The sequence below is a fragment of the Panthera onca genome, chromosome Y (assembly GCF_046562875.1).
Source record: "Panthera onca isolate mPanOnc1 chromosome Y, mPanOnc1 haplotype 2, whole genome shotgun sequence".
Taxonomy (NCBI): Eukaryota; Metazoa; Chordata; class Mammalia; order Carnivora; family Felidae; genus Panthera; species Panthera onca.
The window spans coordinates 18,136,224-18,204,961 of record NC_138358.1 but is presented as its reverse complement, the minus strand read 5'-3'; the positions used below and the strand labels follow the sequence as shown (position 1 = coordinate 18,204,961).

The 68,738-nt window shown below is 52.7% G+C and overlaps 4 protein-coding genes across 4 annotated transcripts; all 4 read left to right on the top strand.

The window, feature by feature from the left end:
* The first annotated feature begins 20,664 nt into the window (after nt 1-20,664).
* LOC145715048 (testis-specific Y-encoded protein 1-like) lies at nt 20,665-27,647 on the top strand. The gene is made up of 8 exons (XM_081794630.1): nt 20,665-20,764; nt 24,515-24,725; nt 25,002-25,518; nt 26,210-26,287; nt 26,432-26,543; nt 26,636-26,781; nt 26,875-26,959; nt 27,495-27,647. Exons 1-8 carry the CDS (start codon nt 20,665-20,667, stop codon nt 27,521-27,523), a joined length of 1,278 nt encoding a protein of 425 aa, XP_081650756.1. The 3' UTR covers nt 27,524-27,647.
* A 6,120-nt stretch (nt 27,648-33,767) lies between these two features.
* On the top strand, nt 33,768-36,583 carry LOC145715071 (testis-specific Y-encoded protein 8-like). The gene is made up of 5 exons (XM_081794655.1): nt 33,768-34,536; nt 35,757-35,834; nt 35,991-36,102; nt 36,241-36,386; nt 36,492-36,583. Exons 1-5 carry the CDS (start codon nt 33,853-33,855, stop codon nt 36,561-36,563), a joined length of 1,092 nt encoding a protein of 363 aa, XP_081650781.1. The 5' UTR covers nt 33,768-33,852; the 3' UTR covers nt 36,564-36,583.
* A 13,683-nt stretch (nt 36,584-50,266) lies between these two features.
* Nucleotides 50,267-52,481, top strand: LOC145714891 (testis-specific Y-encoded protein 3-like). The gene is made up of 6 exons (XM_081794421.1): nt 50,267-50,361; nt 51,054-51,131; nt 51,276-51,387; nt 51,480-51,625; nt 51,719-51,803; nt 52,329-52,481. The coding sequence occupies exons 1-6, from the start codon at nt 50,284-50,286 to the stop codon at nt 52,355-52,357; spliced, it is 528 nt and encodes a 175-aa protein (XP_081650547.1). The 5' UTR covers nt 50,267-50,283; the 3' UTR covers nt 52,358-52,481.
* Nucleotides 52,482-58,627: 6,146 nt separating this feature from the next.
* On the top strand, nt 58,628-61,433 carry LOC145714875 (testis-specific Y-encoded protein 8-like). The gene is made up of 5 exons (XM_081794408.1): nt 58,628-59,396; nt 60,607-60,684; nt 60,841-60,952; nt 61,091-61,236; nt 61,342-61,433. The coding sequence occupies exons 1-5, from the start codon at nt 58,713-58,715 to the stop codon at nt 61,411-61,413; spliced, it is 1,092 nt and encodes a 363-aa protein (XP_081650534.1). The 5' UTR covers nt 58,628-58,712; the 3' UTR covers nt 61,414-61,433.
* Nucleotides 61,434-68,738: the final 7,305 nt, after the last annotated feature.

Genomic DNA, 68,738 nt, shown 5'->3' with positions numbered 1-68,738 from the left:
CTATGCCATACTTGGTTCTTAGTGGTATCCACCCTGGCCACCCGCAGAGCCATGAGCATTAGAAGTGAGTAAATGCGGGGTGCCGGGGTGGCTCCGTTGGTTAAGCATGAGACTCTTGTCTTCCGCTCAGGTCATGATATCTCACGGCTCGTGAGTTCAAGCCCCACATCGGGCTCTGTGCTGATGGTGCAGAGCCTGCTTGGGATTCTCTCTCTCTCCCTCTCTCTCTGCCCCTCCCCTGCTCCCTCTGTCTCTCTCACACACAAAATAAATAAATAAACTCCAAAAATTTTTTTTCAAATAATAAAATACAGAGGTGCCTGGGTGGCTAAGTCGGTTAAGCGTCTGACTTCAGTTCAAGTCATGATCTCACCGTTTGTGAGTTCAAGCCCCACATCGGGATCCGTGCTGACAGCTCAGAGCCTGGAGCCTGCTTCAGATTCTGTGTCTCCCTCTCTCTGACCCTCCCCCATTCAGGCTCTGTTCTCTCTGTCTCAAAAATAAACATTAAATTTTTTTAAAGTAATAATAAAATACAATGAAATCTCAACAAAATTGTACCGACATTCTTCTCAAAGCTAGAACAAACAATCCTAAAATTTGTATGGAACCACAAAAGCCCCGAATAGCCAAAGTAATATTGAAAAAGAAAACCAAAGCAGGAAGCATCATAATCCCAGACTTTAGCCTCTATTACAAAGCTGTAATCATCAAGACGGTATGGTATTGGCACAAAAACAGACACATAGACCAATGGAACAGAATAGAGAACGCAGAATTGGACCCACAAATGTATGGCCAATTAATCTTTGACAAAGCAGGAAAGAGTATCCAATGGAAAAAAGACAGTCTCGTTAGCAAATGGTGCTGGGAGAACTGGACAGCAACATGCAGAAGAATGAAACTAGACCATTTCTTACACCATACACAAAGTAAACTCAACATGGATGAAAGACCTAAACATGAGACAGGAAGCCATCAAAACCCTAGAGGAGGAAGCAGGCAACTACCTCTTTGACCTCAGCCCCAGCAATTTCTTGCTCAACACATCACCAAAGACGAGGAATTAAAAGCAAAAATGAACTATTGGGACCTCATCAAGATAAAAAGCTTCTGCACAGTGAAGGAAACAATCAACAAAACAAAAAGGCAACCGACGGAATGAGAGAAGATACCTGCAAAGGACATATCGGATAAAGGGCTAGTACCCAAAATCTATACAGAACTTATCAAACTCAGAACCTGAAAAACAAATAATCCACTGAAGAAATGGGTGGAAGACATGAACAGACACTTCTCCAAAGAAGACCTCCAGATGACCAACTGACACATGAAAAGATGCTCAACGTCACTCACCATCAGGGAAATAAAAATCAAAGCCACACTGATATACCACCTCACACTGGTCAGGGTGGCTAAAATGCACAACAGGAGACTATATAGATGCTGGAGAGGATGTGGAGAAACGGGAACCCTCTTGCACTGTTGGTGGGAATGCAAACTGGTGCAGCCGCTCTGGAAAACAGTGTGGAGGCTCCTCAAAAAATTAAAAATAGAACCACTCTATGACCCATCAATAGGACTACTAGGAATTTATCCAAAGGATACAGGAGTGTTGATTCATGGGGGCACATGTACCACAATGTTTACAGCAGCGCTTTCAACAACAGCCAAATTATGGAAAGAGCCTAAATGTCCATCAACTGACGAATGGATAAAGAAGATGTGGTTTATATATACAATGGAGTACTACTTGGCAATGAGAAAGAATGGAACCCAGCCATTTGCAGCAACGTGGAAGGAACTGGAGGGTATTATGCTGAGTGAAATAAATGAGTCAGAAAATGACAGATACCGTATGTTTTTGCTCATATGTGGATCTTGAGAAACTTAACAGAAGAGCATGGGGGAAGAGAAGGAAAAAAATAGTTACAGAGAGGGAGGGAGGCAAACCATAAGAGACTCTTAAATACAGAGAACAAACTGAGGGTTGATGGAGGAGGGGAGAGGGGAAAATGGGTGATGGGCATTGAGGAGGGCGCTTGTTGGGATGAGCACTGGGTGTTGTATTAAGCGATGAACCATGGGAATCTACCCCAAAAACCAAGAGCACGCTTTACACACCGTATGTTACACAATTTGACAGTAAATTATATTACAAAGATTAAAAAAAAAAAATTCCCTCTGGAAAAAAAATAATAAATAAAATAAAAACAAAGAAAGGAGTAAATGCAAAATGGCATACAGCAAACCAGTCCCGAATCACTCCTTCCTGTGGGATGTCTGCTACGGTCGAGACAGCCCCAAGACAAATATCGAACAGGAATGAATAGGGACGCTACGGAAAGAATGCTCCCTCCTTGGCCGCAGTCAGATGTAAGCCAACTGGAGAGACCGGTAAGGAAGCCCATTCTGGGAGGGAGAAACACAGAGGGTGATTTCTGGCCTCGCAAACAGCCATGAGGGGCGAATGGGAGCGCTAGAGCCACAAAGGCCTGTGCAGCTCAACCCAGAGACGCCGAAGGTCCTGCTTCTGAGCAGGTGCTGCGGGCAGGGATGTGACAGACGGACCAGCAACGCCCCACGTTGAGCCTGGGGCTGCGCAATCCCAGAATCACTGGATAGGCAGGGGGGCTTCGTCCGTGCTCACACCGGGCCAGGGTCAGCCCAGTGTATGTAGGAAAGGAATCCTGTTTGTTCAAACGGCTGTTGATGTTTGGAATCCTTAAAACACATGCTTATTGTAGAAAATATGGAATATTTAAAAATTAAAAGGCCAAAAAGACGCCCAAGGAAAAGAAGCCATGATCTAAAGACAGCCCTCTGCATGACCTCCTCTCTGTCTCTAGACAATTTGGAGAAGCCTGCAGACTCCGTGTCTCCATTTCACTCTGCGGCCCGCCTGGTTTTGGGAGTATTCTCTCATGCCACTGTCACTCTTCCCAAATGGCACCTCTAATCAGTGCTTACTATTCCTTTCATATAAATACAGAAAAGCCATAGTACTGGCTACAAACATTTTCTGCTCCTACAGATGAAATTATTCATCCTAATGAGGGTTGTTCCCCCGAAGCCTTTCCCACAAATTACATACCAAGATTAATAAAAATTTACTTCAATTTTTAGAAATAATTTTATAAGCGAGGTAGTCTTTGGGGGATTTTTGGAAGGACAGGGTTTACACCACAAATATGAAAAATGCTAGCATATCATTTAAAATTAAGAATGAATCCAGGGCCGCCTGCATGGCTCAGTCGGTTAAGCGTCTGGCTTCAGCCCAGGTCATGATCTCATGGTTTGTGAGTTCGAGCCCTGCATCGGGCTCCATGATGACAGCTCAGAGCCTGGAGCCTGCTTTAGATTCTGTGTCCCCCTCTCTCTCTGCCCCCCTCCCCTGCTCGTGTGCACTCTCTCTCTTAAAAAAGGAATTATTAAAATAAATGCTTCAGTGAAATGTTTGTCATTCTCATAAAGAACAGAATCCCTTCCTTGCCTAAAAAAAAGTTTCGTGACTGCTGGGTTATTTTCATAGCCTTTTAGAATGAAGCCAACAGGCACCACCTCACAAAACAAACAGTCTGTGCTTGGTCACCACAAGCTGAGTCAGCCTGACCGTACCGGACCCGCTGGCTGGGAGGCCGGGGAGGCCAGAGGGGGAGGCCAGGTGCCTTGGCTTTGGGTGTGCATTGTGCCGGGGGTTATGATGGGATCTGGGGCTTTTAGGCAACCCTGGGGTTGGAGAAGGCTCCTTGGCGGGAGGAAATCAATAGTGATCCGTTGGGGGCATCTTAGAGAAAAGAATCGGGGGCCCGAGGGGGGAAGAGGCCTGGATTTCAGAGAAGGGGTGGTCTGGGCAGGACTGCAAAGGTGCCTCGGTGACCCGTGGGTGAGGGGAACAGCCCTGTGTGAAGACTTTAGAATTCAAGGAAAGGAGGGGGTACAGGCCAGCAGGGGAGGTGGAAGGTGGTGGGGGGGTGGTGTGCACTGGAGAGGGTGACTGCAAGCACCCTTTTTAGTCCTTCAAAAGGAAACACATAAAAACCAGCACTCTACAAACACAAAATGAACCTTGTTCTGACCCAGCCAAGCCTGTGGATGACTACGTCCTGAGCAGCCTCTCCCTCTGCTGGTCTGTCTACCTCCTGCCAGATCAATCTCCTAGCCACGCTGCTCTAGACAGCTCTTGCTCTCACTCCAGAACCTTCAACTGCTCACAGCTGCCACAGGAGCCCAAGCTCCCACATTCTCAGGCATCTAGCCAAGCTGTGGTCTGGAGGGTGCCCCTGGGCCAGCAGCGTGGGCATCAGCTGGAGACACATGTGGGCAGGCTGGTGGCCTTGCACTAGCCCTCCCGGCAGCTCAGAGGCAAGCTCAGGGCCAGCACTGTTCTGCCCCCAGCCACCTAGTCACCCGTCCCCCTGCAGTCCATTTGCCTGCACCCCCTCTGCCCTTCCCTGGTATTGCCGAGGTAGGACCAGATTTGCGGCTCAAACCTGGCTCAGCCTTCCAAGGGCAGGTCAGTGGCCCAGCCTCAGGTAAGACTCTGCTGCAGTCTGCTTCCCGGCCTCCTCACATCTGTTGGCTCACCACCTGTCACAGCTTTCCCAATCCAGGCCTATGAGAGCATCCTCAGCAGGCAGCTCCTGGACGGCAGGACCTAATGGTATGATTGCACGGAGCGCTTCTAACACGTTACACGAATGTATGAAGACACAGGGCCGAGCACTCGAGAAACGGCAAAGGGCTCCCTTCCCCGGCGGTGGTCAGACAACATACTGCTGTGGACGGTGATGTCATGCTGGATTGAATCCATATAGCCCTATGGGATGCGAGCCACAGAGTTCCCGCCTTTATACATGAGAAGAATTAAGATAAAAATTCCCAAATGGCCTAAAGAGCTGAGACTGATACAGGACATCAAAGCTGCATTTGGAACAAACGCCAGGCTGAGAGGCAGCATTCCCACAGGATGAAAGAGGCGGGGCGCCCTAGCCCTGCCTGTAACCCTGCCGCATCGCCACCCATAGCTGCTTCCAAGAACATCGGTGCCAACCAATGTCAGGGCTGCGTGCAGACCCACCTGCTGCAGGACAGCTCCAAGGAGCCAGGAGCAGAGGGGCTCCCAGCACAACACAGGGGCGGTGCGGAGTTCACTGCAGCTTAGTGGCATCCAGAAAACAAAGCAGGCTGCAAGAAATGTGCTCGTAGCGAGCACAGCTGTTGTCACTAGACTTGAAAGCCGCTTTCTTGAAATCTCTAACTCGGCCCGAAGTCTGGCTAACCCTCTCAGCCTCCAGCGAAGAACCTCTACCCTTGGGTGTTAATCTGCTCCTGAACGCAAGCTTAGGGGCTGTAATTAGAGACACAAAAGGATTTAAGGCCGCCGGCAAAGAGGCAGAAAATCACATGAACCAACCCTATCGATAATCCGGACCCGGCAAAACTACCTGCAACACCGGATGATGGTTTGAGAGTACCATAAATGATGAGGTGGGCAGGCGTGCTTCATTGTAACCAAAACTATCTGTTCCCATACGAAGTTGAAAAAAAAAAAAAAAAAGCCAGAGCAGTTGCAAGCTTTCCAAAGTAATGGATAGCGTGGTATTTAAAAGAAATTTTCCCGAGGATATTTGAAATTATATGTACATTTTAGAAGCTGAGGCTATGGTAATTTTGCCTCCAAAGAGAGAGAGGAGGACTGTGTCCCAGCACTCTTCATGTCATTTCAGTGCACATTCGATAGGATCAGAGCGCAGCAGCCTTAACCCCAGGTCTGAGCAAGACGCCCCCTTTCCCAACACGCTGTGCGCATCAGGCAGACCCTGAGCACATCTCCCGAGGCTGATCTAGTAGGATCAGGAAAATGCCACAAGTGACCCGGTTTCTGGTGTTCACCTGTTCCGAGCCCATCTTAGGCCATGGTGTACCCTCTGTGCCTGCCCAGGACAACAGCCGTGGCTGTCTGTGAAAACACAGGCACAGGAGCCACTCCAGACCCGCCCGGCAGCCCTCCCAGGGAGGTGGCCTGGACACACAGGACAAAGGTGCAGATGACGACTGTCAGCGACACAGAAGAAAAGGTTACCGCATCCGCCCCGAACTTTCCAGTGAGTAGCACTTCCTTCCTCCGCCAAGCAAAGTCGGAACAACAGAGTAGCCCGGAGGGAAGATCTAGGAAGGAGCTTTCGGCTCAGACTCTCTTCATGGCCTAACAGTTCACCTGACTCCCGGGCAGACACCCCCGCCCCCTCCCTGACCACCTGGGCATCGTGCAGGAGAACAGATGTGCACTTGGTGGGGATCACGGTTACAGGTCTCTGTTTCCAGCTGACCCCACACGGGGAGAAAGGAAGCGCTCTCTCTCTTGAGCCTGGGAAAGAAACTTCACCGGGAGAGATAAAGAGCCACTCGCACCTCCTGACTCACCTTCCCTTCCCGGCTCCTAAGCGATGACAAGATAGCACTGCCCACGGCCCAGGAAACCAGACGCCACGGCTTTGTCCAAGCGGCTCCCCTCGATCCCATCCTGCCTACTCGCTCCCCTGATCACCACACGCAACAAAACAAAACAAGCCTACGGGTAAGAGATACACTAGCAGGAAGGAGTTAGCATGTGAACCGCTGTTTCTACTCATGAAACTCTGGGTACGTAGTTTGCACGGAGGTACATTTCCCCAGAACCTCCGAGAACCACCATACCTGCACTGGCCACCCTCAGTCTTTGCCATAAATGTCAGCCCTTCTCTGGGCCTCTGAGGACGGGCTGGGAGTACAATCAAGTTAAATAAGAGTTGAGCAAGCTAATTCATCATTTGGCCATACTCTCCGGCGGGGCAACACAGGATATTTACGTGTTTGTGGTTCAGTCTATGAATAATTTACAGAGTGCCTTTTTTTTTTTTTTGAGAGAGACAGAGAGAGAGAGAAAGAGAAAGGGGGCACAAGTGAGTGAGGGGCAGAGAGAAACAGAAGCAGGGCTCACCCGAAGCAGGGCTTGAGCTCACTCGATGTGGGACTCGAACTCACAAACTGTGAGATCATGACCTAGGCTGAAGTCAGATGCTTAACCCACTGAACCACCCAGGCGCCCCCAGAGTGCTTTTCTATAAACTGGTCGGGTTTTGTCTGTTTGTTCGTATTTTTAAGAGTACATGATCTACTTTGGAGCTGTACATAAAGTTCTAGAAAATGCTAATTGATCTGTGAGACAGAAGTCCGATAAGTGGTTGCCTGGGGATGGAGAAAGAGGAGAATGGCAGGCTTTAAACACAGATTTAAATTTCGGCAGAGAAGAATACACGTTACCAGTTCCAGAGAAATTGTTTTAAAAGTACCTACTGGTGCCTCTGTAATAAGGACAATGTAAAACTCAGTTTGAAGTTTTAGTGGTCCTTCCTCTGAGCATCTTCAGGATTTTATAGCAGTGAGTTGCCATGTGCTGGGTGACAGCAACAGACCCTAATACTAACTAATTAACCAGGTTACAGAATTTCATTCATGTTTCTGAACAAAGCACCATTTCAGACTTTTTATTTATTTATTTATTTTTTTTGAGAGAGATAGAGAGAGCAAGCAGGGGAGAGGGGCAAAGAGACTGACAGAATCTCAGCACAGAGCCAGATGTGGCTCCACCCCATGACCCTGGGATCATGACCTGAGTTGAAATCAAGAGTTGGATTCTTAACTGAGCCACCCAGGCACCCCTTAGACTTTTTTCTATTAGGCAAAAAATAATATCGACATATCGTATTAAAAATTAATACAAAGTTATTTAAAAAATTGTTGTAATACCTAAGTGTTATTAAAAGTATTTCAAATTGCACAGTGGTATATGTCAAATATATATTTTTAAAAATGATCAAAATAAAGTATGTTTTCATAAAAACAGAAGTGAACAATCATTATCTTGTTATACGTATTGCTTAAAACATTAATTCCCATCTAAACCAGAAAATTATCCTGTGCACCCCTCATTTAAAGAAAACTGGACATACAGAATGCAAAAGTGGAGTTCTACACAGTGGCTCCCATCAATCCTTTGGGGCAAAAGTCTCTTCCTTCTCCCCAAGAGTCTTTTAGATAACTTGTCACTGGGGCGCCTGGGTGGCCAGTCAGTTAAGCATCCGACTTCAGCTCAGGTCGTGATCTCGCGGTCCGTGAGTTCAGGCCCCGCATCAGGCTCTGTGCTGACAGCTCAGAGCCTGGAGCCTGTTTCAGATTCTGTGTCTCCCTCTCTCTGACCCTTCCCCGTTCATGTTCTGTCTCTCTCTGTCTCAAAAATAAATATTAAATTTAAAAATTAAAAAAAAATTTAGATAACTTGTCACCTCCGTCAGCTAGCAGGCACCCTGCATCTCCTCCCTGTCCCTCCACTGACCAGTTCTCTGTGGCATAGATGCTTTGCTTGGAATAGAATTCAGATCATTCTGATATCCTTAAAGATGTTCCTCTACTTAAAAAAAAAAAAAAAAAAAAAAGCTTCTAAAGATATGGGAAGACGCCCAAATTCATTCATAATGAAAAGTGCCCATTTAAATTGTTTTGAATTTTTAAAAATGTTTATTTTACTTTTGAGATAGAGTGTGCATAAGAGAGAGAAGGGGAGGGGCGGAGAGAGGGAGAGAGAATCCCAAGCAGGCTCCACGCTAACAGCGCAGATGCGAGGCTCAACCTCACAAACCGTGAGATCATGACCTGAGCCAAAATCGAGTCAGATGTTTAACTGACTGAGCCATCAGGTGCCCTAAAAATGCGCATTTAACCAATGAAGCCATTTTTCACCCATCACATTTGAAAAGAGTACAGAACTAAACTGAAAATAACCTCTGCTAGAGTGGACCTGAGCCTGAAAAGTGGTCCGAGAAATTTGGAGGTGGCTATCACAGTTCGTGCTCCCCAAACTTCTGATTCAAGAACCCCAGGTTGGAAATGGACTGCAACGACCTGTACGTACAGGTACACAGACTCGGGTACAGTTACAGGCTTTCACCAGAAGCACCAGAAATATCCGTCTACAGAGGTTCTGTAGAACAGCGGAGGATCCAGACTGTGGAGCAGCGTGGGGTCGTTAAGAGAAATCGTGACTCAGACCTCAGCGCAGTCAACCCAGAACGATCTCTGCGGATACAGGCGTTAAGTGCACAAGAACGTGTATGATACAAAGAAGCCCAAGATCAGCAGTGAGTGCCAGTGCTGCTCTCCGGAGACGCACAACAGAGGTGCAAGGCCCCTGGGCCACCCAATGCCCTTCTGAGCCCGGGGAGTCGACTGCACCCTGGTGTTACTTTAAGAACTGAATAAATGCAGAATACATGTTAGCTTTAGAATATATCGTAGCCAGCACTCCAACACCCGCCTTCTTAGGGTCCTTCTTCTTGTCCCGATCACAGAGCAATAAACAGACCTTCTCTGGGGCACTGCCTAGAACAGAACAGGGTGCACAGCTGACGGTTTCCTGGGGACCAACCCTCCTGCTGACTCCTACGAGCACAGGCACACTGAACCCCCAAAGCTTTTCCTCTTTAAAAATGCAACGAGCTGGGGTGCCTGGGGGGCTCAGCTGGTTAAAGTGTCCGACTCTCGGTTTCAGGCTTAGATCATGAGGTCATGGTCTCACGAGTTCAAGCCCTGTGCTGGGCTCTGTGCTGTCAGCGTGGAGCCTGCTTGGGATTCTCTCTCTCCCTCTCTCTCTGCCCTACCCCACTCACACTGTCTCTCTCAAAATAAACTTAATTTAAAAATTGTTTTAAGTTAAGAAAAAAAAATTTAATATAAAAAATTAAAATAAAAATACAGTGAGTTTTTTTAATGCTAGTTTTTATTGTTATAAACATAACTTGTGAGTATAATAATATAATTTATAAAGTTCTATAAAAGTAATAAGTAGGGGCGCCTGGGTGGCGCAGTCGGTTGAGCGTCCGACTTCAGCCAGGTCACGATCTCACGGTCCGTGAGTTCGAGCCCCGCGTCGGGCTCTGGGCTGATGGCTCGGAGCCTGGAGCCTGTTTCCGATTCTGTGTCTCCCTCTCTCTCTGCCCCTCCCCCGTTCATGCTCTGTCTCTCTCTGTCCCAAAAATAAATAAAAAACGTTGAAAAAAAAAATTAAAAAAAAAAAAAGTAATAAGTAATACGTTACTTAAATGTACATTTAAAAATGTTTAAGATGGTAAATTTTTTTTTATTGCTCACCATGATAAATATACTTTTATTTATTTTTTTATTTTTAATTTTTATCCAAATTAGTTAGCATATAGTCAACAACAACTTCAGGAGTAGATTCCTTAGTGCCCCTTCCCCATGTAGCCCATCCCCCCTCCCACACCCCCTCCAGTTACCCTTAGTTTGTTCTCCATATTTAGCAGTCTCTTCTGTTTTGTCCCCCTGCCTGTTTTTAGATTCTTTTTGTTTCCCTTCCCTTACGTTCATCTGTTTTGTCTCTTAAAGTCCTCATGTGAGTGAAGTCATAGGATATTTGTCTTTCTGTGACTGGCTCATTTCACTTAGCATAATACCCTCCAGTTCCATCCACGTAGTTGCAAATGGCAAGACCTCATTCTTTTTGATTGCCAAGTAATACCCCATTGTATATATGTACCACATCTTCTTTATCCATTCATCCATCGATGGACATTTGGGCTCTTTCCATACTTTGGCTATTGTCGATAGTGCTGCTATAAACATAGGGGTGCACGTGTCCCTTTGAAACAGCACACCTGTATCCCGTGGACACATGCCTAGTAGTGCAATTGCTGGGTCATAGGGTAGTTCTATTTCTAGTTTTTTGAGGAACCTCCATACTGTTTTCCAGAGTGGCTGCACCAGCCTGCATTCCCAAGATGGTAAATTTTCTGTTATATGTATTGTACCACAATATCTTTAAAAATTAAAACTAAGAACAGGGGGCATCTGGGTGGCTCTGTGGGTTAAATGTCTGACTCTTTTTAAAAAAAATTTTTTTCATGTTTATTTATTTTTGAGAGAGAGAGAGAGAGAGAGAGAGAGCGCACAAGCAGGGGAGGGGCAGAGAGAGAGGGAGACAGAATCCAAAGCAGGCTCCAGGCTCTGAGCTGTCAGCATAGAGCCTGACACGGGGCTCAAACCCACAAGCCGTGAGATCATGACTTGAGCGAAATTCGGATGCTTAACCAACTGAACCACCCAGGTGTCCCCTCTTTTTTTTTAATGTTTATTTTTAAAAGAGAGAGAGAGAGAGACAGAGTGACAGAGAGATACAGACAGAGACAGTATGAGTGGGAGAGGGGCAGAGAGAGAGGGAGACACAGAACCTGAGGCAGGCTCTAGGCTCCAGGCTGTCAGCACAGAACCTACGTGGGGCTCAAACTCACAAACCATGAGATCATGACCTGAGCGAAGGCAGACACTTCCGATTGAGCCACCCAGGAACCCCCTTAATCATCTGACCTTTGATCTCAATTCAGGTCTTGGGCTCATGCCCTATGCTGGGCTGCATGCTGGCGTGAAGCATACCTAACAAACCAACCGACCAACCTTGTAAGAATGGGACATACACAGTTCTCTGACTGCTCTTATGTGTTCCACTCACCTGGACTTTGTGGGGCGCCTTCCCATGTCAGGAAACGCTGACATCATTTGTAACAGCAGCACTTTACAGTTTGGGTGGTCTCTAATTCATTTCAGTAATTTCCCTTTGCTGAGTATCTAGGATCCCAGAAACGAAAACTGTGGGTCCAAGACCTGCCTTTTGAAACATGTCGCCAAACTACTCACCGGAAAGTCTGTCTAACCTGTAGTCCAATCGGCATTGTATCAAATACATGCTGGTTCCCCACAATCTCACCGATGGGTCTTGCTAACTGTTAGATCTCTGCCAACAAGACAGCCAGAGCCTACCATCTCAGGGGGCGCCTCCGGGGGCGGGGGAGGGGGGCTGGCTCAGTTTGTCAGGCGTCTGACTCTTGGTTTTGGCTCAGGTCATGATCTCACAGTCTGTGAATTCAAGCCCCGTGTCAGGCTCTGCGTTGGCACAGCGGAGCCTGCTTGGGATTCTCTCTCCCTCCCTCTCTCTGCCCCTCCTCCCTCCTTCCCAAAACAAATAATAAATAAACATTAAAAAATACTACTGTCTCATTTTCAAGTAAACCCGCAGATTCCTATGAGAGACGACAGAGGCAACCTCAATCAGCTGGGGAGCTGGTAAGGACTCCCCAAGGCAGTTGATAACACCCAGCTCACCTCTGTGGCGCTTCCCTTCGCATCATCATTACTGCACTAAGCGCCACTAAATCCTAGAACACGTATCCTGCCTTAGAAAGGTTGTTAACGTGACCACAAAGGAATAATTATACAATATGACGGTGTCTCCCCTATCTCATCCTCTCCAAAGGGCTCCCAAACTGCCCATCTAAGAGTTTATTTTTCTGATTTACAGAGAGGGTAGTCTGTACCACTTGGAAATGAAGTTGTTAATTCAGTGTGGCAATGAAATAGAGTTTTTTCTTCCTTGTTTCTGAGCCTCCTCCTTGGATATGGTTTCAGTCACAAAAAAAAAAATTGAGGGGTGCCTGGGTGGCTTAGTCGGTTGAGCATCCGACTTCAGCTCAGGTCATGATCTCGCAGTCTGTGGGTTCGAGCCCCGCGTCGGGCTCTGTGCTGACGGCTCGGGACCTGGAGCCTGCTTCGGATTCTGTGTCTCCCTCTCTCTCTCTGCCCCTTCCCCGCTCATGCTCTGTCTCTCTCTCTGTCAAAAATAAATAAACATTAAAAAAAATAAAAAATAAAAAGTGAATTCCTTTGGGAATAGGCTTTCAAGTCTACTTGTACTAAAAATGGAAGTAAATGCTTCAGTCCATTTATTTTTTAACACACTTTTTAAAAATGTTTATTTGCTTATTTCTGAGAGAGAGACAGAGAGAGAGCGAGCAAGGGAGAGAGAGAGAGAGAGGGCGACACAGAATCCGAAGCAGGCTCCAGGCTCCGAGCTGTCAGCACAGAGCCTGACGCAGGGCTCGAATCCACAAATCCATGAGATCATGACCTGAGCCGAAGTCGGACGCTTAACTGAGCCACTCAGGCTCCTGAGTCCATTTATTTTTTAAAATTTACAGTTAAACTTGAAAGAATACACTAATTCCACTTAAAAAAAAAAGAGGAGGGGCATGCAAACACTTTAGTGTGAATTAGCCAACTACAAAATGCAAGGTAGAGAATTACTTCTATTTGAAGACAAGAAATCACAAGTACCTTTATGGGGGTTCAGGGTCGCTCCTGTGCATAAAAACATCACGCCCCTCATTCCACTTTTCTAACCACTTCAAGTCCTCCAAAGTTCTGCAATCTGATTTGCAGGAACAGGCAGCGCGCTCCCCCCAGACCTCAGCACTGCGCTAGAAACTCCCAGTAGCTGACAAGTGTACAGGCAGCCCTGCACCATTTTCACTCAAAGGCGAAAACGCAGTAGCCTGCCACCTTGTGGAAACAAGAGGTAACAACACTTCATCTGAAGCGTCAGTGCAGCTCTCTAACATAAGAACCTACATATGCCTGAAGAAAAGAGAAAAGCATTCTAACAGGCACATGAAAAGATGCTCAACGTCGCTCATCATCAGGGAAATACAAATCAAAACCTCAATGAGATACCACCTCACACCGGTCAGAGTGGCAAAATTAACCACTCAGGAAACAACAGATGCTGGCGAGGATGTGGAGAATGGGGAACACTCCTGCACCGTGGGTGGGAACACAAACTGGTGCAGCCGCTCTGGAGAACAGTATGGAGGTTCCTCAAAAAATTGAAAATAGAACTACCCTCTGACCGAGCAACTGCACTACTAGGTATTTATCCAAAGGATACAAAAATGCTGATTTGAAGGGGCATATGCACCCCAGTATTTACAGCAGTAATATCAACAATAGCCAAAGTATGGAAACAGCCTAAATGTCCATCAACTGACAAATGGATAAAGAAGATGTGGTTTATGTATACAATGGAATATGTTCCATCGTGATGAAAAAGAATAAAATCTTGCCATTGGAGCAGTGTGGCTGGAACTAGAATGTATGATGCTAAGCGAAATAAGTCAGAGAAAGACAAATATTATGTGATTTCACTCATAAGTGGAATTTAAAAAACACAACAGATGAACCCGGGGAGAGGGAAGGCAAAATAAGATAAAAACAGAAAGGGAGGCAAACAGAGAACAAACTGAGGGTTGACTGGGGTGGTGAAAATGGGTGATGGGCATTAAGAGGGCACTTGTTGGGATGAGCACTGGGTGTCATATGTAAGCGATGAATCCCTGGGTTCTACTCCTGAAACCAAGACCACAGTGTACATTAAATAACTTGATTTTAAATCAAAAAAAGAAAAGAAAAAAGCATTCAAATTCACTTAATGTATCAAATAAACAATGCATAGTACTAGAAGAAGGAATCTTTTAAGTTTTGGATGCTGGATTCACCCTTGGCCAAGGAGTAGAATTTTGTGGTCATGTGTGCGCGCACACACACACACACACGCACACACACACACACACCCCTTAAGTCCAAATCGGGATTTGCTTGCAGTGATACAGATCAGCAGACCTGGCTTCACCTTTTGCTATTTTACTCACTTCTGTTTGTGAAAATGGCACGAGGCGTGGGTGTTACCTTTTCACTACCAGCTTCAGGGTTTTATGAGAGCCCTTCACCAGGCAAATCGCCTCCTGTCTAAACCCTGAGAGACCAATGTCGTTGATGCCGACGATCTCGTCCCCGGCCAGTAACTTGTCCACTGCCGCAGCTTTACTTCCTTCTTCAATCTGCAACAAAGACGCACGTGCCATGAGCCTCCAAACAAGCAAAGCAAGTCCCCAGAAGTCAGCCAGGAGCAACGTGCCTGTGACGTGTGCCGCCCACAGCTCTATGACTGGCTCTGCGATTGGCCAGGACCCCATCTAGGCCCTGAGGCTGCGCGGATTCCTATTTGACGAATGAGGGATACATCCCTCACCCAGCGCTTGCCTCTGCGGGGACCTGGGGGTACCTTCACCGAGGGAACAGGAAAGAGCGCATGCGCTCCGGAACACGCACGACCCAAAACGGTGGATCTAAAGATACAGGGCCCTTTTCTGGAATCCTTTATCCAAACAATAATGATGGATTATTTTTATTATGTACTGTTTCTCATACATTAATCCCAGGCCTAGATTCTTGTAACTGCTTTACTGAGAAAGAGTTCGAATACCACAAAACTCACCCATATAAATATACAAGTGAATGACTTTTTAGTATATTCACAGAACTGTGGAACCATCACGTCCTAAACCTAGAAGAAACCTGGTAGCCGTGAGCAGTCACCTCCTGATCCCCTCCAGCCCTGGCCACCACTAACCCACCTGCTGTCTCTATGCATTTGCCTGTGCTGGATAAGCTCACAGAAAAAGGATCCTACAGGGGTGCCTGGGCATTTCAGGTGGTTAAACGTCTGACTCTTGATTTTGACTCAGGTAATGATCTCACAGTTTGTGGGATAGAGCCCTCCATTGGGGTCTGTGCTGACAATGTGGAGTCGGCTTGGAATTCTCTCTCTCCCTGTCTCTCTGCCCCTACCCTGCTCGCTCTCTCTCTCTCTCTCTCTCTCTCTCTCTCTCAAAATAAATGAACAATGGGGCGCCTGTGTGGTTCAGCTGGTTAAGCATCCAACTCTTGATTTTGGCTCAGGTCATGATCTCATGGTTCATGAGATCGAGCCCTGTGTCAGGCTCCACATAGGCAGCATGGAGCCTGCTTGGGCTTCTCTCTCCCTCTATCTTTGCTCCTCCCCAACTTGTGCTCTCTCTCTTTCTTTCTCTCAAAATAAATAAATGTAAAAAAACATTTAAACAAATAAAAAGAATTCTGCAACATGTGGCATTTTTAAAAGCGTTTATTTATTTTAAGAGAGAGAAAAAGAGAGAGGAAGAAAGAATCCCAAGCTGGCTTTATGATGTCAGCACAGAGCTCCACTCATGGCTCAAACTCATGAACCAAGAGATCATGACCTGAGACAAAATCAAGAGTCAGATAATTAACCAACTGAGCCACCCAGGCACCCCGAGAAATCTTGGTCTTTAAATACTAAACCTAGTTTTTTTTCTATATAGTAATAATAATCTCAGCAGCAATTAACCCTGCCTGCTTTCTCTACTAGTGCTTGGCAAACTATGGCCATGAGCGAAATCCAGCCAGATGCGGATTTTTTTGGAAATAAAATGTTACTGCAATAGAACCACACCCACTTGCTTACATATTGCTACAGGACAGCAATGAGTAGCCTGGCCCACAAAGCCAAGAATATTTACTACTTGGCTTGTTACAAAACAGTTTGCCAACCCCAGTTTTATACCAAAAAGCAATTATCTTGACAAACTGCTAGGAAAACCGGTGAACAAAGTTAATGTTTGTGAGAGTATCTGTGTACAGTCTGAAAGTTCACTGCCTGACTGATTGCCACGGCCGACCTAACAGTTACTTACAAAGCCCTCACAAAGCAGTAGAGCAGTACATCTTTCCTCCGGGTTAAAAAACTGGGTACTAAGCAACTTACATGCCTCAGTTCTGCAAGTGAATGATAGTTGCCTCAAATCTCTGCTTAAATCTAAGGACGACATTTGAACTCTCAGGTTAACCAAGCAATTATTCATTGCAAGTCAACACCATCAATGCAAGTAAACGACTACTTCTTAACTGAATGGATGGGTTCATATTTTTGTTAATAACTGGTTTCAAAAGTCTAGACAATTTTATCCCAACACAGTAACAGACACATTGTAAATAAATTTCCACCTGCCCAAGATTACACGCTCAGCCAGGTACACTCAAAGTGCAGGTGACATTCAGTGGAGAGCTTAGGTTTTTGACACGTCCTGTGCGAGAGGCCAAGGGGCTATCCAGATGGAGGGTCCGTGGGCAGCTGGCTGTGGGAGAAGAGCATCCAGGGAAATGTGGCCCACCCGTGGAGTGACCCCAAGCAGAAGATATTTAAAGATTTGAGGAGCAGGGTGCCTGGGTGGCTCAGTAGGTCAAGCGTCTAACTTCAGCTCAGGTCATGATCTTGTGGCTCATGGGTTCAAGCCCCGTGTCAGGCTCTGTACTGACTGCTCAGAGCCTGAAGCCTGCTTCCATTCTGTTTGTCTCCCTCTCTCTCTCTGCCCCTCCCTGACTTGTGCATACACACTCACTCTCTCTCAGAAATAAATAAAACTTAAAAAAAAAAAACCAGGGGGCTGGGGAGACGGAAGGAGGCTGCCCGGACAGAAGACAGAGCCACGGGCAGATAACCACAGAGATGGAACCCTGGATCCCCAACAATTAGAGCGCTGGTGAAAGAGGGCACCAGGTAAACCACAGGAGATAAAGGAGAAAGGGTGAGCATTGCAGAAGCCTCCACCACCAAAGTTCACACTGACAAGGACGGCCGGCGACCCTGCCCGTGCGGGGAAAGCCCCCAGGGGAAGCTGACCAACGCTCTGGCTGGGGTCACTATCAGAGCCCGCAGCACCGTGGTGGCTGGGGTCAAGACCAGCACCTGTCCCCCAAAACAGGGACCCAGAGGCTGCAGACCCTCAAGGCAGCATTCAAGGCGTGCCTGGGTCAGTTTCATCTCCTCTCTCTCTCTCTCTCCTCTTGGCACTAAGTACACAATCTGGAGGGCAAAATCTAGAATACAGAACACATGCAGATGGTAACTTGGGTCTGTACCCAGTGAACTATTGCCTGAATTCCATTAGGTAAATGCTTTGGTGGCATGAGTGCAAAAAAAAGCCATCTGCGTTCAGAGTTTGTACTTATTCTTTCAGTAAGCATCTACAGAGCAAGTACGATGCAAAAAACCGCTAGATACTGGACAGTGGGTCTTGCAAGATGTAGTTCCCACCTCGAAGACATTTCTAGGCTTAGAGGCCAATGCTTCTCAACATGTAATGTGCACACAAGTCTCCCAGGGTTTAAAATGCAGATCTGCGGGTGGCTGCATGGCTCAGTCAGTTAGGCATCCAACTCCTGATTTCAGCTCATGTCGTGATCCCACAGTTTGTGAGTTTGAGCCCTGCATCAGGCTCTGCACTGGCAGTGTGGAGCCTGGTTGGGATTCTCTCTCTCTCCCTTTCTCTCTCCCTCTCCACCCCCCCAACCCCGTCTCTGCCCCTCTTCTGCTCTTGCCCTCTCTCTCAAAATAGATAAATAAAACTTAAAAAAAATTTTTTTAAATGCAGATCTGATTCAGCAGGTCCTGGGTGGGGCCTGAACTTCTACGTCTCTAAGACCATCCTTAACAAGCTCCCAGGAGAGGAGACAATGCTTTGAGTTGCAGTATAGAGATATAGGGACAGATAAATGAAGTACCAGACGAGTGAGAAGTCTGCTTGCCCTCTATGGTGTGGATGGACCCTCCAGGAACATTTTCACAGAGCCCATGGCATTTGGTGCAGCCTTGAAGGATGCACTTTTTGGAGACTCGTCACAACACACAAGGGCCAGGTACCATGAGGAAGCCACAGAACATACAAGTTTTTTTAAGTTTATTTATTTATTTAAAGGAAGAGAGAGAAACCCAAGCTGGCTCTGCACTGACAGTGCAGAGCCCAACACGGGACTCAAACACACGAACCATGAGATCATGACCTGAGCTGAAGCCAGGAGTCGTCACTTAACGGACTGAGTCACCCAGGCGCCCCTGAATCACACATTCTAAAGGGGTTAAAATGGTGAGTTTTGTGTCAGACACATTTAGCATACTAAAAGTCACACATTCTTCTGTATCTACAAGAAAAGATCCTGACCCCACGATAAGAGTGAACATAAGCGTCCTCCCTACAGTGATGCCCTTTGAATTGCAGTGAAAGAGAACGTCTTTAGGCAAAACCACCGTGACTAAGGACCTGCAGGGTCTCAGGACAGTTGTTAAGGCAGCAGGCCCTGGAGGGGACACGTCACCGGTGTCTGGCTCAGCTACCACTTGGTGGGTTTCTCCGCGTCATCCCCACAAACCCTTCTATGGACAAGTTGTGCAAGACTCCCGTGAAGCCCCGTCATGTCCTCCGGCTTCGCCAGAGACGAACACCATGTTACTTCCTCTCATCTGTAAAGACTTCTCCAGTTTCTCCTCTATAAAGGAAGACTGCATTCCAAAGCCTCCTTCAGCCTCGCCCTAAGAACTCCACCTACACTTCCCAGAAAAAAAAAAATCGGTCTGGGTTTGGGAGATAAAGTAACTGGGGCTTTACCCTCCCCCATGCACCCCCGCCCTTGGCTTCCTCCCCAAGACAAAGTTTCTCTTTGATATTTATTGTGCTCCTGGGGGAAGAAGCTGTAAAAGAAAAAGCAGCTTTGAAAACCTGCATTCTATACTCCCCCCCCAACATCTCACAGCAGGTGGGATTAATTAGGCTTCAACTTGGCGAAGAACAAACCTGAAGTCGGTGCTACCTGCACAGGATAAGGACTCTGTGTGCCCGCACGTGACAGTGTATCCAAACCCAACGCTGACGGGCATTCCGTCCCGAGGACCACATGCTACAAAGGACCGTGCTTGGCACTGTTAACCAGTAGGGGCGACCACCTACGCGTACAGAGGGTGGGAGCCACCAGCAGAGTAGTTCCGGCCGAGGTCACCTGCTCCAACCCAGAAGAGTCCCCCACACAACGGGAGGCGGGCAGAGACAAACCCTGCCTTGCCCACGATGCGGGCCCATGTGGCACGCCCTTCACAGGTACAGAACGGGAGTCCCGAGCGCCCACGCCAGTCCACAAATTCCACCCGGAGTCACTTACTGGCATTCCGTACGGCAAACCCACACTCACCGTCCCGATGAAGTGAGATGTCCCGTGACGTCAAGAAGGCCTTACTCTTCTTATAGGAATATGTTGTCTGGAAACAGCAGTGGGGAGAAACAGTTAACGCAAGCTTTTATTTTTTATCATTTATTTATTTTGAGAGCAAGCGGGCGAGCAGCAACGGGGAAGGGTCACAGAGAGAGAGAGAGGCAGAGAATCCAAAGCAGGTTCTATGCTGGCAGGTCAGAGCCTGACACAGGGCTCGAACCCACAAACCGTGCAATCACGACCTGAGCCAAAGTCAGACACTGAACTGACTGAGTCACCTAAATGCCCAAGAGTCATTTTGGAACAAAGTTTTCATACTTCTTGTAACGGACGTTACAGATGATCGGGAATGAAGACCCACAAGGCAAAAGAATCGGGTCTGGGAGTGGACCAGACATACACTGAAAGAAATCGCGTCCAATGCAGGGGGCAGCACGAGGGGCAACGTTCACCTCTGTCTCGGGGGCGGAAATGCAGTTTCACAAATGGGAAGGGCCATGAACACAACTTGAAAGGAGGTACGTGTTTCAGGGAAGACATCCCAAAGTCAGGTCTTGACGTGAAGACAGGGGCATGGGCAGGAAGCCCAGGCATGTCACAGGAATGTCAGCCTGGCAGGGTGTAAAGCTCTCACAAGAGGGCGTTTGAAGATAAGGGCAGAAGGGAGAAGATTAGGAACTTGACCTTGAATCAGAATCTGGGATAATATCCTGTAGGCAGTGAAGGCCCAGAGAAAGCAGGCATGGAAGTAGGAAAATGATAGTATTCATGCAAGTATTTGTGGAAGATGAACCTTGCAGGCACAACACGTGAAATGAATTTCTGCCTAAGAACAAGGTGGCGATGATGAAGATCCTCACCTTCATCTTGGCGCTGGACAGAAATGAGGGCTCAAAACGACACAGGGCAGAGAACAGGAACGTGGGCAAGGACTCTAGACGCTGTGAGGGAAGACCTCACGATGTGGTCACAGATGGACACAATGGGCCAAAGGAAAGAAGCCACTGGTGTGAAGGTGTTGTGCTTGAGTGATTCAGAAAATCACGATGGCCAGAGATCAGAATGAAAGGAGGAAAACGACACGGAGTCTAATATCCTATTTCAAAGGCCACGAATCACACGTGCAACTTATCAGTTCTACCTCAAGAATGGTCCAGACAACAGGAACTGCATGACAAAGCAATGCCTTTTGTTAGATGGGGCAATCCCTGACGTCACCGCTTCAGGCTGCTTAATTTCAATATTTTACTCATTCTCCCAGAACCAAAAAGTTTCGGAAAGGAAACCTGACTCATCCAGGGGAAGTATCAAGTAGTGAAATAACCTGAATGTGTATCTCTGGTAACAGACAAGCCCACTGAAAACTGGAAACTTCCACCTAAATGTGTTGGAGACTGGAACAAGTAATAATTGCCGGCCCCCCGTGACGAGAGAAGCCACACAAGCCAGGCAGCCGAGCTTCTAGAAGGCTCTTCGGCATCTCAGGACCGACCGGCACCCTCTCCACGGCCAAGATGCCCGAGAGAAAGGTCAACTCGGGTGCAGGGGCGGTGAGGGAGCCCCAGAGAAGACACGCAAGTTGTCAGCTAAAACCTGCACCAGTAAAAGTGGAAATGGAACAAAACCTCTTCAAACAAAAAAAAAAGGGGCAAACAAATGGGAAAACAGGCTGAAGGGACTGGCCAAGAAACTACAGATCTACCTGAGGAAACAGAGGAATGAAAGCTTCAGGAGAGCCCAGCCTCTGGAGAAGCAGAGGTGAAGGAAGCCCAGCCTAAGATCACACGCCACGTCTTACTGGTGGGCCCTGTCTCCTTACAGAATCCAGAGGGGAGTTTCATCGCTATTTTGGAAATGTAAGCTTTTTACTAAGTCTGGGAATATTTTTAAGGAGGGAATCTCACCTCATCCAAGTTAAGTGTAACTTTTTTTTTTTAAGAGGAAAAATCATTTGCTGGTTATGTATTTTTTAGTACAACCAGGAAAGAGCAAGATATGGAATCCCAGGAGGCTCTGGCTGTCTGGGTCAGCTTAACATTCCACGGGTCAGGGGAGCAGTTTTTACAGCCGACAGTACAAAGCATGCTATGTGGCAATCTGGAGGCACGGTCATGTATTTCATGTGTCTCGAACACTGAAAGTTACCTCTCTCCCCACAATTCCTAAAGAAAACCATTCCCTGATCTTGGCGCACTCAGTTCCTGAGCATGCTAGCCCAGTTTCCCTAAACACTTTGGTTGTGTGCCGTGAAAAACCTGGAAGTTTGAACAAGTCGTGTTTAGGATGTTAAATTGTGAATTGTGAATGAGGTGGGGAGCGCTGTGGTTGAACAGATTATCGACACACAAGATGCTGATACTTATCTCTTCCTAAGGAAAATCTGCCTCCACATTTCAAGCTGTAAAGTCACCGGAATAACGGTTTACGTAAGAGTGACAGACTACATCTGTTTAGGTCTTTGGTATCTGTGTTAAAAACTGTACAAAATGAGGGGCATCTGGGTGGCTCAGTCGGTTAAGCGTCCGACTCTTGATTTCAGCTCAGGTTATGATCTCACTATTTGTGATTTCAAGCCCCATGTCCGGTTCTGTGCTGACACTGTGGAGCCTAGTTGGGATGCTCTCTCTTTCTCAAAATAGATAAATAAACTTCAAGACAATCTAGACAAAATGAAATGTCTGTGTACGGATCATCAAACCACCAACAAAATCTCAATTGTGGAAAGAAAAAAAAAAAACACCTCTTCTTTTTCCTCATGGTCGACAACCAAAATCAAAAAGCAAGAGAAAAGACAAAACGATGCCCCCTAAAACTAACAAAAGCAACCACAACCCACCTCCTGGGCTTTGGTCTCCCGGTGAGCGAGTTGGTGTTTACTCCGAGGCATTTAAGAACGCGACGGCTTGCTCTGACTATTCTAACACGTTCCTTTCAGCCTCCCTAAAAGGAGAGCTGGTCACGTGAGACCCCGTAAAAAGAAAGGCAAATGTGGCCTGCACAACGGGACCAAGGCAGGTTAACTACCGGCCAGACCCCGGCCGACGAGATACATAAAAGGAAGACACGCCTGGGTGACGAGCTCGTGCGCGGAGGGGGAATATGGCCAACAAAAGCGTCAAGGCAGAAGTCCCACGGAAGAGGAGGACAACATCTGGAGGCTGCACTGGACAGCCACAGACAGAAACCGAAATCTGGAGGACGGCTCAAGCACAATCGGCAGAGGAGGGGCTCTGCATCTGGCAGTCGGGAGTACAGCGCAGAAGCCAGGCCAGCTGCGCCAGGAGCCAAAGAAGAAGCATTCCTCCCAAGCCCGGCCAGGCTGCCCACCTGCAGCCGGATGAGGCCCGAGCGGGGCCTCCTCTCTACGGGGCAAAGGTCCGGGACAGGAGGACTCTGCAAAGTCCTCAACACCACATCGTCCCTGCATCCGAGGAACAGAGGACTACGCACGTAAGGGACGGCTTCCGGAAAGCCACATCCAAGGAGCATCTTCTAAACACCCTCGTGTGTCAGAGAGGGTTCAGGCCAGAAGGGACACGAAGACTTCCGGCTCTCACGTTGTCGGTTAGCAACGTGCCGCCTCCGCTCTAGCTCTGCCCTCCGCGGCCTCCCCTGAAGATCCCGCAGAGGGGCCCTGTGACCATTTCTCCTTGCCGCAGGCACCAGTAAGGACCGTCAGCAGAGGGCACGGGAGGGACACCAGAAGGGGACTCCGTCACCGTTTCCACTTGTGGCCTGCCTTCGTCTGTACCTCCTGCCCCGAGGCGGCCACCAAGTGAACAAGGCAGTTTCGAGGGCATGGCGACTATGTGGGCATGGAGTCAGGCAAATGCGGCTATTACATGAGGGTGGCCATCACTGTAGCATAGCCACGCGCGGAAGCAGCTGTTAGGTGGGGGCAGCCGTCAACTGGCCGTGGCCATGAGTGCGCATGGCAGTTACATTCATGCAGCCTTACAGGGTGTGACAGTCAAGTGGGCACAGCGCGAAGGAATGTGTCAGTCAATGGGCGGGGCAGACACCAGGGCTTGGTCATTAGGTGTTTGTTGCAGTCATGTGGGCTCGGACATTGAATGAGCCCAGCCCGGCAGCCACCTTGGGATGTGGTCAGGCAGATGCATCAGGGACATGGGCGTGGCATTCAGACACAGGCAGCCATTATGGAGCATGGCAGTCACATGGCTGTGGCAGTCGGTGGACACAATAATCATACAGATGCAGCACTCCTGTGGGTGGAGTGCTGGGTGTGGCATTTACCTCAGCATGGGATTCATGGGGCAAGACAGAAAAGAGTCAATTGATGCGCAAGCATCAATTGAGCGTGCGGGCCTGAGGGTGCAGATTCAAGTGTGTGCCACGGTGACATGAGCACAGCACTTGCAGGTGTGCCAGGAATGAGGCAGTCACATAAGCACGGAAGTCAGATGGGTGTGGCAATCACGTGAGCATATCGTGACACTGGCAGTAAATAGGCAGCCATGACAGGGCATGGCAGTCAAATGAGCATGAAGGTTATGGGCCTGCAGTAAAAAGTAATGAATGTGAATAGAGGGGCCTGTCTTGGAGGTGCCATATTACGGGATATGACAGAAAAGTGACAGTGGCAGTGAATGGGCCTCCCTTTCTGGGCAGGCAGCGTCTGGAAGTGGGTGGTCAAGAGACAGGAGCCCGTGGGACACTGAGTCTCCGGCAGGGCCAGAGGTGCCGCAGGCCGAAGGCTTGCAGGCCACAAGCGAACAGCCTGTGCAGGAAGGCCAGGCCCGACCCGAGAGGCAGGTGGGCGGCCCCAGCGAGATATCGGTGCCGCTGGTGCATGACATAGTGGCGGTGGAGGCGCTGTGGGGCCTGGCGGAGGAGGAGGTTGAGGTGGCGGCCGCGGAAGAGGACGCGCCTGGGGAAGAGGGGCATGAGCAGAGGAAGAAGGGGGAGGAGGACGAGGAGCAGGAGCCGGGGAAGGAGAAGGTCCAAGTTCACGAGGAGGAGGACCTGAAGGGCGAGGGGGAGCAGCAGGACCAGAAGAGCAGAAGGAGGAGGAGGAGGAGGAAGAGGGGGAGAGGCAGCAGGAGTAAAAGATTAGAAGGAGGAGGAGCAGCAGAAGCCCAAGCAGAAGGAGGAAGAGCGGAAGGAGGAGGAGTTGGCGGAAATGAAAGGGGAGGAGCAGGAGCAGCAGGGTAAACAAGCGGGCGCGGCGGCGGCGGCGGCGGCCGCGGCGGCATTGGCGGCGGCAGTGGCAGGGGAAGGGGACCAGGAGGAGGAGCAGGAGGAGGAAGGGAAGGCGTGCGAGCCATTAAAGGGAGAGCAGAATTGCAAACCGAGGAGGAAGAGGAGCAGGAGAAGGAAGCGCTGGAGGAGCAGCAGCAGGGCGAGGAGGAGGTGGAGGGCAAGGAGGACAAGGAGGAGCGGGAGGAGGAGGAACAGAAGCCGAGTGAGCAGGAAGGCCGATGGGTGGAAGAAGCCCAGGAGCTGCAGGTGAAGCAGGATAAGAAGGAGCAGGTAGAGTCAGGCCTCCGTCCTTGCCCTTCCCCACTGGAGGCTCTGGAGGCTCTGGAGGCCCTTCAGATAGAGCTACAGCCGGTGAATAAACAAGCCAGCCGGGAGCACGCTCGACTCAAACTCAGGATGTGGCAGAGGCGGCAGCGACATCTGCAGCAGAGAGGTGCCCTTATCCAGGGCATCCGTGGTTTCTGGGCCAAGGCTGTATCCTTCCTGCTGCTGGTGGAGGGTCCAGAGGGGGCTGGGCTTGCGCAAGAGGAAGGAAAGGGAGGTGACATTTAGAGGAACCCAGGACAGGGACTGGAGCTATGCCACGCTCCAGTGGCCGGGAACGTGCAAACGTGATCCCATCCGGTGGTCCTGGCTCTGCAATGAGTGTGGGAGGAGGGCAGTGCCGGGGTGGGGGAGGCATGTGTGCTTTACGTCGCACCTGGCACGGAAACAGCGCTGGGAGAGTGGGGAGTGGCGATGGAGGTCCAGGCCAGGTCGGGGAAATGACCGAGGGCTTCTTCCCACACAAAGCCGCGTGGGGGCACGTTTCTGGGTCCCGCTAAGCATCTTGCTGCGGGGAAGGCGATGTGAATGCCCACTGGTCGGCGCGAGACCGGATGTGTGCTGTCTGGCTGTGTGGAAGTAAGCGTCCTCAGTGTCCTCACGAGCACACAAAGCTAGGCGTGGTTGCGGGCGTCTGGGCATGCACAGCCTCCTGTGCGTGTCTAGCAGAGCCCTGCGCGATCCTGAGACCCCGTGGGCCTGGACGCAGCCTGTGGGGAGGGCTTGAGACCCTGGGGGAGGCGCCAGTCCCGGGGGGAGGACGCCTGGATGCTGTCCACACTGGTTCTCTGGTTCGAGCTCTCTCACGCCCAGCACCTGAAGGCTCTTTGACCTGCGGCAGTTTGTGAACCACCCTCAGATGTCAGCCCTGAGTAGTAAGCCCGATGAAAGCATGCTTCGCCACATGACCAATTTGAAGGTCGGCCTGGGAGTGGGAGGTGGTGTGGATGGCTGGCTGTGTGGGGAGGGGAGGTGGTGGGGAGAAGTGATGTGTTCCTTCCTCAGGGGAGGGCGGGTCTCCTGGAACAAGATTTCACATTTCTGCCCCACTGTACCACGGCAGGTGGAGGAACACAAGTTTCCCAGGGAATGCCGGAAGATCCTGCTGTTTTTTGGCAAGAACTCCTACTTCCAGAATGAAGTCGTTACGAAGGAGTATGTCCTAGGCCTTGATGGTAAGTGTCCACTGACTGCATGGGCGGCAGTGGGTGGAGGGTTGAATGTGATAAGTTCTCTGGCGCCTTCTCACATACGCGTCTTCCTGCAGGGTATAGGGCGTCTCATTCCAGTCCCATCCAGTGGTACCCAAGGTACAGACAGGAGGCCTACAGACGCAGGCATGACAACAGCAGCCTCAACTTCTTCAACTGGTTCTCTGACCACAGCTTTGCCGGCTCTAGCAGGATTGCTGAGGTGGGGCCCTGTAACAAGGAAGGGAGGTGATTTTCATGGGTTCCCCCACTGCGTGGGATAGCTACCTGAGGCCTGGCCTGTCTCCCCTACCAGATAATCATAGAGGATCTTTGGCCCAACCCCCTGCCGTATTTCAAGATGAAGGAGGCCCCAGGAGAGAGAACTGAGAGGGAAAGAGGTGAGCAGCCAAGGGTGTGGGCACGGAAATGTGTGCCGTGGGGTCCAGGGCACAATTCTCTTCTGCATGGAGGCACCGAGACTCACAGCGGCCCAGGAGGTGACCCCAGGTCAAAAGGGCATCAGCCTGAGACAGGGAGTCTTAAGAAGTAACGTGTCCAAGAGGCTTTGCCCCTTTGGGGAGCCTGAAGGTGGGAAGGGGGCTAGACAAAAAGAATGAGCAAAGCGGGACAACCAAAGCTGGCTCATCACATAGCACGGTGACAACTGTCATTCCCGGACCTTGAACCCCACCCTCAGGCCTCCTACCACCATCCCACATGTTGTCTGGCTTCTGGATCCCCTTGTCAGCTTTGGCACAGCTTATCACACCCTCCCATCCTACTTTCCGTTTGGAAACATTCAAGCAACCTTACTCAGGGCCAAGATAAGACTCTCACCTGTCCTGTGTGTGTGTGTGTGTGTGTGTGTGTGTGTGTGTGTGTGTGTGTTTCTGTCTGTCTGTCTGTCTGTCTGTGTGTACCCATATATCCCAGGGATATGCACGATCTTGAGAAGAGTATGAAGGAGCGTCGCACTTCATCGACCCCAGTGGAAACCCTTCCGATGCTCACCGATGGTCCACAAGATTCTCCTGGCCATGAAATAAGGACAAGGGTGGTGGTGACACGTGGCGCAGGGCGGGGGTCCAATACATTGGAAGAAATATAGAATGGGAGATAAACAGCATGAAGTGTTTGTGTGTGTCTTCCTCTCAGGTTCGCTCTGGGGCGTGTCCATGTATACATGCGGCTGTCCAGAGGTGTAAGTGTTCTGTGCCTGCACATTGGAGTTCCAAGGAAGGGCGGGACGTAGGACATTGTCCGTAGGGATGGGTCACACATTGGGATTGCATGTGAGGTCAGTAAGATTGAAGCAATGGGGACTTGGGTGAGGGAGGCCAGGGCACAAACCTGAGAGAAAGGCCAGTGCCCAGGTTCATAGCTTTCCTGTGAAAATGAGGAAATTCAAGGAAACGGAGAGGCCAGCACAGGCCAGGGATGTCCAATATTCAGGGTTTGGGCATGTCCATGATGGTGCCCCCAGAATCGCGCATGGGGACACCCTCAGTCATGTTGACTGAACCGCCACACAGGGAGGAATTCCCAGGGTTGATTACCCTCTGGTTTTCAGACGTCTACCAATGCAGACTGTCTTGTGGACAAGGTCAGGATCTCAGGACCAGCCACACATATTTGAGGGATTGTGAGCAGGTTGTAAGATTGGTGTCCAGGGGAAGGAACCGAGGGACCAGAGGCAGAGTGGGTGGGTAAGACCGATGAAGTTCTGCTTCAGGCAGAGTTGACAGGGACAACATACACACTGCAGAGAAAACAGCCCACTACAGTCTCACGCAACTCCAAAATCACAGCCAACTTTTCTGGTTCCACTTCCTGAAGCTGAGCCTCCCAAACACCGCTTCACTTATTCTCTCTCTCTCACACACACACACACACACACACACACACACACACACACACACAAGACTCCTGAAGGAGTCCTAGTGCTGATGCCCTTGTGTGAACTTTGCTGTTTCTGAAAAGACCTCTGGTTACGAATGGGTGGCCCAGATTGCAAGCCAACAGAGGGGAGGGTCGCGGGGAGGTGGGGCTCTTCAAGGGCACGAACACGCCAACCTCTCCCGTGTGCCCTCTGCCCTCTCATCATCAGCCGTGATGAGTCGGGTGATGCTCTTCCTCTGTGTCCACAGGCTTAAGCCGTGTGTCCAACACGCCATGTGAGACTTGTGAGAAGACTCCCAAGTGCAAACACCAGCAGGCGCTCAGGGAGGTCGCCTCGTCCCAGGCAGCCTGTGTTCCTTTGCCTGAGTGCCAGGACAAAGGCTGCCTCAGCCACATAGGGAACGATGGACTTGTGAGGCCTTAGCATTCTGTGCAGAGGTCCCCGGCAGGCCTGGGGCTTAGAAAGGACTGGGACGAGCCTCACCTGCGAAGACGTGAGTGCTGGGATACTCCTTACACAGCAGATGGCTGCTTGCCAGAGATGTCTGTGCTAGGGATGGGGCAAAAGCTCCACCGTGCGAGCAGTGCAGTAGACAGAGTTCAGCCTTGTCCATCGCAGGCTCTTCTGTATCCCCATGTAACACGGCCCCCAGCACAGCGTGCCTGACACTGACCTCCCGACACTAATATTCCTGTCTCCCAAGCTGCCCAAGCTCCCCAGGATCCCCACTGCACAGCTCTGCAGTACAAGAGCCTTCTCTGCAGTGGGTCTATTCCAGAGAAGGCGTGGGCAGTCCCAGTGCATGGAGGCCTCTTGCCCCTATCATATGCAGACAACATGGTCAGCGGGGTGTCAGCACGCTGTGGAGTTGAGGATCTGTGCGACCAAGCCTTACCTCTTCCAGGGCAGAGGCTGTCGCACTCTCTAGAAGGGAAGGCAGGCCTTTCTCTCGCTGCTGTCTGCACACTGGCTGGAGAGGCACGTCTTCTCAGCTGCTTGATGGGTAAATGTCAGGGTACCCTGGAAAAGCTCCCAGTGCTGACCCGAGTCTTTGGGTGTGAACATCCAAAGAAAGTATGGCCAGTGATTGTGCAGTGGGAATACGGCCTCAGTGGTCATGAGGCTGGGCCCTTTGGGGCATCTTTCTGCACAAGCAGGCCGTTACTTGATAGGTCTTGCCGAGCAGGAACACTTTACGGGACAGGTGAACACAGGGTCCCCCACATGTTAATATCTCCAGCCAATACCTCCTTAGGGGCCAGGGTGACGTTTCCGCCCGGCCTGTCCCAAAGACAAGGTACGGACAAAGTGTGGGTGTGGAACACACTCACGGCACCCAGAGCCAAACCCTCAAGTGTGGACACTTGAGGTCCGTGGGCAGAGGCCTCGGTGCTCTGTGTCCGAGGGATTACAGCCCTCATGCTGCACACCCGGCATCCCCGGGTGTCCTCCCGTATCCGCAGCTCTCCCCGGGGAGCCCTAGGGTCCAGGAGCTGCTAAACCCCCTGCACAACTGTATCTGCTGCCCAGCGGCCTCTTCCACCCCAACATCAGCGTGTGTGGGCTCCAGAGTGCTGTCCCTCGAGAGAGGACATCCTCAGCAATTCAGGAGCCTTCTGACTTCCATGTCTCTGAACCACACGTGTCTCATTGGCCTGTCGGGATCGTCACGTTGTTCTCTGTTCACAGGAAATGTCTCGCATTGCCTGTGCTCCTCTGTCTCCCTGAGTGAGCCCTGGCGTGTTTGTGTCTTTTCCTGGCTTTGCCTGTGCCGACACCTCTCTGGTGATGCCTCCTTGCCTGGCCTAAGTGGGCACAGCTGTACCCGTGTAACCGCCTTCGTCTCTGCACACCTGTGTGTTGGGTCAGCTGTGGCTCTGGTGGCCTGTCTTGTCTTTGGTGTATGCTTCTGCGCTTGAGTGTGCTTCCCTCTGCATTCAAACCCTTTCTTCCACTGACAGATCCAATTGCTGTCCTGCTGTCAGGTGGAGGGGCTTCTGCGTGTTCTGTTCTATGTTCCAGGAGCCAGAAATCCTTCCGTGCCTGTAGGACCTTCGTCAGAGGATTGGCCATGCACTCACTGCCAGCCAGTTAATGTCCCCAAATGCAGCTGGCTTGCTGTGAGCATTCCGTCACACCTCTATTTTCTGTCCTTCTGTTTTCAAACCCTTTGCGCCCGAGGGGCTCAAACGTCACTGGCCTGCACGTTGCAGATGCAGGCGTAAATTGTGAAAAGCGGACCGGCAACGTTTTCCCACTTACTCTTTTGCCACGTGGCATGTTCCTGGCTGGGAGAGACTTCCCCCTGCCAGTGTGTGTCTCGTTTCCGTGTGCCTCCTGTGTGTTCTGGTCCCTAATTTGTCCATTACGTCCTACCTGGGAGTCTGATTCATGTTTGCAGAAACGAGGCTGACACCTTTGACTGCTGGGTTCTGAGCTCAGCTTAGTCCACCAGGACTAGTGCGTGCCTGAGGGACACAACGGGCAGTGACGGATGTGCCCGTATCCTTCACGTGCAAGCGCTCCGTCCAGCCACCTTCACCGGGACATTTCTCAGCGACCCCTCTTTGTTTGTGGTGAGAGCACTTGCCTCTGAGAATTCTGACGAGGCGGTGAAGCATTGCTTACGGCTGCCCTGTGCAAGTTAGATCTCCAGAACTCATGCACATGGCATGACTGCATCTTCACACCCGAGCCCCGACACCTCCTCATCGCACCCTCCCCTGATTAGCACCACTCTACTCTCTGGTGGACTGCATGCCTTTAACTCCTTTAGTCTCCTCAGGAATCCATCAGGCAGGGCTCACCACCACTGTGCTTCTGTCAGGGGCTGGCTTCTTTCAGTGAGCCCAGTGCTTTCTGCACTGATGCTCAATGCACCCGCAGAAGGGTGAGCCACACTAAGCCCGGCGGCAAACCCTTTGGCCCTACATTTCCCACATGTGTGCCTGGTGGCAGAGGTGCACAAGGAGCCCGCCTGCATGCGTCTCCCAGGTCCTCCACAGGGTACAAAGTACCGCCTCAGGAGGCTGATCCGCATCACATGGGCATAGCTCTGCTTGCACGTGTTAGCCTTTCGTATCATACAGGCAGCCCAGACTTAGAAATCCTGCTACCTGCTTACAACTATCCAGCCCTCGTGCTTCTGCAGACGCTCTGTGTCTGTACAGACATTTGAGTCACGGTCTCGTGACCTTCCAATACAGCTTGATGGTCTGTCCTTAGCTTACAGCCTGGGATGCGGTTCTCACTCATTGTCCTCCCCTCGGGTGCAAGTTTCCTCCATCACTGTGGTGGAAGGTAACCTTTATCACCATACGTTGGCTTGAAATTACTGGGCGGATCACCTGTCTGCGTCCGGGGATCCGAAGGAGACCTTGGCTCTTTTGCTCACGGTCCACCCTTTCTCTGTGATGAGTCGCTTTGGATGAGAAGCTTGCCAGAGGCGAGGGGGCCTCAGAGTTGAGCACATTTCCTGGGCATCTGTGAGAACTTCGTTGGTTCCACTCGGAAAGCATTGACATTCATGGATGTGCAGCCTCTGCTTTTGCTTGAATTTGCCGAGCTTTGGGACGTGATTTCTTCCCGCATGTGCTCTGCCTAAATCTCTGCTGTGTCTTTCCGGCAGTCCCGTTTCCTGTCTCCTGCTGGTAAGTGCAGGGCTTCCAGCAGCCCTGTGGGGAACGGGTCCTTGTTTTCTTCCCTGCGGTGCCCTCTTCCTCACCCCGAATGACCTCATTGCAGCTTCCTTCTAGTTCAGCGATCGTTTCAGACTGCCCTTAAGGTCCAGGTGGGAGCGGTGCCTTTTGTGCTGAGGGCTGACCACTGTACAGCATTCGTCTCTGTGCAAATTGCACAGGTGAATTTCACCAGGTGAAAGTGCACACTGCAGTTGCCCTGTCTTCAGAGTCAGCCCACCTGTCTCCGCCTCGGCTGCCCCTGCTCTCCTTCCTCCTACCCTCTCCTTACCTCCCCCTCCCTTGTCTTCTTCCTGTCCCTCCCTCCCACTTTCCTTCCAGCTCTCTTTGTCTTCGTCTCCCTCCTCTCCATCACTAATGCCTCCCCCTGTCTCCGCCTGTCTTCCTTGTAATAGGTGCCCCTCTGTCTCTTCTTGTCTTGCTCCTCCTCCCTGTCTCTCCCGCCAATCTCCCCGGACTCTCCCTCTCCAGGCCGGTCTTCCCCTCCACTCGTCCTTCCTTCATCTGCTCTGCTTGCACGTGTCTCTCTCTCTCCCTCTATAGCTCTGTCTCTCTGTGTGTCTCTTTTTCGCTGTCTCTCTCAGTGGACCTTCTGTGTCTGGGTGCATGCTTCTTCAGAATTCTTGTTGGTGCCTGGGAAATGGGAAGGGAACTCGTCTGCTTTCGTGTGTACTAGTGAAAGCAGGCACAGGGCTTTCTCAGAGACAGACACAGACAAGTCTGCAATTCTCGGTGAAGGGCCCCTACGTGCCCTGCGTGGTTGGAATCATCCTCCTTTTAGTGGAAGGTTAGATTTCAGGACCGGAGCAAGGTGCTAAATCCTACTACCCCATCTCCCTGGCGCTCTGTACGGAGATCAGTAGGGCACCAGTGGCAGATGGTGCTCTGGGGGTTGTTCTTTGCTCTGAATTGCAGTGCAGTGAGGTCTACTGAGCTGTTTTCTTGCAAGGACATGGCGGTGGGGTGGGTCTAGGGTGGGTGTCACTGGTTCTGGGTGGGCACCCATCTTACCGCCGCCCTCAGCCTGACGGCCAAGGAGGAGATACCGTGCGGACGGCCATGTGGCCCCGGTAGGCGTGACACTAAGGACTTCTCCAGGCTTTGCCCCAGCTTCATGAAGAAGGGGCAAGGGACGGAGCAGGGAGTGGCTCACGGCGTGGACGATCCTGTGCTGAATGCTCTGGTGCCCGTAGTGAGGCCTCTGGGGAAAGGGTGTACAAGCGACCACAGACTGCGCGATACCGGGGACCTCGCAAGTGAAGCCTGGAAGGTGACAGCGCTGAAGAGGACATGCGGCAAACGGGGGCCACGCTGGCACCTTGGCACTCGCTCCAGAGCCTGGACCGGCCATTGGCGCGCGCTTGCTGGCGGCCAGCACCCTGTCTTGCTGTCTTGCAACTGATTGCTCCCCGAACCTGGCCAGCTGGCCTGACCTGCCCTGGAACCACTTCGCCCCCAGGCCGCATGCGCACACTCTTCACTGCCTCTGTCTCGGCCCCTCCTCCACAGCAGCCACAGCCAATGCGGAGTCCTCAAATCCCAGAGCCTGTGCGCCTGCGCTCAACTTTGGCGGGCTGCGGCGGGAGGCTTCAGGGAGCTCATGGTCTTGCGGCCAAGGCTCCCCCCACCTGCTGCCGTTTCCTGTCCTTGTCCTGAGGCTGCCCTAGCTACACTGGGGCCGGGGCCGAGCGTCATGGCCAGCGTGTCGCGGTCCGGACAAAGCGGAGATTCCCGCCGACCCTGGGCCCTGATCGTCCCGGATGCGAAAGGTGGAGAGTCCCGGCCCCGCGGGAATGCAGGGGCGCTGGAGGGCGTGGGCTGGCCGCAGTCCCCAGGTTCAGGGGCGGCAAGCGCCCATCCTGTGCAGGAAACCCAGGCCGGGTGTGAGATACAGGTGGCAAGCCCAGCGGAGGAATTGGTGCTGATATTGGATGACGGAATGGTGGCGGCTGAGGTGGTGATCGGGGAGGAGGAAGAGGACGGCGAGGCGACCAAGGATGAGGTGGCTGGAGAGGAGAATTCTGAGGAAGCCAAGCCAGAAGCAGAGGACATGCACGAGGAGGAGGAGGTGGAAGTTGAGAGACAGCAGCAGGAGGAGTTTCAGGAGCAAGAGGAGAAGCGCGAGGCAGATGCAGAGGCGGAGGAGGGGCCCCAGCTCTCCCAGCCGCTGCAGCAGCAAGAGCCAGCGCTGCGTCCTGCCTCAGCCCAGGACCCGCTGGCAGTGCTGGAGCGTCTTCAGCTGGAGATCAGCGCTGGGAATGCCCAGGATTCCAGGGCCTTATGGCGGCTGAAGCGCAGGATTCTTCGGAGGCAGATTTCTTACCTGGATCACAGAAGGGCCATCATCAAGCACATCCCTGGCTTCTGGGCCCAGGCGGTATCCTTCCTTGTGCTGGTGGGTGATGGCGGGGGCTGTTGTGCAGGAGGGCTGGGCACTGAGAGCAGGGTGCCTCAGGGCGATGGCCCCCAGAGAGGAGAGCTGGGGAATGGTCCCTGGCCCTGGGTTGGTGTGGTCTGGGATCCAGTGTAAGGCCTTGGACAGGGGCGGTTGTTGGGGATGGGGGGACTTGGTGACTGGGTCTGTTTCCTCTAGGTCTCCGCCAACGTTGGCCTGCAGGCTGGTCTCAAATATTACTTGCAGACACGAGCCATGTGTCCCCATGCTACCAGAGCTAGGGTAGCACAAAGCAGCCTTCACTCAGAGCAGATAAGGCAAGGAAATATTTCGCTGCAAAATGGGAGAGTTACGCAGGCCGCACACCCACCTTCACATTCACAGGCTGTGCACGTTTCCTAGCAGTTCCTTCAAAAGAGAGCATTTCAGACACACACTCATGACCTTTAGTGGAACCACGCCACGCCCCTTTGCCAGACAGTAGGACGACTGAGACCCACTCCGAATGGGGTACAAGCTGCCTCCTCAGACCCTGACACACACACACACACACACACACACACACACACACACACACACACAGAGGATTCTCTCCTGGTATCTCCACCCCTGCTTCCCTCTCTGTCCTCAGGCTCCGGCTCGGTCCCACCCATGTCTTTCTCTCCGGACTGGCTGTGTCACTGTGTCTAATCCTTTTCCCTCCTCGGCCCTCCTCGTCCGTGCTTCTCGATCTCTTTCTCCCTCCCACACCCTCTGCTTGCAGCGTAAGTGTGCAGTCGGGTTCCTGTAAGCCATGTTATTCCATCTGGACTCAGGAGGCTGGTGACAACATAGGTCTTCACGGGAATATGCCAAGAAACCCAGCCGTGAGGAGGGGTCAGAGCACATGCCGACATCACAAGCTATGATGGGCTGCTGGCAGCCCACACAGGTCAGATATAGGAAGGAACTGTGAGGCGTGCAGGCAGTGGAGTCTCTCCCTGCTGTGTGCAGACAGCGTGGGAGGTACAGGAAGCCAACGGACTGCCCAGTGTCGATGGGGTCTGATGCATCTGCAGAGGCTGAGGAGTGTGGGGACTAGTGTTTCCTGGTCTTTCTGCACATGCCGTGATCTAGTCCCTTGCTCTTAGCCTGGGAGGGTTGGAGGGGGGCTGTGTCTGTTTCCACAGCATCTGAAGGCACAGCTCCTTGACACAGCACAGATTCTGAATCACCCCCAGTTGTCGGCCATGATCGGTGCCCAGGACAAAGACGTGCTCAGCTACGTGGTCGACTTGGAGGTGAGACCGGGGAGGCTGTGGCTGGGGGCCGTCCCGTCGGGGGTGGGATTTGGGCAGGAGAGGGTGAGGCAAAGGTGCTCACCCTCACAGCCAGGCAAGTAGCTCAGGACCCCGAGGGAGGACACTTGCCCCCTCCTGTCCCATTGCTCACGGCAGGTGGAAGAAGTGGGCCATCCCAAGTACCGCTGCAGAGTGATGTTTTTCTTTGGGGCCAACCCGTACTTCCGGAACCCAGTGATCATTAAGGAGTATCAGCTGAGCTTTGCTGGTAGGGTGTGGGTCCCATGATGGTGCGGGGCAGGGGGATGAGGAGCATGAATCAGGGGCAGGAGGGAGGGGGAGGGGGAGGGGCAGGTGGGTGGGGAGGAGGCCATCAGCTTGCTCCTCAAATCCTCTCTTCCTGCAGGCTACAGGACATCGCGTTCCACTCCAGTCCAGTGGTTCTGGGATTATGAACGTGGAGCTCCCAGTCACAGGCATGACCCCACCAGCCTTAACTTGTTCAACTGGCTGTGTGAGCACAGCTGCCCAGGGGCGAACAGGATTGCCGAGGTGGGGCCCCTGAGACCTTCGTCAGCAGTGGGGATGTGGGTGGCCCCCGGCCAGAGAGGAGAGTGGGCTATGCCCAATGTGGCGCCGGCCTGTGTCCTCTTCCAGATCATCATCGAGGACCTGTGGCCCAATCCCCTGCAGTACTACCTGAGGGAGGAAGGGACCAGAAGACAGTGATCTGACGTGCTCACGTGTCGGTGAGAACCCCAGTATGCGGTGTGTTGACCTGCGTGTTGTATGGGCAAGGGAACGTGGGCCACGCATTGGCTTGCAAATGGAAGGTCCGCCGACACAGGGACACAGGTAGCATGGGGAGAGGGTGGGAGGATGACAGGGGACCTGCAGAGACTCAGCTGCAAACACACAGAGGGTCGAAGCCTGCAACCCAAATGCAGTTGTGCTGTGGGCTGGGGCTTTGGAGAGCAACTCGGGAGGAGCAGTGCTTCACCACAATGCTCCCCGTGGATGTCCGCCCTGTCCCGGGCTTCCCCCTGCTCCTTCAGTCTGGATTTGCCTGCCAGTCTTTGGGTCAGGAGCTGCCGTGTCCCCAGGCGCCACTGTGGTGAGAATCTCTCACTTCCTTCCATGTGCCCCACCACGCCATGTCCTCCCGCAACCCGACAGCCATTCTTAGAACTGGTCCAAGGCCATTGGGGGCTGGAAATGAATCCCTGGGTGAGAAAGCAAGGGGGATCGCAAAAGGGAGAGGCACAAGAGTGACACCATCTGGGATGTATTTGCAAATATCCCGTATCATTCTTGGTGTCTGGTGCGTGGGGGTGCGTGTGTGTGCGTGTACGCAAATGTGTCTGTGTGTGCCCACATGCGTCAGGGGCTCTGCATCTTTGTGGGCGTGAATGGCGCAGAGCTTCTATCTTTGCCCATGCAGAAACAATGGAGGACGCCACCAGTGCTGGAAGAGATGGGTGGATGAGTCTCCTGTCTTCTACGTGCCCCGGAGAGAATTGAGGAAGAGATAACGTGTGGCAGCCTTGAAGAGTTTCCACGATGTTTATGTTGACACATACAGGAAGCTAAAAACCCTTCTGTTTTTGGTGTGTGTGTGTGTGTGTGTGTGTGTGTGTGTGTGTGTGTGTGTTTATGGGGACCTGAGGAGGGACGATGAGGAAGGGACCTGAGTGTGACTGTCCTGCCGCTGCCCGGGTGATTCTGTGTGTGCAGGAGAGGTGCAGTACTGGCGTGGGGCCGGTGTTGCCATGTGCACAGAGGCCTGCCTTCTTGGGCAGGAAGAGCCTGGAAGGAGGAGGAGGAAGAGACAGACCTGTTATTTGGAGATTTATTGTATAGGCCAGAGCCGAAAGGCAGGGAAGGGGATTGCACAGTGGGACCAAATTGGTCCACTGGGTCCTGGTACAGTGTGGCCAGGACTCGGGGGGTTTCAGCCAGGACCCTTGATCCCAGAGGGGTGCTGTGTCCTTGGTGAGATAGAATCCAGTCAGCAAAGCCTCCAGTCAGGATCAGAGCTAAGACCACAGGTCCCCGGACAACTCAGGAGCAGGCAGGCTTCTCATAGTCGATGCCAGTATACCTTGCTGCTGCCTCCCACACCCGGGGCTCCTTTGACCCCGAGCCCTGTCCTCAGACAGTGGCTCAGGATGGGAGATGTGTGAGGGGGAGGGGCAGGTGTGGGTTGTGGGCAGCAGCGAGGCTTATGAGTGGGAATTCATGGAGAGAGTACGCCCGAGGGCAGAGATCCAGCGTGAGTTCGTGCGAGTGTGTGTGGGCGTCTGTGGCAAACTGGGCCTGAGATCCGTGGTGGTGCCGGCAGTGTGAGCGTGCATATGTTTGTGCGATTGCGTAGCGGTGTGTCTCTGTCTGTGCAGGAGTGGGTGGTTAGGCCACTGGAGAGACAAGGAGAGACACAGCGGTCTGTGTGAATGAGGTGCTTATGTGGGACGGTCAGGTGCCAGAATACAAGAGTGCAGTCCCTTCCCTCCTGAGTCCTGATGGTAATCGCTGGGATGGGTGCAATCGTTGCTGTGCCAGGGGGCTCAAGTCAGGATGCAAAAGGGAGATTGGTGCAAGGTCAAGAGGGGGGCCGAGGGGAGGAAAGCCTGTGTCCAGTGGCCAGTGGACCACTTGTGAGTAAGTGTGCTTGTGTGTGTGTTAGTGTGTGTCTATGTGGGAGTGAGTGTGTGTGTGTGTGTGTGTGTGTGTGTGTGTGTGTTGAGTGGCCCTGGTGGGCCGACAGTAGCAAATACGTAGGGGCTACATGGTGTGCCCAGGCTTTGTGCACAGGGTAGCTAGGGAACCCAACCTGTCAGGCTACGTGGTGTGCAGAGGGCGTAGGTCTTTCCCTGGAGGGAGCCGTCTAGCAAAAATCTCTGCTCTTGGCAGACGAGCCATGTTTTGTCACCAGTCAGCTCTTCCTTGGGGCTCTCCTCTCTGCTTCCTGTGCACCAGGCCCAGGGAAAGGGAGGAGCTGGGACCCTGGACCTCAGGTGACTTGAGTCCCCCAGGGGTGCCATAGCAGGGTGATGTGGGTGATCCATGTGTGGACGGGCAGGTGAGCAGCCTGCCAGCTGCTCTCTGAGGGGACAGTTCCTTGCCAGCAACACCTCTCCCCGCAGCACAAGATCACCACTGTCGCTGCAGCTGGGCTGGGGACATGTCAAGGTGTGTCCCAGAACTGTGTTCCCCTTGCATGTAAGTGGTGCCAGAATGCGCCTCTCAGTCCCTGTGCGGGTGACCCTGATTAGCCTCAGGCTTTGTCGACTCCTGGCCTCATGTAAATGGGGAACTGGGTTCCTTTCTCAGTGTCTCAGCGGTTGCATGTCGACAGAGGATGCTGTGGACATTGTGGTCAGGATTCTGACCGGGCTCCCCCCGCCCTGCCCCAAACCACAGTGGGCAGCACATGGCCCACTGTGTGTGCGCTTTGGGGAGTCTAAAGCCGTACAGCCCCTCCAGTATTCTTCTCAGGTGGTGGAGGGTCAAAGGGGCCTAGGGAGGAACACTGGTCCCAGTCTGCTGCCGGCTGTGCCCACAGGTGTGTGTGCCGAGCTCCTTGACGCTGAAGCTGCAAGGCTTCCGCACCGCCCCCAAAGCCCCATCCCTAGAATTTGCGTGTGGGCCAGATGGAAGTGAAGTCCCAGTGACCCTGCGGGATCGCAGCGGGTGGTCTCGTCTGTGCCTGGCCACCCACCTACCTGCCTTCCCCGCAGCCCGTTGCCCCCATACAGGGCTTTCGGTAAACACGCGGCCACCGTCCAGCATGAGAGGAAAGGCTTGACGGTGTCGCAGTACCGCTGGTCATGTGTTGGCTGCTGCCAGCTGACAGCATGGAGACCCCATGGCCCAGTGGAGGATGTCCGACCTGTCCTACAAGGAACTGGGGACGACTGTACGGATGCATCAGGTCCCATGCAGTAACCTAGGCCTGACCTTATCCGCCTAGGGGGTGATCGAAGAGCCTTGGGGTCCCAGGCCTGGCATATGTGTCGGTGAGCTTCCTCCTGGATGGCGCTGCCGACACAAGGCTGGCTGGTCAGGGGTCGCATGTGAGGCCCGTTGGGTCCCGGCCTCTAGGTCCGATACTGCTGTAGGTGTTGTTGAAAAGACAGAGCACGATATGACCATCCCTTGGGTGTCGCTGCACCGGGGATCCCGTCGCTGCTCCCAGGGTCCCACTACCGAGTCTCCCCGGGAGGCCTGGGAGGTTGCCAGGCTCCTTTTGCAGGGACACAAAGGCTTGTGAGAGCCCATCCGCAGGGTCCGGTGCTCATTGCGGATGACTTGGGGGCAGTGCGAGATCTATTGCTCCCGTCCTTAGAGGAGATTGTGGTAGTCTTAAGGGACAAAGATGTGCGTGGAGAATAGAAGGATGTCCAGAGGAAGCATTGGAGGAGGAAGAGGACGAGGAGGAGTAGGAGGATGAGGAGGAGTTGGAGGAAGAGGATTGGGAGGAGTTAGAGCTGGAAGAGAAGGGTGAATGATTGGGTGCAGGAGAGGGAACAAGTGGAGGAGGAGGATGTCCAGGATGAGGAGGAGCACGAGCCAAAGGAGCAGGAGCAGCTGGGGGAGGATGTTGAGGAGGACGAGAGCAGAGGGAAGAGGGTGGGGAGAAAAGATAGAGCCAGGGTTCCAGAGCATGAGTAGAAGTGTAGGAGCAGAAGGAGGAAGAGCCCGAGGAGGAAGAGGTGGAGGGAGAGGAGGAGCAGGAGGAGTTGGAGGAAGAGGATTGGGTGGGGTTAGAAGAAGAGGAGGAGGAGAAGGAGCAGTGAATGACTGGGTGCAGGAGAAGGACAAATGGAAGAGGATGATGTCCAGCACCAGGAAGAGGAGGATTACGGGCCAGAGGAGCAGGAGCAGCTGGAGGACGGAGTCGACTAGGACGAGAGCAGAGGGAAGAAGAGGTGAAAGGTCAGAGGTAGGGCAGGAAGGGCGGTAGCAGGAGAGGACCTGGAGAAGGAGGAAGAGTCCTAGGAGGAAGAGTTGGAGGAGGAGGAAGAGGTGAAGGACGAGGAGGATCAGATGGAGGAAGAGGACTGGGAGGAGTTACAGGAGGAGGAAGACGAGTGAATGATCGGGTGCAGGCGAGGGAAGAAGTGGAGGAGGAGGAAGTCCAGGACGAGCAAGAGGAGGAGCACGAGTCGAAGAGCAGTAGTAGCTGGGGAGGAAATTGAGGAGGACGTGAGCAGAGGGAAGAAGAGGAGGAGGAGGAAAGGTAGAGCCAGGGCTGGAAGAGCAGTAGCTGCAGAGGGGGAGCAGAAGGATGAAGAGGCCCGAGGCTAAGACTTCCAATACTGTGTTGAATAACAGTGGAGGCGGTGGACATTCCTGTCTCGTTCGTGACTTGAGCTGAGAGCTTTTGCTCCTTGAGATGATATTCACGTTGGGTCGTTCATACATGGCTTTATGATCTCGATGTGTGCTCCTTCTATCCCTACTTTCTTGAGGGGTTTTACCAGGAAAGGATGCTGTATTTTGTCCATCACTCTGTCTGCATCGATTGAGAGGATCCTGTGGTTCTCGTCCTTTCTTTTATTGATGTGAGGAATCCCGTTAATTGTTTTGCAGATGTTGAACCAGCCCTGCGTCCCAGGTACAAATCCCACTGGGTCGTGGTGAATAACATTTTCATGTATTGTTGGATCCGAGTGTCTAATATCTTGTTGAGGAGTTTTGCATCCATGTGATCCATGTGCATCAGGGAAATTGGCCTATAGTTCTCCTTTTCAGTGGGGTCTCTTTCCGGTTTTGGAATCAAGGTAACGCTGGCTTCATAGAAAGAGCTTGGAAGTTTTCCTTCCATTTCTATTGTGAGAACAGCTTCAAGAGAATAAGTGTTAACTCTTCCTTAAATGTTTGCTGGCACTCCCCTGGAAAGCCATCTGGCCCTGCAGTCTTCTTCCTTCGGCAGGTTTTGGATTACTAATTTGATTTCTTTACTGGTGATGGGTCTGTTCAAATTTTCCTTTTCTTCCTCTTTCAGCTTTGGTAGTGTATATATTTCTAGGAATTTGTCCATTTCTTCCAGATTGCCCATTGTATTGGCAAATAATTGCTCCTAATATTCTCTTCTTATTGTTTGCCTTTCTGCTGTGTTGGTTGTGATGTCTCCTCTTTCATTCTTGCGTTTCTTTATTTGGGCCCTTTCCTTTTTCTTTTTCATCAAACTGATGACTGGCTTATCAATTTTGTTAATTCCTTCAAAGAAGCAGCTTCTGGGCTCATTGATCTGTTCTCCTATTTTGGTTTGTTTCTTTGTTTGTTTGTTTGTTTGAGGTTGTTTTTGTTTTTGTTTTGTTTGGTTTTTGGTTTCAATAGCATTAATTTCCGTTAATCATTGTTATTTTCTGTCTCCTGAATGTTTTGGGTTTCGTATGGTGTTCTTTTTACAGCCTCTTAAGGCGTAAGGTGAGGTTGTGTCTCTGAGATCTTTCTTTCTTCTTTAGGAAGACCTGACTTGCTAGATAGGTCCTCTTATAACCGACCCTGGTGCGTCCCAGAGGTTTTGGGTTGTGGTGTTATCACTGACTTCCATATACATTTTCATTGACTTCCGTATACTTTTTATATTCTCTTTCAACCCTTGCTTAGCCCATTCAATCTTTAGTAGGATGTTCTTCAGTCTCCCAGTATTTGTTACCTTTCCAAATTGTTTCTTGTAGTTGATTTCGAGTCTCTTAGTGTTGTGGTCTGAAAATATGCACGGTGTGACCTCGATCTCTTTGAACTTCCTTAGGGATGACTGTTTTCCCCAGCATATGATCTATAGAGGAGAATATTCCATGAGCACCGGAGAAGAATGTATATTCTGCTGCTTTATTATGAAATGTTCTGAACATATCTGTGAAGCCCATCTTGTCCAGTGTGTCATTCAAAGCCCCCGTTTGCTTGTTGATTTTTCGTTTACATGATCTGTCTATTGCAGTGAGTGAGTGCATAGAAGTCTCCTCCTATGATGGCATTACTAAGAATGAGGTTCCTTATGTTTGCGTTTAATTGGTTTGTATATTTGGTTGCTCTCAAATACGCCACATAAATGTATCCATTTGCTAGGTCTTCTTGGTGGATAGACCCCTGAATTATGACATCATGCCCTTGTGTATCACTTGACACAGTCTTAAATTAAAGTCTAGATTGTCTGATAGAAGTATGGCTACTTTGGCTTTGTTTTGTTGACGGGTAGCATGACAGATGATTCTCCATCCCCTTCTTTTCACTCTGAAGTTGTTTTCACATCTAAAGTGGGTCTCTGGTAAACAGCATATCGATGGAACTTGTTTTCTCATCCATTCTGTTCCCCTATGTTTTTTGATTGGAGCATTCAGTCCACTGACGTTTAAAGTAGTACTGAAAGACACGATTTTATGGCCATTATCTTGTTTGAAGAGTTGGAGGAAAACATATCTATATATCTTTATATCTATATCTACGTCTCCATCTCCATCTGTATGTGTATGTGTATGTGTATGTGTATGTGTATGTATATGTATATGTATATGTATATGTATATGTATTGTATTAACTGTATCTATATATCTATATCTATATCGATATGTATATGTCTATATACATCTATATATATAATTCTATATCTATTTGTATATATAAATATAATTATAAAGATAGATAGATAGATAGATAGATAGATAGATAGATAGATATCAATTTCCCTCTGAGTGTCCCCCCTTAAAATTGCGTGCAGGTGTGATTTAGCGGTCACAAACTCCTTTAAATTTTGTGTATCTGGGAACCTTTTTCCTCTGTTTCTATTTTGAATGACAGCCTTGCTGGATAAAGAATTCTTCACTGTGGATGTTTCTAATTCAGCACTTTGAACGTATCCTACCACTCCTTTCAGGCCTGCCAAGTTTCTCTGGATAGGTCTGCTGCAAACCTGATCTGTCTTCTCTTGTAGTTTAGGGACTTGTTTCCCTTGCTGCCTTCATGATTCTCTTTGCCTGAGTACTTTGTGAGTTTGAATATGATATGCCTTGCTGAGGGTCAGTTTTTGTTGAATCTGATGGGGTCCTCGGTGCTTCCCGGATTTTGATGGTGTGTCTTTCCCCAGGTTAGCAAAATTTCCCACTATGATTTGCTCACATAACCTTTCTACCCCTTTTTCTCTCTCTTCCTCTTCGGGACCCCTATGATTCTGATGTTGTTTTTCGTTCTGCATGAGTCACTGATTTCTCCAATTCTTCAATCGTGCTCTTTTCCTTAATCTCCCTCGATTTTGCTGCTTCCATAGTCTCCATAAGTTGGTCCTCTGAATCGCTGATTCTCTGTTCTGTCTCATCCATCCTTGACACCGCTGCATCCATCCGTCATTGCAGCTCAGTTATATCATTTTTAATTTCATTCTGGCCAGTTTTTACTGCATTTTGTCTCTGCACAAAGGGACTCTAATCTACATTGGACTGCAGCTAGTATTCTCATAATCGTGCTTCTAAATGCTGCTTCAGACATCTTGCTTGTGTCTGTGTTGGTTGAATCCCTGGCTCTCGTTTCTTCAGGCTCTTTCTTTCTGGGTGAATTCCTTCCCTTTGTCATTTTGAATGGAGAAAAGGAACTCATGAGGTAGAAAATTCAATGAAATATTCAAATTATAAAATGTTAAAAGTAAAAACTTAAAAACACACATGTGAATAATGGAATGAATGATGCTAGATTCTAGGCATGTTTCACGTGGGTGTTGAAAGTGGTTTTGACACAGGAGAGAAAAAAACGTGGGAGTGGAGAAAAATTTAGAAAATACTAATAAAAAATATTAAAAAGGGAAATGTTGTGAGAATTTGAAAAATCAATACACAGAAGTAGACTAAAAGGAGAAGATGGGAGTAAAATAGAATCTGTGAATATAGACACAAAAGGAAAGAATAATGTAGAAGAGTATTAAAGAAAGTTAGTAAAATTTCCACCTGCCCAGTCTCCTTCGCCTCTCCGCGCACAAAAGCACCTCCCTTCCCATGCCTCCTCGCTCTCCAAGTTCACTTCTGCATGCCACGTACCTGCTGAATTCGGTGGTTCAGGATATGCAGATTGCTGTGCTAATCCTCCAGTCAGTTTCCTGGGTGGGTAGGATGGTTTAGTGTTGGTCTGGCTGTATCTCATGCACGCGAGACACTTAAGAAGCTTCCATGCTGTCTGCCATCCGGGCTCCTCCCCAAAGAGGTGAGATCTGTAGCACCAGTTCTCCGATATGAGACATCCCACAGGAAAGTTGCGGTCGGTGACAAAGCGGAAAAGGGCATGTACCAAACAGGGAGGTCACCCTGGAGGGGGAGGCAGAGAACCTGCTCCAGACCTGGGAGGGGAGGCAGGGGCTCAAATGCTGGAGCCACGCCCACTGCCCTCCAGCTGATTGTTCCTGAACAGCAGCCAACTGTCTGGGTCTGGCCTGGAGCGCCTTCACCCCAAGGACCCATGGTCAAAAAGTTCACTGCCTCTGCCTCTGCCTCTCCCCCACCTCCCCCGCAGCCACAGCCACAGCCACAGCCACAGCCACTTCAGTGTCCGAAGGGCCACGGGGCCGTGGGCGTGCTTCCCAAATGCTGGTGGGCTCCAGAAGGAGGCGGCAGGCATTTAAAAACCTTGGGCCTTGACACTCCACCTGCTGGGCCTAGTCTGGAGCCTCATGCCTCAAGTTCCCACTCCTTCTGCTCTATGGCCCTAGCCTGAGGATGGGCTAGGGCCCCAAAGCAAGGGAGTCCTGTTCCGGAAAACGCTGAGATTCCTGACAATACCGGGCCTCCATTCTGCTGGAAGAGGGCGTTCGAGAGTCCAGGAATCGTGGCAACACCCCTGTCTCAGTCCCAGACAATTTCACTCATTCATACGCACTCACACGCACACGCACGGGCACGGGCACACACACACACTCCCCCTCTGTGGCTGTCTCTAGTGGTGACTTACTCTCCTTCTTCGGCCTCCTTCCATGTCCCTCTGGCCTCTGTCTGTCTCTGAGTCCCTGTGATCATTTTCTTGAGGGAACGCTTCCTCCCTCCCGCACCTCCATCTCTCTTTCTCTGTCTCTGTGCTGTCCTTGCACAGTATCAGTGCATCTGGGTTTCCGTGAGCTGTGCGTGTCCATAGGGACGTAGTAGGCTGCTGATGGCACAGGGCTGCAGGGGAACACACAAAGGAACGCACAAGTACCAGGGGTCAGAGCACATCCAGACCTCCTAAGCCGTGACTGCCTCCAGGCAGCCCACACAAGCTGGGTATACATGTGAACTGAGAAAGGTCAGTCCCTTGGCCCTTGCCCTGTAGGTTGCAGCCAGCTGGGAGGTACTGAAACCCAAGGGACTGCCCAGTGTTGAGAGGGTCTGAAGAAAGGGCAGGAGCCGAGGAGGCAGGGAACCTAGTCGTAGCTGGTGTTTCTCCACATGCCATGTTCCGGTGCCATTGGTACTGGAAGGTTGGTATCAGTTGTGGCTCTCTTTCCTTGGCATCTCAATGCAAGCTTCCGTGACCCAATGGAGGTCCTGAATCTGCAACTAGTTTTCAGCCAGGTTGGGCCCCAGGACACATGCACGTGCTGTGTGAGGGGGGAAAGCAAGTGTGAGTCGTGAGGAGGAGCTAGCCTCGTGAGTGGGATGTGGCAGAGGGCATGAGTGAGTGCACAGGTCCACTAGAGTGTGTCTGTGAATGTATTGTGGCTGGCGCCTGTGAGTACTTTTGCCTGAGACCTAGCGTTTGTGCTGGCAGCGTGCACGTGTCTGTGTCCACGTGCCGCGTGGCCGTGCATCTTTGTGCCCGAGTGAGTGTGTGTAGGCCGTTGGCAAGCGAAGGAAAGAGACTGGGGGCTTTCCTGACTTGGTGAGTAAGGGGGGGCTCCAGTGCCAAAGTGCAGCGAGTGCAATCCCTTCGCGCCTGGGATCGACACGGAGCTAGCTGATCACCTTTCATGACGGGAGGAAAGCCCGGACTTTGCCTGGGTCCGCTCGTCCTGTGTTGCCTTGGCCAGGGGCAAGTTGGGGTTGGGCCACCCATGGCGCAGTGGAGGAGGACCAAAGTTCCCTGCAAGGAAGTGGGCGTTAGTGGAGGGAGGCAGCAGAGAGCATGAGTAAGTCTGGCCCTGCTCCTGGAGCGGCCTAGGAGATCATCGCAAGGCCTTGTGGTCCCAGCCAGGGTATGTGTCTCGGTGAACATCCTCCTGGATGACCCTGCAGAGACAGGCCTGGCTGGTCTAGAGTCCCTTGCGAAGTTGGGGCCCGGCCCCTGGACCCCAATACTGTGGTAGGTGTTGTTCAAACTGAAAGGCATTGCCTGCTTGTCCCAGACAGTCCCTGCACCTGGGACCCAGATTTGTTCCCACGTTCCTGCCACGGGGTCTCCCGGCGATGCGTGGGAGTTTGACAGGCCCCATTTCTCTGGAGGGAGTGAGTTGCATAGGGCAGGTGCACCAGGGTCTGGGCCTGCTTTCCTGTCTTGCCCACCCGCTACGTCCTCTGCTGAGGGCAGCTTGAGGGCTCACCACTGGACCTGTTCCTCTCCCTTTCTGGGTAAGAGTTTGCCTCTCTGTCGGTCACACTGGCCACCCCCTCTCAGCCCCCTACCACCTGTTCAGCCTCCCCCCCATCCACCTGCGTTTCTATGCATTGCTGTCACCTGAAGCGGTGGTGTGCTGCCTCATATATCACAGCCACCCTGGAGCATTTCTGTACCCCGTTCGTATCCTGACATAGCCCAGCGAGTCTGGAGGAACCTCTTCTGTGTCACGGAAGCAACATGTTGGCCAGAGGGCCCGGCACACGAATTTGGAAATCCTAGAATCCCCCGCCTGCCTGGCAGCCTCCTGGTCCCATAAAGAGGTAGGGGAACACTGCATTCCACCAAAGGGAAAAGGCAATGCATGAGTGTGGTGCCTGGCCAGGCAATGCATCTCGAGCCTCCAATCCTGCAGTGGCTCTGTGTGGTGTGTGTGTGTGTAGCTTATGCTGTCTGACATAGACCGGCAGGGAGTCCACATCACCACTGCCCTGACAGGGAGGGAGACCACATCATCGCCCTCACTGCACACCGTCTGCAGCTTATTGCTTTCCCAAAGTGGTCATGTGGCTTCATGTAGACCCTGGGGCGTGTCCCTCACTTGGGTCCCAACACTGCATCCCCCAACCCCCCGGTACCTCTCGGAGACCCTTGAAATCATGCTGCCTGTGGCACAGGGGGACAGTGTTTTGAGCCAGCGCCCACGCTCATGGCAGCCTGCCGCCTAAGTGAGTGGTAAAGGAAATGGGACCAGGATGAACAGACATACGGCCAACGAAGGCCTGGGGAGGGTCCCTGTGAGAAGATGGCCAAGCATTGTGGGAGGAAGGGGACCGCTGTCTGTGGGACAGACACAAGCTCCAGGAATCCCAGGGCCCACGGTCACGGGTCTTTCCTGTGCACTGCCACACACGGGAGCAATGGGCAGCCCATCATGAGAGGGGGGGTGTGTGCTTGCCAGTGTGTCACTTTCCAGGCAACGGGGACAAACGTCAAGAGCGGCGCGCATGATACGCAGCCTCCCCTAGTGTGGCGTCCTCTCCACGTCACACACCTCTGGTCACCGACCTTCCCTAGCCGGTGCACTGCTAGACTGCTGTCATGACATACATGTCTTCTGGGAGCAAGGATGGACGTAGAGAGTATGCAAAGGAGGCTGAGCAGATGGAAAACCGGGGTGCACAGACAGCAGGCGCACAGCTGACATGCGTCTCCCGGACAGCCAAGGTGATCCGCTGAGTGGATTTGTCGGACTAGGGGCACAATGAACAAAGGTGGCGGTGTAAATGGGCAAAGCGGGGAGGTCCCCCTTTACCCGTGTGTGTAGATAGCCGCGTGCCCAGCGCAGCGTGGAATGCAAAGGTCGCTTTCGCATGGCCAGAAGCCAAACAGGGCACCCAGAGCGCACAGAGGGCCGGCTGCAAGCCCCCCGGAGGAGTTGCACTGCACGGGGCCCAGAGCCTTCCTGCCTATGCAACAGACGCGCCCCAGTTTCCGGGTGGCCTAGGGGCGGGACCGCCGAAGCCACGCACGCCACCGTCCCTATGATTGGTCCTGAAGGCAGTGAAGCGGCCTGGGCGTGGCTTGGAGCTCCCTCAGCCTCAAAGCCGCAGGCGCACACCTCTCACCACAAAGGCCTCCGAGGCAGCATCGGCATAGCGATAGCCACCGCCGAGGCACCCTGGGTACAGCACCATGCGCATGCGCATGCGCATGCGCCCCCTCGACCTTTGGGCTCTGGGAGGAAGGGGGAGCGAGTTGCCAGCCATTGCCCTCAGGGCGCCACTCACTGGGTCTGGGGAGGGGGGCCGTGCTTTCACCTCCCGCTTCGTCGTCGGTAGGAGCCACAGTTGGTGTCTCGGGCCGGGGCCGCATGTTGCGCGACTCGTGTTTCCGAAACACTGGGGATGCCCGGAGGCCCCATGCCGCCTTCGACCGGGAACGGGGCGGTCGAGAGACGAGGGCCCGTGGGGACACTGGGTCTCCGGCAGGGCCGGAGGTGCCGCAGGCCGAAGGCTTGCAGGCCACAAGCGAACAGCCTGTGCAGGAAGGCCAGGCCCGACCCGAGAGGCAGGTGGGCGGCCCCAGCGAGATATCGGTGCCGCTGGTGCATGACATAGTGGCGGTGGAGGCGCTGTGGGGCCTGGCGGAGGAGGAGGTTGAGGTGGCGGCCGCGGAAGAGGACGCGCCTGGGGAAGAGGGGCATGAGCAGAGGAAGAAGGGGGAGGAGGACGAGGAGCAGGAGCCGGGGAAGGAGAAGGTCCAAGTTCACGAGGAGGAGGACCTGAAGGGCGAGGGGGAGCAGCAGGACCAGAAGAGCAGAAGGAGGAGGAGGAGGAGGAGGAAGAGGGGGAGAGGCAGCAGGAGTAAAAGATTAGAAGGAGGAGGAGCAGCAGAAGCCCAAGCAGAAGGAGGAAGAGCGGAAGGAGGAGGAGTTGGCGGAAATGAAAGGGGAGGAGCAGGAGCAGCAGGGTATACAAGCGGGCGCGGCGGCGGCCACGGCGCCGGCCGCGGCGGTGGCGGTGGAGGCATTGGCGGCGGCAGTGGCAGGGGAAGGGGACCAGGAGGAGGAGCAGGAGGAGGAAGGGAAGGCGTGCGAGCCATTAAAGGGAGAGCAGAATTGCAAACCGAGGAGGTAGAGGAGCAGGAGAAGGAAGCGCTGGAGGAGCAGCAGCAGGGCGAGGAGGAGGTGGAGGGCAAGGAGGACAAGGAGGAGCGGGAGGAGGAGGAACAGAAGCCGAGTGAGCAGGAAGGCCGATGGGTGGAAGAAGCCCAGGAGCTGCAGGTGAAGCAGGATAAGAAGGAGCAGGTAGAGTCAGGCCTCCGTCCTTGCCCTTCCCCACTGGAGGCTCTGGAGGCTCTGGAGGCCCTTCAGATAGAGCTAGAGCCGGTGAATAAACAAGCCAGCCAGGAGCACGCTCGACTCAAACTCAGGATGTGGCAGAGGCGGCAGCGACATCTGCAGCAGAGAGGTGCCCTTATCCAGGGCATCCGTGGTTTCTGGGCCAAGGCTGTATCCTTCCTGCTGCTGGTGGAGGGTCCAGAGGGGGCTGGGCTTGCGCAAGAGGAAGGAAAGGGAGGTGACATTTAGAGGAACCCAGGACAGGGACTGGAGCTACGCCACGCTCCAGTGGCCGGGAACGTGCAAACGTGATCCCATCCGGTGGTCCTGGCTCTGCAATGAGTGTGGGAGGAGGGCAGTGCCGGGGTGGGGGAGGCATGTGTGCTTTACGTCGCACCTGGCACGGAAACAGCGCTGGGAGAGTGGGGAGTGGCGGTGGAGGTCCAGGCCAGGTCGGGGAAATGACCGAGGGCTTCTTCCCACACAAAGCCGCGTGGGGGCACGTTTCTGGGTCCCGCTAAGCATCTTGCTGCGGGGAAGGCGATGTGAATGCCCACTGGTCGGCGCGAGACCGGATGTGTGCTGTCTGGCTATGTGGAAGTAAGCGTCCTCAGTGTCCTCAGGAGCACACAAAGCTAGGCATGGTTGCGGGCGTCTGGGCATGCACAGCCTCCTGTGCGTGTCTAGCAGAGCCCTGCGTGATCCTGAGACCCCGTGGGCCTGGACGCAGCCTGTGGGGAGGGCTTGAGACCCTGGGGGAGGACGCCAGTCCCGGGGGGAGGACGCCTGGATGCTGTCCACACTGGTTCTCTGGTTCGAGCTCTCTCACGCCCAGCACCTGAAGGCTCTTTGACCTGCGGCAGTTTGTGAACCACCCTCAGATGTCAGCCCTGAGTAGTAAGCCCGATGAAAGCATGCTTCGCCACATGACCAATTTGAAGGTCGGCCTGGGAGTGGGAGGTGGTGTGGGTGGCTGGCTGTGTGGGGAGGGGAGGTGGTGGGGAGAAGTGATGTGTTCCTTCCTCAGGGGAGGGCGGGTCTCCTGGAACAAGATTTCACATTTCTGCCCCACTGTACCACGGCAGGTGGAGGAACACAAGTTTCCCAGGGAATGCCGGAAGATCCTGCTGTTTTTTGGCAAGAACTCCTACTTCCAGAATGAAGTCGTTACGAAGGAGTATGTCCTAGGCCTTGATGGTAAGTGTCCACTGACTGCATGGGCGGCCGTGGGTGGAGGGTTGAATGTGATAAGTTCTCTGGCGCCTTCTCACATACGCGTCTTCCTGCAGGGTACAGGGCGTCTCATTCCAGTCCCATCCAGTGGCACCCAAGGTACAGACAGGAGGCCTACAGACGCAGGCATGACAACAGCAGCCTCAACTTCTTCAACTGGTTCTCTGACCACAGCTTTGCCGGCTCTAGCAGGATTGCTGAGGTGGGGCCCTGTAACAAGGAAGGGAGGTGATTTTCATGGGTTCCCCCACTGCGTGGGATAGCTACCTGAGGCCTGGCCTGTCTCCCCTACCAGATAATCATAGAGGATCTTTGGCCCAACCCCCTGCCGTATTTCAAGATGAAGGAGGCCCCAGGAGAGAGAACTGAGAGGGAAAGAGGTGAGCAGCCAAGGGTGTGGGCACGGAAATGTGTGCCGTGGGGTCCAGGGCACAATTCTCTTCTGCATGGAGGCACCGAGACTCACAGCGGCACAGGAGGTGACCCCAGGTCAAAAGGGCATCAGCCTGAGACAGGGAGTCTTAAGAAGTAACGTGTCCCAGAGGCTTTGCCCCTTTGGGGAGCCTGAAGGTGGGAAGGGGGCTAGACAAAAAGAATGAGCAAAGCGGGACAACCAAAGCTGGCTCATCACATAGCACGGTGACAACTGTCATTCCCGGACCATGAACCCCACCCTCAGGCCTCCTACCACCATCCCACATGTTGTCTGGCCTCTGCATCCCCTTGTCAGCTTTGGCACAGCTTATCACACCCTCCCATCCTACTTTCCGATTGGAAACATTCAAGCAACCTTACTCAGGGCCAAGATAAGACTCTCACCTGTCCTGTTTGTGTGTGTGTGTGTGTGTGTGTGTGTGTGTGTGTGTGTGTGTGTGTGTGTGTCTGTGTGTACCCATATATCCCAGGGATATGCACGATCTTGAGAAGAGTATGAAGGAGCGTCGCACTTCATCGACCCCAGTGGAAACCCTTCCGATGCTCACCGATGGTCCACAAGATTCTCCTGGCCATGAAATAAGGACAAGGGTGGTGGTGACACGTGGCGCAGGGCGGGGGTCCAATACATTGGAAGAAATATAGAATGGGAGATAAACAGCATGAAGTGTTTGTGTGTGTCTTCCTCTCAGGTTCGCTCTGGGGCGTGTCCATGTATACATGCGGCTGTCCAGAGGTGTAAGTGTTCTGTGCCTGCACATTGGAGTTCCAAGGAAGGGCGGGACGTAGGACATTGTCCGTAGGGATGGGTCACACATTGGGATTGCATGTGAGGTCAGTAAGATTGAAGCAATGGGGACTTGGGTGAGGGAGGCCAGGGCACAAACCTGAGAGAAAGGCCAGTGCCCAGGTTCATAGCTTTCCTGTGAAAATGAGGAAATTCAAGGAAACGGAGAGGCCAGCACAGGCCAGGGATGTCCAATATTCAGGGTTTGGGCATGTCCATGATGGTGCCCCCAGAATCCCGCATGGGGACACCCTCAGTCATGTTGACTGAACCGCCACACAGGGAGGAATTCCCAGGGTTGATTACCCTCTGGTTTTCAGACGTCTACCAATGCAGACTGTCTTGTGGACAAGGTCAGGATCTCAGGACCAGCCACACATATTTGAGGGATTGTGAGCAGGTTGTAAGATTGGTGTCCAGGGGAAGGAACCGAGGGACCAGAGGCAGAGTGGGTGGGTAAGACCGATGAAGTTCTGCTTCAGGCAGAGTTGACAGGGACAACATACACACTGCAGAGAAAACAGCCCACTACAGTCTCACGCAACTCCAAAATCACAGCCAACTTTTCTGGTTCCACTTCCTGAAGCTGAGCCTCCCAAACACCGCTTCACTTATTCTCTCTCTCTCTCTCTCTCTCTCTCTCTCTCTCTCTCTCTCTCACACACACACACACACACACACACACACACACACACAAGACTCCTGAAGGAGTCCTAGTGCTGATGCCCTTGTGTGAACTTTGCTGTTTCTGAAAAGACCTCTGGTTACGAATGGGTGGCCCAGATTGCAAGCCAACAGAGGGGAGGGTCGCGGGGAGGTGGGGCTCTTCAAGGGCACGAACACGCCAACCTCTCCCGTGTGCCCTCTGCCCTCTCATCATCAGCCGTGATGAGTCGGGTGATGCTCTTCCTCTGTGTCCACAGGCTTAAGCCATGTGTCCAACACGCCATGTGAGACTTGTGAGAAGACTCCCAAGTGCAAACACCAGCAGGCGCTCAGGGAGGTCGCCTCGTCCCAGGCAGCCTGTGTTCCTTTGCCTGAGTGCCAGGACAAAGGCTGCCTCAGCCACATAGGGAACGATGGACTTGTGAGGCCTTAGCATTCTGTGCAGAGGTCCCCGGCAGGCCTGGGGCTTAGAAAGGACTGGGACGAGCCTCACCTGCGAAGACGTGAGTGCTGGGATACTCCTTACACAGCAGATGGCTGCTTGCCAGAGATGTCTGTGCTAGGGATGGGGCAAAAGCTCCACCGTGCGAGCAGTGCAGTAGACAGAGTTCAGCCTTGTCCATCGCAGGCTCTTCTGTATCCCCATGTAACACGGCCCCCAGCACAGCGTGCCTGACACTGACCTCCCGACACTAATATTCCTGTCTCCCAAGCTGCCCAAGCTCCCCAGGATCCCCACTGCACAGCTCTGCAGTACAAGAGCCTTCTCTGCAGTGGGTCTATTCCAGAGAAGGCGTGGGCAGTCCCAGTGCATGGAGGCCTCTTGCCCCTATCATATGCAGACAACATGGTCAGCGGGGTGTCAGCACGCTGTGGAGTTGAGGATCTGTGCGACCAAGCCTTACCTCTTCCAGGGCAGAGGCTGTCGCACTCTCTAGAAGGGAAGGCAGGCCTTTCTCTCGCTGCTGTCTGCACACTGGCTGGAGAGGCACGTCTTCTCAGCTGCTTGATGGGTAAATGTCAGGGTACCCTGGAAAAGCTCCCAGTGCTGACCCGAGTCTTTGGGTGTGAACATCCAAAGAAAGTATGGCCAGTGATTGTGCAGTGGGAATACGGCCTCAGTGGTCATGAGGCTGGGCCCTTTGGGGCATCTTTCTGCACAAGCAGGCCGTTACTTGATAGGTCTTGCCGAGCAGGAACACTTTACGGGACAGGTGAACACAGGGTCCCCCACATGTTAATATCTCCAGCCAATACCTCCTTAGGGGCCAGGGTGACGTTTCCGCCCGGCCTGTCCCAAAGACAAGGTACGGACAAAGTGTGGGTGTGGAATACACTCACGGCACCCAGAGCCAAACCCTCAAGTGTGGACACTTGAGGTCCGTGGGCAGAGGCCTCGGTGCTCTGTGTCCGAGGGATTACAGCCCTCATGCTGCACACCCGGCATCCCCGGGTGTCCTCCCGTATCCGCAGCTCTCCCCGGGGAGCCCTAGGGTCCAGGAGCTGCTAAACCCCCTGCACAACTGTATCTGCTGCCCAGCGGCCTCTTCCACCCCAACATCAGCGTGTGTGGGCTCCAGAGTGCTGTCCCTCGAGAGAGGACACCCTCAGCAATTCAGGAGCCTTCTGACTTCCATGTCTCTGAACCACACGTGTCTCATTGGCCTGTCGGGATCGTCCCGTTGTTCTCTGTTCACAGGAAATGTCTCGCATTGCCTGTGCTCCTCTGTCTCCCTGAGTGAGCCCTGGCGTGTTTGTGTCTTTTCCTGGCTTTGCCTGTGCCGACTCATCTCTGGTGATGCCTCCTTGCCTGGCCTAAGTGGGCACAGCTGTACCCGTGTAACCGCCTTCGTCTCTGCACACCTGTGTGTTGGGTCAGCTGTGGCTCTGGTGGCCTGTCTTGTCTTTGGTGTATGCTTCTGCGCTTGAGTGTGCTTCCCTCTGCATTCAAACCCTTTCTTCCACTGACAGATCCAATTGCTGTCCTGCTGTCAGGTGGAGGGGCTTCTGCGTGTTCTGTTCTATGTTCCAGGAGCCAGAAATCCTTCCGTGCCTGTAGGACCTTCGTCAGAGGATTGGCCATGCACTCACTGCCAGCCAGTGAATGTCCCCAAATGCAGCTGGCTTGCTGTGAGCATTCCGTCACACCTCTATTTTCTGTCCTTCTGTTTTCAAACCCTTTGCGCCCGAGGGGCTCAAACGTCACTGGCCTGCACGTTGCAGATGCAGGCGTAAATTGTGAAAAGCGGACCGGCAACGTTTTCCCACTTACTCTTTTGCCACGTGGCATGTTCCTGGCTGGGAGAGACTTCCCCCTGCCAGTGTGTGTCTCGTTTCCGTGTGCCTCCTGTGTGTTCTGGTCCCTAATTTGTCCATTACGTCCTACCTGGGAGTCTGATTCATGTCTGCAGGAACGAGGCTGACACCTTTGACTGCTGGGTTCTGAGCTCAGCTTAGTCCACCAGGACTAGTGCGTGCCTGAGGGACACAACGGGCAGTGACGGATGTGCCCGTATCCTTCACGTGCAAGCGCTCCGTCCAGCCACCTTCACCGGGACATTTCTCAGCGACCCCTCTTTGTTTGTGGTGAGAGCACTTGCCTCTGAGAATTCTGACGAGGCGGTGAAGCATTGCTTACGGCTGCCCTGTGCAAGTTAGATCTCCAGAACTCATGCACATGGCATGACTGCATCTTCACACCCGAGCCCCGACACCTCCTCATCGCACCCTCCCCTGATTAGCACCACTCTACTCTCTGGTGGACTGCATGCCTTTAACTCCTTTAGTCTCCTCAGGAATCCATCAGGCAGGGCTCACCACCACTGTGCTTCTGTCAGGGGCTGGCTTCTTTCAGTGAGCCCAGTGCTTTCTGCACTGATGCTCAATGCACCCGCAGAAGGGTGAGCCACACTAAGCCCGGCGGCAAACCCTTTGGCCCTACATTTCCCACATGTGTGCCTGGTGGCAGAGGTGCACAAGGAGCCCGCCTGCATGCGTCTCCCAGGTCCTCCACAGGGTACAAAGTACCGCCTCAGGAGGCTGATCCGCATCACATGGGCATAGCTCTGCTTGCACGTGTTAGCCTTTCGTATCATACAGGCAGCCCAGACTTAGAAATCCTGCTACCTGCTTACAACTATCCAGCCCTCGTGCTTCTGCAGACGCTCTGTGTCTGTACAGACATTTGAGTCACGGTCTCGTGACCTTCCAATACAGCTTGATGGTCTGTCCTTAGCTTACAGCCTGGGATGCGGTTCTCACTCATTGTCCTCCCCTCGGGTGCAAGTTTCCTCCATCACTGTGGTGGAAGGTAACCTTTATCACCATACGTTGGCTTGAAATTACTGGGCGGATCACCTGTCTGCGTCCGGGGATCCGAAGGAGACCTTGGCTCTTTTGCTCACGGTCCACCCTTTCTCTGTGATGAGTCGCTTTGGATGAGAAGCTTGCCAGAGGCGAGGGGGCCTCAGAGTTGAGCACATTTCCTGGGCATCTGTGAGAACTTCGTTGGTTCCACTCGGAAAGCATTGACATTCATGGATGTGCAGCCTCTGCTTTTGCTTGAATTTGCCGAGCTTTGGGACGTGATTTCTTCCCGCACGTGCTGTGCCTAAATCTCTGCTGTGTCTTTCCGGCAGTCCCGTTTCCTGTCTCCTGCTGGTAAGTGCAGGGCTTCCAGCAGCCCTGTGGGGAACGGGTCCTTGTTTTCTTCCCTGCGGTGCCCTCTTCCTCACCCCGAATGACCTCATTGCAGCTTCCTTCTAGTTCAGCGATCGTTTCAGACTGCCCTTAAGGTCCAGGTGGGAGCGGTGCCTTTTGTGCTGAGGGCTGACCACTGTACAGCATTCGTCTCTGTGCAAATTGCACAGGTGAATTTCACCAGGTGAAAGTGCACACTGCAGTTGCCCTGTCTTCAGAGTCAGCCCACCTGTCTCCGCCTCGGCTGCCCCTGCTCTCCTTCCTCCTACCCTCTCCTTACCTCCCCCTCCCTTGTCTTCTTCCTGTCCCTCCCTCCCACTTTCCTTCCAGCTCTCTTTGTCTTCGTCTCCCTCCTCTCCATCACTAATGCCTCCCCCTGTCTCCGCCTGTCTTCCTTGTAATAGGTGCCCCTCTGTCTCTTCTTGTCTTGCTCCTCCTCCCTGTCTCTCCCGCCAATCTCCCCGGACTCTCCCTCTCCAGGCCGGTCTTCCCCTCCACTCGTCCTTCCTTCATCTGCTCTGCTTGCACGTGTCTCTCTCTCTCCCTCTATAGCTCTGTCTCTCTGTGTGTCTCTTTTTCGCTGTCTCTCTCAGTGGACCTTCTGTGTCTGGGTGCATGCTTCTTCAGAATTCTTGTTGGTGCCTGGGAAATGGGAAGGGAACTCGTCTGCTTTCGCCTGTACTAGTGAAAGCAGGCACAGGGCTTTCTCAGAGACAGACACAGACAAGTCTGCAATTCTCGGTGAAGGGCCCCTACGTGCCCTGCGTGGTTGGAGTCGTCCTCCTTTTAGTGGAAGGTTAGATTTCAGGACCGGAGCAAGCTGCTAAATCCTACTACCCCATCTCCCTGGCGCTCTGTACGGAGATCAGTAGGGCACCAGTGGCAGATGGTGCTCTGGGGGTTGTTCTTTGCTCTGAATTGCAGTGCAGTGAGGTCTACTGAGCTGTTTTCTTGCAAGGACATGGCGGTGGGGTGGGTCTAGGGTGGGTGTCACTGGTTCTGGGTGGGCACCCATCTTACCGCCGCCCTCAGCCTGACGGCCAAGGAGGAGATACCGTGCGGACGGCCATGTGGCCCCGGTAGGCGTGACACTAAGGACTTCTCCAGGCTTTGCCCCAGCTTCATGAAGAAGGGGCAAGGGACGGAGCAGGGAGTGGCTCACGGCGTGGACGATCCTGTGCTGAATGCTCTGGTGCCCGTAGTGAGGCCTCTGGGGAAAGGGTGTACAAGCGACCACAGACTGCGCGATACCGGGGACCTCGCAAGTGAAGCCTGGAAGGTGACAGCGCTGAAGAGGACATGCGGCAAACGGGGGCCACGCTGGCACCTTGGCACTCGCTCCAGAGCCTGGACCGGCCATTGGCGCGCGCTTGCTGGCGGCCAGCACCCTGTCTTGCTGTCTTGCAACTGATTGCTCCCCGAACCTGGCCAGCTGGCCTGACCTGCCCTGGAACCACTTCGCCCCCAGGCCGCATGCGCACACTCTTCACTGCCTCTGTCTCGGCCCCTCCTCCACAGCAGCCACAGCCAATGCGGAGTCCTCAAATCCCAGAGCCTGTGCGCCTGCGCTCAACTTTGGCGGGCTGCGGCGGGAGGCTTCAGGGAGCTCATGGTCTTGCGGCCAAGGCTCCCCCCACCTGCTGCCGTTTCCTGTCCTTGTCCTGAGGCTGCCCTAGCTACACTGGGGCCGGGGCCGAGCGTCATGGCCAGCGTGTCGCGGTCCGGACAAAGCGGAGATTCCCGCCGACCCTGGGCCCTGATCGTCCCGGATGCGAAAGGTGGAGAGTCCCGGCCCCGCGGGAATGCAGGGGCGCTGGAGGGCGTGGGCTGGCCGCAGTCCCCAGGTTCAGGGGCGGCAAGCGCCCATCCTGTGCAGGAAACCCAGGCCGGGTGTGAGATACAGGTGGCAAGCCCAGCGGAGGAATTGGTGCTGATATTGGATGACGGAATGGTGGCGGCTGAGGTGGTGATCGGGGAGGAGGAAGAGGACGGCGAGGCGACCAAGGATGAGGTGGCTGGAGAGGAGAATTCTGAGGAAGCCAAGCCAGAAGCAGAGGACATGCACGAGGAGGAGGAGGTGGAAGTTGAGAGACAGCAGCAGGAGGAGTTTCAGGAGCAAGAGGAGAAGCGCGAGGCAGATGCAGAGGCGGAGGAGGGGCCCCAGCTCTCCCAGCCGCTGCAGCAGCAAGAGCCAGCGCTGCGTCCTGCCTCAGCCCAGGACCCGCTGGCAGTGCTGGAGCGTCTTCAGCTGGAGATCAGCGCTGGGAATGCCCAGGATTCCAGGGCCTTATGGCGGCTGAAGCGCAGGATTCTTCGGAGGCAGATTTCTTACCTGGATCACAGAAGGGCCATCATCAAGCACATCCCTGGCTTCTGGGCCCAGGCGGTATCCTTCCTTGTGCTGGTGGGTGATGGCGGGGGCTGTTGTGCAGGAGGGCTGGGCACTGAGAGCAGGGTGCCTCAGGGCGATGGCCCCCAGAGAGGAGAGCTGGGGAATGGTCCCTGGCCCTGGGTTGGTGTGGTCTGGGATCCAGTGTAAGGCCTTGGACAGGGGCGGTTGTTGGGGATGGGGGGACTTGGTGACTGGGTCTGTTTCCTCTAGGTCTCCGCCAACGTTGGCCTGCAGGCTGGTCTCAAATATTACTTGCAGACACGAGCCATGTGTCCCCATGCTACCAGAGCTAGGGTAGCACAAAGCAGCCTTCACTCAGAGCAGATAAGGCAAGGAAATATTTCGCTGCAAAATGGGAGAGTTACGCAGGCCGCACACCCACCTTCACATTCACAGGCTGTGCACGTTTCCTAGCAGTTCCTTCAAAAGAGAGCATTTCAGACACACACTCGTGACCTTTAGTGGAACCACGCCACGCCCCTTTGCCAGACAGTAGGACGACTGAGACCCACTCCGAATGGGGTACAAGCTGCCTCCTCAGACCCTGACACACACACACACACACACACACACACACACACACACAGGATTCTCTCCTGGTATCTCCACCCCTGCTTCCCTCTCTGTCCTCAGGCTCCGGCTCGGTCCCACCCATGTCTTTCTCTCCGGACTGGCCGTGTCACTGTGTCTAATCCTTTTCCCTCCTCGGCCCTCCTCGTCCGTGCTTCTCGATCTCTTTCTCCCTCCCACACCCTCTGCTTGCAGCGTAAGTGTGCAGTCGGGTTCCTGTAAGCCATGTTATTCCATCTGGACTCAGGAGGCTGGTGACAACATAGGTCTTCACGGGAATATGCCAAGAAACCCAGCCGTGAGGAGGGGTCAGAGCACATGCCGACATCACAAGCTATGATGGGCTGCTGGCAGCCCACACAGGTCAGATATAGGAAGGAACTGTGAGGCGTGCAGGCAGTGGAGTCTCTCCCTGCTGTGTGCAGACAGCGTGGGAGGTACAGGAAGCCAACGGACTGCCCAGTGTCGATGGGGTCTGATGCATCTGCAGAGGCTGAGGAGTGTGGGGACTAGTGTTTCCTGGTCTTTCTGCACATGCCGTGATCTAGTCCCTTGCTCTTAGCCTGGGAGGGTTGGAGGGGGGCTGTGTCTGTTTCCACAGCATCTGAAGGCACAGCTCCTTGACACAGCACAGATTCTGAATCACCCCCAGTTGTCGGCCATGATCGGTGCCCAGGACAAAGACGTGCTCAGCTACGTGGTCGACTTGGAGGTGAGACCGGGGAGGCTGTGGCTGGGGGCCGTCCCGTCGGGGGTGGGATTTGGGCAGGAGAGGGTGAGGCAAAGGTGCTCACCCTCACAGCCAGGCAAGTAGCTCAGGACCCCGAGGGAGGACACTTGCCCCCTCCTGTCCCATTGCTCACGGCAGGTGGAAGAAGTGGGCCATCCCAAGTACCGCTGCAGAGTGATGTTTTTCTTTGGGGCCAACCCGTACTTCCGGAACCCAGTGATCATTAAGGAGTATCAGCTGAGCTTTGCTGGTAGGGTGTGGGTCCCATGATGGTGCGGGGCAGGGGGATGAGGAGCATGAATCAGGGGCAGGAGGGAGGGGGAGGGGGAGGGGCAGGTGGGTGCGGAGGAGGCCATCAGCTTGCTCCTCAAATCCTCTCTTCCTGCAGGCTACAGGACATCGCGTTCCACTCCAGTCCAGTGGTTCTGGGATTATGAACGTGGAGCTCCCAGTCACAGGCATGACCCCACCAGCCTTAACTTGTTCAACTGGCTGTGTGAGCACAGCTGCCCAGGGGCGAACAGGATTGCCGAGGTGGGGCCCCTGAGGCCTTCGTCAGCAGTGGGGATGTGGGTGGCCCCCGGCCAGAGAGGAGAGTGGGCTATGCCCACTGTGGCGCCGGCCTGTGTCCTCTTCCAGATCATCATCGAGGACCTGTGGCCCAATCCCCTGCAGTACTACCTGAGGGAGGAAGGGACCAGAAGACAGTGATCTGACGTGCTCACGTGTCGGTGAGAACCCCAGTATGCGGTGTGTTGACCTGCGTGTTGTATGGGCAAGGGAACGTGGGCCACGCATTGGCTTGCAAATGGAAGGTCCGCCGACACAGGGACACAGGTAGCATGGGGAGAGGGTGGGAGGATGACAGGGGACCTGCAGAGACTCAGCTGCAAACACACAGAGGGTCGAAGCCTGCAACCCAAATGCAGTTGTGCTGTGGGCTGGGACTTTGGAGAGCAACTCGGGAGGAGCAGTGCTTCACCACAATGCTCCCCGTGGATGTCCGCCCTGTCCCGGGCTTCCCCCTGCTCCTTCAGTCTGGATTTGCCTGCCAGTCTTTGGGTCAGGAGCTGCCGTGTCCCCAGGCGCCACTGTGGTGAGAATCTCGCACTTCCTTCCATGTGCCCCACCACGCCATGTCCTCCCGCAACCCGACAGCCATTCTTAGAACTGGTCCAAGGCCATTGGGGGCTGGAAATGAATCCCTGGGTGAGAAAGCAAGGGGGATCGCAAAAGGGAGAGGCACAAGAGTGACACCATCTGGGATGTATTTGCAAATATCCCGTATCATTCTTGGTGTCTGGTGCGTGGGGGTGCGTGTGTGTGCGTGTACGCAAATGTGTCTGCGTGTGCCCACATGCGTCAGGGGCTCTGCATCTTTGTGGGCGTGAATGGCGCAGAGCTTCTATCTTTGCCCATGCAGAAACAATGGAGGACGCCACCAGTGCTGGAAGAGATGGGTGGATGAGTCTCCTGTCTTCTATGAGCCCGGTAGAGAACTAAGGAAGAAATCACGTTTGGCAGTCTTGAAGAGTTTCCACGATGTTTATGTGGACACATACAGGAAGCTAAAAACCCTTCTGTTTTTGTGTATGTGTTTGTGTGTGTTTATGGGGGACGCAAGGAGGCTCGACGAGAACGGGACCTGAGTGTGACTGTCCTAGCCGCTGCCCGGGTGATTCTGTGTGTGCAGGAGAGGTGCAGTACTGGCGTGGGGCCGGTGTTGCCATGTGCACAGAGGCCTGCCTTCTTGGGCAGGAAGAGCCTGGAAGGAGGAGGAGGAAGAGACAGACCTGTTATTTGGAGATTTATTGTATAGGCCAGAGCCGAAAGGCAGGGAAGGGGATTGCACAGTGGGACCAAATTGGTCCATTGGGTCCTGGTACAGTGTGGCCAGGACTCGGGGGGTTTCAGCCAGGACCCTTGATCCCAGAGGGGTGCTGTGTCCTTGGTGAGATAGAATCCAGTCAGCAAAGCCTCCAGTCAGGATCAGAGCGAAGACCACATGTCCCCGGACAACTCAGGAGCAGGCAGGCTTCTCATAGTCGATGCCAGTATACCTTGCTGCTGCCTCCCACACCCGGGGCTCCTTTGACCCCGAGCCCTGTCCTCAGACAGTGGCTCAGGATGGGAGATGTGTGAGGGGGAGGGGCAGGTGTGGGTTGTGGGCAGCAGCGAGGCTTATGAGTGGGAATTCATGGAGAGAGTACGCCCGAGGGCAGAGATCCAGCGTGAGTTCGTGCGAGTGTGTGTGGGCGTCTGTGGCAAACTGGGCCTGAGATCCGTGGTGGTGCCGGCAGTGTGAGCGTGCATATGTTTGTGCGATTGCGTAGCCGTGTGTCTCTGTGTGTGCAGGAGTGGGTGGTTAGGCCACTGGAGAGACAAGGAGAGACACAGCGGTCTGTGTGAATGAGGTGCTTATGTGGGACGGTCAGGTGCCAGAATACAAGAGTGCAGTCCCTTCCCTCCTGAGTCCTGATGGTAATCGCTGGGATGGGTGCAATCGTTGCTGTGCCAGGGGGCTCAAGTCAGGATGCAAAAGGGAGATTGGTGCAAGGTCAAGAGGGGGGCCGAGGGGAGGAAAGCCTGTGTCCAGTGGCCAGTGGACCACTTGTGAGTAAGTGTGCTTGTGTGTGTGTTAGTGTGTGTCTATGTGGGAGTGAGTGTGTGTGTGTGTGTGTGTGTGTGTGTGTGTGTGTGTGTGTGTGTTGAGTGGCCCTGGTGGGCCGACAGTAGCAAATACGTAGGGGCTACATGGTGTGCCCAGGCTTTGTGCACAGGGTAGCTAGGGAACCCAACCTGTCAGGCTACGTGGTGTGCAGAGGGCGTAGGTCTTTCCCTGGAGGGAGCCGTCTAGCAAAAATCTCTGCTCTTGGCAGACGAGCCATGTTTTGTCACCAGTCAGCTCTTCCTTGGGGCTCTCCTCTCTGCTTCCTGTGCACCAGGCCCAGGGAAAGGGAGGAGCTGGGACCCTGGACCTCAGGTGACTTGAGTCCCCCAGGGGTGCCATAGCAGGGTGATGTGGGTGATCCATGTGTGGACGGGCAGGTGAGCAGCCTGCCAGCTGCTCTCTGAGGGGACAGTTCCTTGCCAGCAACACCTCTCCCCGCAGCACAAGATCACCACTGTCGCTGCAGCTGGGCTGGGGACATGTCAAGGTGTGTCCCAGAACTGTGTTCCCCTTGCATGTAAGTGGTGCCAGAATGCGCCTCTCAGTCCCTGTGCGGGTGACCCTGATTAGCCTCAGGCTTTGTCGACTCCTGGCCTCATGTAAATGGGGAACTGGGTTCCTTTCTCAGTGTCTCAGCGGTTGCATGTCGACAGAGGATGCTGTGGACATTGTGGTCAGGATTCTGACCGGGCTCCCCCCGCCCTGCCCCAAACCACAGTGGGCAGCACATGGCCCACTGTGTGTGCGCTTTGGGGAGTCTAAAGCCGTACAGCCCCTCCAGTATTCTTCTCAGGTGGTGGAGGGTCAAAGGGGCCTAGGGAGGAACACTGGTCCCAGTCTGCTGCCGGCTGTGCCCACAGGTGTGTGTGCCCAGCTCCTTGACGCTGAAGCTGCAAGGCTTCCGCACTGCCCCCAAAGCCCCATCCCTAGAATTTGCGTGTGGGCCAGATGGAAGTGAAGTCCCAGCGACCCTGCGGGATCGCAGCGGGTGGTCTCGTCTGTGCCTGGCCACCCACCTACCTGCCTTCCCCGCAGCCCGTTGCCCCCATACAGGGCTTTCGGTAAACACGCGGGCACCGTCCAGCATGAGAGGAAAGGCTTGACGGTGTCGCAGTACCGCTGGTCATGTGTTGGCTGCTGCCAGCTGACAGCATGGAGACCCCATGGCCCAGTGGAGGATGTCCGACCTGTTCTACAAGGAACTGGGGACGACTGTACGGATGCATCAGGTCCCATGCAGTAACCTAGGCCTGACCTTATCCGCCTAGGGGGTGATCGAAGAGCCTTGGGGTCCCAGGCCTGGCATATGTGTCGGTGAGCTTCCTCCTGGATGGCGCTGCTGACACAAGGCTGGCTGGTCAGGGGTCGCGTGTGAGGCCCGTTGGGTCCCGGCCTCTAGGTCCGATACTGCTGTAGGTGTTGTTGAAAAGACAGAGCACGATATGACCATCCCTTGGGTGTCGCTGCACCGGGGATCCCGTCGCTGCTCCCAGGGTCCCACTACCGAGTCTCCCCGGGAGGCCTGGGAGGTTGCCAGGCTCCTTTTGCAGGGACACAAAGGCTTGTGAGAGCCCATCCGCAGGGTCCGGTGCTCATTGCGGATGACTTGGGGGCAGTGCGAGATCTATTGCTCCCGTCCTTAGAGGAGATTGTGGTAGTCTTAAGGGACAAAGATGTGCCTGGAGAATAGAAGGATGTCCAGAGGAAGCATTGGAGGAGGAAGAGGACGAGGAGGAGTAGGAGGATGAGGAGGAGTTGGAGGAAGAGGATTGGGAGGAGTTAGAGCTGGAAGAGAAGGGTGAATGATTGGGTGCAGGAGAGGGAACAAGTGGAGGAGGAGGATGTCCAGGATGAGGAGGAGCACGAGCCAAAGGAGCAGGAGCAGCTGGGGGAGGATGTTGAGGAGGACGAGAGCAGAGGGAAGAGGGTGGGGAGAAAAGATAGAGCCAGGGCTCCAGAGCATGAGTAGAAGTGTAGGAGCAGAAGGAGGAAGAGCCCGAGGAGGAAGAGGTGGAGGGAGAGGAGGAGCAGGAGGAGTTGGAGGAAGAGGATTGGGTGGGGTTAGAAGAAGAGGAGGAGGAGAAGGAGCAGTGAATGACTGGGTGCAGGAGAAGGACAAATGGAAGAGGATGATGTCCAGCACCAGGAAGAGGCGGATTACGGGCCAGAGGAGCAGGAGCAGCTGGAGGACGGAGTCGACTAGGATGAGAGCAGAGGGAAGAAGAGGTGAAAGGTCAGAGGTAGGGCAGGAAGGGCGGTAGCAGGAGAGGACCTGGAGAAGGAGGAAGAGTCCTAGGAGGAAGAGTTGGAGGAGGAGGAAGAGGTGAAGGACGAGGAGGATCAGATGGAGGAAGAGGACTGGGAGGAGTTACAGGAGGAGGAAGACGAGTGAATGATCGGGTGCAGGCGAGGGAAGAAGTGGAGGAGGAGGAAGTCCAGGACGAGCAAGAGGAGGAGCACGAGTCGAAGAGCAGTAGTAGCTGGGGAGGAAATTGAGGAGGACGTGAGCAGAGGGAAGAAGAGGAGGAGGAGGAAAGGTAGAGCCAGGGCTGGAAGAGCAGTAGCTGCAGAGGGGGAGCAGAAGGATGAAGAGGCCCGAGGCTAAGACTTCCAATACTGTGTTGAATAACAGTGGAGGCGGTGGACATTCCTGTCTCGTTCGTGACTTGAGCTGAGAGCTTTTGCTCCTTGAGATGATATTCACGTTGGGTCGTTCATACATGGCTTTATGATCTCGATGTGTGCTCCTTCTATCCCTACTTTCTTGAGGGGTTTTACCAGGAAAGGATGCTGTATTTTGTCCATCACTCTGTCTGCATCGATTGAGAGGATCCTGTGGTTCTCGTCCTTTCTTTTATTGATGTGAGGAATCCCGTTAATTGTTTTGCAGATGTTGAACCAGCCCTGCGTCCCAGGTACAAATCCCACTGGGTCGTGGTGAATAACATTTTCATGTATTGTTGGATCCGAGTGTCTAATATCTTGTTGAGGAGTTTTGCATCCATGTGATCCATGTGCATCAGGGAAATTGGCCTATAGTTCTCCTTTTCAGTGGGGTCTCTTTCCGGTTTTGGAATCAAGGTAACGCTGGCTTCATAGAAAGAGCTTGGAAGTTTTCCTTCCATTTCTATTGTGAGAACAGCTTCAAGAGAATAAGTGTTAACTCTTCCTTAAATGTTTGCTGGCACTCCCCTGGAAAGCCATCTGGCCCTGCAGTCTTCTTCCTTCGGCAGGTTTTGGATTACTAATTTGATTTCTTTACTGGTGATGGGTCTGTTCAAATTTTCCTTTTCTTCCTCTTTCAGCTTTGGTAGTGTATATATTTCTAGGAATTTGTCCATTTCTTCCAGATTGCCCATTGTATTGGCAAATAATTGCTCCTAATATTCTCTTCTTATTGTTTGCCTTTCTGCTGTGTTGGTTGTGATGTCTCCTCTTTCATTCTTGCGTTTCTTTATTTGGGCCCTTTCCTTTTTCTTTTTCATCAAACTGATGACTGGCTTATCAATTTTGTTAATTCCTTCAAAGAAGCAGCTTCTGGGCTCATTGATCTGTTCTCCTATTTTGGTTTGTTTCTTTGTTTGTTTGTTTGTTTGAGGTTGTTTTTGTTTTTGTTTTGTTTGGTTTTTGGTTTCAATAGCATTAATTTCCGTTAATCATTGTTATTTTCTGTCTCCTGAATGTTTTGGGTTTCGTATGGTGTTCTTTTTACAGCCTCTTAAGGCGTAAGGTGAGGTTGTGTCTCTGAGATCTTTCTTTCTTCTTTAGGAAGACCTGACTTGCTAGATAGGTCCTCTTATAACCGACCCTGGTGCGTCCCAGAGGTTTTGGGTTGTGGTGTTATCACTGACTTCCATATACATTTTCATTGACTTCCGTATACTTTTTATATTCTCTTTCAACCCTTGCTTAGCCCATTCAATCTTTAGTAGGATGTTCTTCAGTCTCCCAGTATTTGTTACCTTTCCAAATTGTTTCTTGTAGTTGATTTCGAGTCTCTTAGTGTTGTGGTCTGAAAATATGCACGGTGTGACCTCGATCTCTTTGAACTTCCTTAGGGATGACTGTTTTCCCCAGCATATGATCTATAGAGGAGAATATTCCATGAGCACCGGAGAAGAATGTATATTCTGCTGCTTTATTATGAAATGTTCTGAACATATCTGTGAAGCCCATCTTGTCCAGTGTGTCATTCAAAGCCCCCGTTTGCTTGTTGATTTTTCGTTTACATGATCTGTCTATTGCAGTGAGTGAGTGCATAGAAGTCTCCTCCTATGATGGCATTACTAAGAATGAGGTTCCTTATGTTTGCGTTTAATTGGTTTGTATATTTGGTTGCTCTCAAATACGCCACATAAATGTATCCATTTGCTAGGTCTTCTTGGTGGATAGACCCCTGAATTATGACATCATGCCCTTGTGTATCACTTGACACAGTCTTAAATTAAAGTCTAGATTGTCTGATAGAAGTATGGCTACTTTGGCTTTGTTTTGTTGACGGGTAGCATGACAGATGATTCTCCATCCCCTTCTTTTCACTCTGAAGTTGTTTTCACATCTAAAGTGGGTCTCTGGTAAACAGCATATCGATGGAACTTGTTTTCTCATCCATTCTGTTCCCCTATGTTTTTTGATTGGAGCATTCAGTCCACTGACGTTTAAAGTAGTACTGAAAGACACGATTTTATGGCCATTATCTTGTTTGAAGAGTTGGAGGAAAACATATCTATATATCTTTATATCTATATCTACGTCTCCATCTCCATCTGTATGTGTATGTGTATGTGTATGTATATGTATATGTATATGTATATGTATATGTATATGTATATGTATATGTATATGTATTGTATTAACTGTATCTATATATCTATATCTATATCGATATGTATATGTCTATATACATCTATATATATAATTCTATATCTATTTGTATATATAAATATAATTATAAAGATAGATAGATAGATAGATAGATAGATAGATAGATAGATAGATATCAATTTCCCTCTGAGTGTCCCCCCTTAAAATTGCGTGCAGGTGTGATTTAGCGGTCACAAACTCCTTTAAATTTTGTGTATCTGGGAACCTTTTTCCTCTGTTTCTATTTTGAATGACAGCCTTGCTGGATAAAGAATTCTTCACTGTGGATGTTTCTAATTCAGCACTTTGAACGTATCCTACCACTCCTTTCAGGCCTGCCAAGTTTCTCTGGATAGGTCTGCTGCAAACCTGATCTGTCTTCTCTTGTAGTTTAGGGACTTGTTTCCCTTGCTGCCTTCATGATTCTCTTTGCCTGAGTACTTTGTGAGTTTGAATATGATATGCCTTGCTGAGGGTCAGTTTTTGTTGAATCTGATGGGGT

Excerpts from the sequence above, each read along its gene's own strand:
- LOC145715071 (XM_081794655.1), top strand. The coding sequence starts at position 33,853 with ATGGCCAGCGTGTCGCGGTCCGGACAAAGCGGAGATTCCCGCCGACCC. Across the intron at positions 34,537-35,756 it reads CTGGCTTCTGGGCCCAGGCG|ATTCTGAATCACCCCCAGTT; the intron begins GTATCCTTCCTT and ends GACACAGCACAG. Across the intron at positions 36,103-36,240 it reads GTATCAGCTGAGCTTTGCTG|GCTACAGGACATCGCGTTCC; the intron begins GTAGGGTGTGGG and ends CTCTTCCTGCAG.
- LOC145714891 (XM_081794421.1), top strand. The coding sequence starts at position 50,284 with ATGTGGCAGAGGCGGCAGCGACATCTGCAGCAGAGAGGTGCCCTTATC. Across the intron at positions 50,362-51,053 it reads GTGGTTTCTGGGCCAAGGCT|TTTGTGAACCACCCTCAGAT; the intron begins GTATCCTTCCTG and ends GACCTGCGGCAG. Across the intron at positions 51,626-51,718 it reads GCTCTAGCAGGATTGCTGAG|ATAATCATAGAGGATCTTTG; the intron begins GTGGGGCCCTGT and ends CTCCCCTACCAG.
- LOC145714875 (XM_081794408.1), top strand. The coding sequence starts at position 58,713 with ATGGCCAGCGTGTCGCGGTCCGGACAAAGCGGAGATTCCCGCCGACCC. Across the intron at positions 60,953-61,090 it reads GTATCAGCTGAGCTTTGCTG|GCTACAGGACATCGCGTTCC; the intron begins GTAGGGTGTGGG and ends CTCTTCCTGCAG. Across the intron at positions 61,237-61,341 it reads GGGCGAACAGGATTGCCGAG|ATCATCATCGAGGACCTGTG; the intron begins GTGGGGCCCCTG and ends GTCCTCTTCCAG.
- LOC145715048 (XM_081794630.1), top strand. The coding sequence starts at position 20,665 with ATGATGAAGATCCTCACCTTCATCTTGGCGCTGGACAGAAATGAGGGC. Across the intron at positions 25,519-26,209 it reads GTGGTTTCTGGGCCAAGGCT|TTTGTGAACCACCCTCAGAT; the intron begins GTATCCTTCCTG and ends GACCTGCGGCAG. Across the intron at positions 26,544-26,635 it reads GTATGTCCTAGGCCTTGATG|GGTATAGGGCGTCTCATTCC; the intron begins GTAAGTGTCCAC and ends GTCTTCCTGCAG.